This window comes from Asterias rubens, chromosome 2 (genome assembly GCF_902459465.1).
Source record: "Asterias rubens chromosome 2, eAstRub1.3, whole genome shotgun sequence".
Lineage (NCBI taxonomy): Eukaryota > Metazoa > Echinodermata > Asteroidea > Forcipulatida > Asteriidae > Asterias > Asterias rubens.
Window position 1 is genome coordinate 6,502,898 of NC_047063.1, and position 60,948 is coordinate 6,563,845.

At 39.5% G+C, this 60,948-nt stretch overlaps 1 protein-coding gene across 1 annotated transcript; it reads right to left on the reverse strand.

The window, feature by feature from the left end:
- Positions 1–17,155: 17,155 nt before the first annotated feature.
- LOC117307068 (intraflagellar transport protein 122 homolog) lies at positions 17,156–58,376 on the reverse strand. Its single transcript, XM_033791718.1, has 26 exons — positions 58,241–58,376; positions 55,446–55,512; positions 54,267–54,430; positions 53,247–53,323; positions 52,429–52,562; positions 50,786–50,865; positions 49,234–49,335; positions 45,865–45,940; positions 44,715–44,906; positions 42,254–42,451; positions 40,085–40,228; positions 39,374–39,511; positions 37,804–37,968; positions 36,452–36,690; positions 35,543–35,696; positions 32,882–33,043; positions 31,954–32,120; positions 31,125–31,332; positions 28,344–28,410; positions 26,517–26,657; positions 24,578–24,776; positions 22,678–22,843; positions 21,680–21,791; positions 19,817–20,028; positions 18,675–18,839; positions 17,156–18,280 (listed from the first exon to the last, which is right to left on the reverse strand). Exons 1-26 carry the CDS (start codon positions 58,297–58,299, stop codon positions 18,197–18,199), a joined length of 3,672 nt encoding a protein of 1,223 aa, XP_033647609.1. The 5' UTR covers positions 58,300–58,376; the 3' UTR covers positions 17,156–18,196.
- Between the last annotated feature and the right edge of the window lie 2,572 nt (positions 58,377–60,948).

The following is a 60,948-nucleotide window of genomic DNA, read 5'->3' on the forward strand; positions in this document are numbered from 1 at the left end:
AAATCAAACTTATACTGAACAGGCATCGCATTTGAGGAAAAAATTCCCCAAGACTGCAGGGCTTGTAGCTCCTAACTTTTACTAGACCAGAGAATTTATTTCAAGAATGTAATCAAAATGAGAGGAACACTATCTACACAATTAAGATTACTGTTAAATTTACTGGCCCATTGTACTGGCCCATTGCTCTAAATCTGTTCAAATCGAGCCCTGCGAAAAAAATGAAGGAGTGTAAAAATGAATCAAGTATTGAGGAATGAAGTCTGTGAAAATGGCAGACACACTCAGTGGTTTAAATGTTGCGATAATTCTAAGCTTGCACACTTTTTCAAGAACAATGTGTTTCTGAGGTGTTTTTGCTGTCAGCTAACACCTCAAAGTCTGACAGTATAAAGTTGCCGACAGTTTGTTACCTTTTTACATGGGTGAAACCACCTTACTGGGTTTAAAAAAATGCTGAAATACTGGGTCAACGTAGCAGAAATGGAGCATTTCAGAAAGTTTGTCTCGTTCTCTTGTATCTTTCAAACATACGTTTAGGAGCCTACGTCATGTACTCTAAAATGAAGTTAAATTTGCAGCTTGGTACGTTATATTGTCCTATTAATTTATTGAAAAATATTATTTGATAATGTGAATACAGTGAGCAGGAAAGCTTGATTCTTACTTCATGCGAAAGCGAAGGTGAATTAATGGTTGCGCAGTAATCAGTACGCGCTGTTTTTTTTCTTCAGTTAGGTTGCAAGAAAATGGCTTCGTTCTCACGTGAAATGGGCGGGAACTTGCTTGCTCAGCTGTGTTTCTTTTTAATATGTAGGCTTTCCTATACGTCACTAATTACTGTACGTTGAACCTAATTGTGCCGATATCAATTGAACTTTTTCTGACTAGCATTATTAGACTCAGTGTAGATTTTTCTAACGATGTCTTTTATCACCCATTAAAACATAAAAGTAAATTAAGCGCAGAGTGAAAAGATAACTACATGAAAACCTTATATACTTCGTGTTTTCTTCTGTAAATCCTCAAAGAAAAACAAGCTCAGTGCATTTCCAATTGGCTTCTACTTTATCGTTGGTGACAGTTTATGTGATGTTGACACGGCTTACTCTAGAATTATGAACAAGATACTAAGTTTAAAGAACCTTGACGTTTGACACAATTATTTGCCGTTAAGTTTATTTTCTGAGGGGTCGGGCAAAATTAAGTGTCTTTGTTTCATGTAAACATACAGTAATTATAAAATTCAACATGGTTTTAACAATAGGTGTAAGTATACTCATTATTTATGCAATAAACATACTGTACCTCTGTTCAACGGACCAATGCAATGACTCGATTGGTAGTAATCACCCCTGTAGCTCAATCTAATTTACTCCCTCGCTAAATTTGTGTGTTTGCTGTAAATAACGCTGGAGCAACATTTCTGACGTCTTTAATGCATGGGCCATTTGTATGCCACTATTACATAGCTAACATGTTTTTGTGTTTTAATGAGTTTCTAGAACATTATTATAACCTGCTAAGAATGTCAAGTTAATGCAAAGGGAATGTTGTCTAGACTTTAATTAGGATGGAGAATTCTCGAATGAAAATTAAATGTGAAAACCTTTCCCCTGTAATGTGCATTTACAAGGCCACATTTGACTTTGCATTATGCACATTGAACCAAACAATCAGTCAATGTAAATGAACCATCAGTATTGACTAACATAACATAATTACATGTGGAAGCAAAGACAAACCGATGACACAAATTCTTCCTTATGTTCAATACCTGATAAAGGTCCAATTTGTCATTAATGTACTCGCTATTTATTGCACGCATTTAGGTGTTGTATAAATTTGCACAGATTTTGTTTTATAGTTTTAACAACCCAAATTCAAGAGTCTTAAAAGTTAATGTTTTGGCTGGCCTGCTTTAACCCTTGTACTTCCTAAATCAAGGTCTGTAAATCACTAATTTGGACAAAAAATCCTTTCTGCGTCAAATGAATGGGAAAGTTTACTATAGACCTTTATTATGCTGCCTCCATCTTGGTCATGTTCCTTGTACCGAACACCAATAATGAATGCTAATAATCATTTTGCAAATAGGAACCAGACTCTTTTGTTCTTCCAGTCTCAGTTTGGTAGCATTGATATCAATGGAAGAAATTCAAGATGGCTTCACCATGATAAAGGTCTATTGTTTTGAAGGACATTTAAGCCCAGTTCAAGCTTCCTGTGCATGCGAATGCGAAGCAAATTTTGAACGTCACACATTCGCAAGAAATTATTCTCAACAGTTGAACTTTGTTGAACTCCTGCCAAACATTTGCTGCGAAAACAGCCATGCGGCCTCATATTCGTATTTGCAGGAAGTATGAACCGGGCCTTGGTGGATCCCCCCCCCCCCCCCCCCCCCCACAAAAGTAAAATCTGAAGTTAAACAAGTTTTCACGACTTATTGGAAATGGTGTACCTTCCTTTATTGATACAATTATTGAGAATCGAGACAGCAAAATACTCGTCTATGCTTAGAGTATTTCACAAAATCTGTAACATTGTATATATATCTTTTATTTTCCTCTGTATAAACATCTATTTCTTTTGTTTTGTTCTTAGAAATTGTAAACATTTAATTGTATTGTAGTTGATAAATTGCGGTTCGCTATTTTTCTGATCAACATGTCCAAGTTGATGGCCTGTCTAGTTTGAAAAAGCCAGAAATAAATCTTTAGATCAAATGTGACCTGTTTTCATGGTGTAAATAACATGGCAACTTTGGATCACTAGGTGGCAGCAAACTTACAAGGTGAATTTCCATTGTTTTTGCAGTCTTGCGCATGGCACATTACGGAGAACAATTACTTGGTAAGTCTGCTGCCACCTATTGTACACAAAAGTCTCCCATAGCTAGAAGTTGTAATGGCCTCGTAATGCAAGTGGTGGCGGACTTGCGCCCATAGCCTCATTTTGGGGTAGAATTATGACGTCATGCATAAAAAATATTAAGAGAGACATATTGTTAAAGTTCTACAGCTTATCCATGCGCATGCGCAGTTACATTTTACTGGTAAGCTCTTTTCTTGAGCACAGAAATACTCAAACTGAACTTTGAAAAAAGAAATTGACTCATTTGCATACTATGGTGTGATTTATTTGCAGTCAATAATATTGGAACAATCACACCAACAACAAAAGTTGTTTAATTTGCAAATAATTATTACCCCAAAAATCAGAAAGGTTTTTCCCACACTAGAAGTAGGCATACAAATCTTTGCATGTACAGTTGTAAACAGGTCTCCATTAATAATATAAGAATAACAGGAAATAATAGGTATCACCAACAATTTCATTCAAGTGCAGTCTGGTCAATGCTTTATAAATTAATAAAAGGGAGTTTGAAAAGATTGCAAAAATGTATGCAAATTTGTATTGAATTAACTGTGTGTAGCACTTACTTTCAATGTATGTACGCCCTTTATGCCTATCCATTGCAAACAAATGATTGGTGCATTATTCATAACTACTGGCCACAAACTGATGCAGCCATTTTTATTAATAGGAGTAACAGTAAGAGGGTTAAACTTCTGCGTTTCCTAAAGAAGGCTCAATGTTGGGTGATATGCCACTTTGGTTCATTATTGGATCTTTTCCAAACTGATGCAGCCATTTTTATTAATAGGAGTAACAGTAAGAGGGTTAAACTTCTGCGTTTCCTAAAGAAGGCTCAATGTTGGGTGATATGCCACTTTGGTTCATTATTGGATCTTTTCCAAACTGATGCAGCCATTTTTATTAATAGGAGTAACAGTAAGAGGGTTAATCTTCTGCTTGTCCTCAAAAAGTCTGGGTGATATGCCCACCTTGGTTCAGTTTGATTTTGTCCGATCTGTGCAGAGTTTTCAACCAATGTGTCCACAGGGACACAAAACTCTTTATTAGTCATGCATAAACAGGGAAAGTCGGCTGATGACGCAACCCTAGCATCTCTATTTAATGACTTTATGGTTTCTTAGATAACTTAACATTTTTACAAAATTGTAAACATTAATGAATTCTTAAAACGGCCTAAATAAAAGTAGCAAATTCTACAATGAAAACTGAATGGATTGGTGTCCAGTTTGTGTGCACTGATTTAATACATTCAATGAACATAACCATCACCCCCCACCCCCCCCCCCCCCCCGATATTAAGAGATTTTAAGTAGGCCTAACTCAAAGCTTGAATATTTACGCAGACATTATTTTGTACATGAAGAGTCAAATGAAAAGTGCTCATTTTATTCTGCAGTATGATTTCAACTGCAGATCAATTGACTGCAGAACGATTTTCTATTTTAAATTATTATTTTTGATGTAAAACTGCAATGCTTACCCTTGGTAAACACTGCAGGGTTACCCCCCCCCCCCCCACCCCCCATGTGATCTTATGTTCGAGCCTTGCAGTTATTTTAATTTTAGTTTTAAGGGGAGGGGGTGTGAAGTGTATCGAGAAGTTAGATAATGTCCAAAATAAAATAATTTAACTTTAAATATACAAGTGTAGGCCCATTCCTACAAATAATAATTTGAGAAACGAACAGATAACCCAGACCCTTCTTTTATTTCTGACAAATTTCACAGTTGCGCTAAATAATTTCAAATTAAACAAAATTTACTTGGTTTTATTAATAACCACCGTTTAATACAATTTAAGCGTTTATTTATCATTCAATATTATACCCGTCTTGAATATACAGACTATGGCATTTCGGTTCATTTTTATTCATTACCTCGCATCTTGCGGGAACCAGTTGCATATACGTACCCGTGCGGTCTTCGGACAGGCACTGGTGTTTGGAACCAGCCAAAGCAACCGACACAGGTACCAGATTACCGCTTAAAACAAGATAAACATACAGAGGGGTCAGGGTACTCGACGGCTTGATGCCGTGACGCGATATTCAAAATGGCCACCAGCCATGCTTGGTTTATGTTAACCCCGTGGATTTATTAGGACCATTTGATGTGATTTAATGTCTCTAGAGGTAAGCTTTATTGTGTATTTTACTTAAATACAAATTGTAGAATAGGATAGGCCTCATGATGGGAGCTGTGTAAACATATAGACTGTCTTAAAACTGGTAATTTTGTGGCATTTCTCTTTTGCTCGACGTAAACAATGGCACTTGTTTGACAGAACAGCCGGAAGTATCTTTAACGTTTAACCCATTGTAGATCATTGCATTGTCAAAGTCAATGGCAACTAGCTGTCAATCAAATAAAACAATTGACTGTTCTGTATAGGGTATTGGGGTTACATAGTCCATGGAGGACAACTAATTTGGGGTTGACGTTCTAAAACTGGTTCAAGTTTGGCACCTTCTTACCATGCTTTCACTCGCTGAACCGACCAATTAATTGTACCTTTTTTAAAGCACTTTAGTTTCAATTAAAGGGGTTGGGTGGGTTAATATTGAGTTAAAAATAAACTTGTTGGTTTTAATTTGTGATCAACCACTAGCTAGGGGCCTTACTGAATAAAGACAACGATTCTGTGTAATTTTTCTGCTTGCTTATTATGTTAAATATTGTGTGATTCTAACCTTTCCCAGTTCGCTGTAAATAAAAAACAAACGAAAACAAGTGTTTAGTTGCTCGTAATTGGACCTTCGGTTTGACATCTTTGGTTTAAAATGGAAGGTTTTGAGCTCTTCGTTAAAGGAATATGTTGTACACAAATAAAGAACTTGTACTTTATTTATTACTGTTTGGAATAAAGAAATTTCGCCCTGTTCTTTTACGAAACAATTTAAAATCGGAAGTTACACTCTCAGTTTTTTTTTTTTTTTGTACCAAAAAGACATTTCAGACAGAACATTATTTTTCAATCAGAAATCGGGTTGTGTTTGGCCGTTTCATCAAGACTGTATATTATAACTCCGAGTTACTGGCGTTGCAGCACTCCTAACTTTGCCGCACAAATTTGGCACAAATCCCGCCCAACCTACCCCACTACCCTACCCCGCCACCCTACCCCGCCACCCTACCCCACTACCCTTCCCGGCCAACCTACCCGACTATACCAAAGCTTCCACACCGCCACCCTTCCAACCCGCCACCTTTCACCCCGCCCGACCATCCTCCACCCCGCCACACTCCCACCGCAACAACTCCCAATTCCCATCAAAATTCACCAAACCCTTTCAAATTTCCTATGTGAACGTGTGCGCATAATTGGTTCTAATTTCTACCAAAGAGTCCCCCGGAATGCCTGTGTTTCCCAAGAAAACCAATGCGGCATAATACTCAGCAGCATGTGTCTTCCACAAATTCTTCCTCCATGCTTCCAATCACAGTATTTTTTTAAAAGTCAGAACCAGAGTCTGGTACACTTGGGCCTACCATGCAAATTATTGACTAAGTATAAAGCAAGCAGTTCCCATGTTTCCTATGTAAAACTAATTTGTCTCTAGGCCTACAGCATGTGACCTTCAACGCAAATTATTTCCCAAGTCCGAACCGCAAATTCCCCCATATGCCTATGTTTCCTAAATTAACTAATGGTCCATAAATACAGCATGTGCCTTCCACTTGAAATACTTTCGAAGTCCCAACCAAAGAGTCCCCTATATGCCTACGTTTCCTATGTGGATTGATGCTCCATATCTACAGCGTGTGCCTTCAACTCAAATTATTTCTTAAGTCCGAACCAAAGAGTCCCCCCATATGCCTTTGTTTCCTAAATTAACTACACAGCCTATGCCTTCCACTTGAATTATTTTTTAAGTCCAAACTATAGAGTCCCCTATATGCCTATGTTTTCTATAAGTAAATTAATGGTCCATACCCACAGCGTGTACTTTCAACTCAAGTTACTTTTCAAGTCCGAACCATAGATTCCCCTATATGCCGATGTTTCCTTAGTATACCCACAGCACAAGTGCCAAGTATAAAGCACTGACTTTCCCATACCATAGCACCATGTGTAAAGTAATCCACTCGCAAATTATATACTAAGTATAAACCACTGTAATTCCGTGCCATAGTACCCTGTGTAAAGTATGAACCGAAGGTTTATCAAGTCCAAAATGCGTCTTTTAATGGGGGGACCCACCTAGGTGTTGTGGGTAGGTGTCGGTCTCCGAAGCGAAAGGTCCCCGGTTCGAACCCCGGCAGCGGCAGCGCCCCTCGATACGAGCCACGGTGGTGGCAGCCTGGTGAGTGACCGACCGCGAAGTCTCGACTCACCGCGCAGTGGCACCCACCGCTCCTACTCGCTTACAAAAGAAACTTAAAACTTAAAACTTAAAACGAACCTATGAACTTTTTTAATATGAATTTTAAAATTGTAATAAAAAAAGTCTTTTTAAAACGCATCGAACTTTTCGAGAGCGGGAGTCGATCTCGGGACCTTCCGGTCCAGAGACCAGAGCCCTTCCGCTGGGCCACCGCTCCTTCTTACTAAATATGTGTTCGAGTTTAATTTTAAACCTTCGTATGAACATTTTTAAATTAAGATTTAGTAAAAGAACACCGTCTCGATTCGAACCCGGTACCTTTGGGTGTGGAGTCGGGAGCCCTTCCACTGGGCCACCGCTCCTTCTTACTAAATATGCGTTCGAGTTTAATTTTAAACCTTCGTATGAACAATTTTAAATTAAGATTTAGTAAAAGAACACCGTCTCGATTCGAACCCGGTACCTTTGGGTATGGAGTCGGGAGCCCTTCCACTGGGCCACCGCTCCTCATACAGATATTGCGTTCGAGTTTAACTTTAAACCTTCGTATGAACAATTTTAAACTAAGATTTAGTAAAAGAACACCCATGATTCGAACCCGGTACCTTTGGGTATGGAGTCGGGAGCCCTTCCACTGGGCCACCGCTCCTCATACAGGTATTGCGTTCGAGTTTAATTTTAAACCTTCGTATCAACAATTTTAAATTAAAACTAAGTAAAAGAACAACCATGATTCGAACCCAGTACCTTTTGGTATGGAGTCCGGAGCCCTTCCACTGGGCCACTGCTCCTTCTTACTCAGTTTGCACTCGAGCTTAATTATAAACCTTAGAATGAACAACTTTTAATCAAAACGTAGTAAAAGAACACACATGATTCGAACCCGGTACCTTTCGGTGTAGGGTCGGGAGCCCTTCCACTGGGCCACCACTACTCTTACTTAAATTTGCGCTCGAGTTTATTCATAAACCTTATAATGAGCAATTTAAAATCAAAACGTATTATACAGTATGCCTTCCACTCGCAAGGATTTCCCTATGCCATAGGGTGAAGCGTAAACCATTTGACCTCAGCATAGAAAAAGAACACCCATGATTCGAACCCAGTTCCTTTTGGTATGGAGTCGGGAGCCCTTCCACTGGGCCACTGCTCTTCTTATATAAGTTGCGTTCGAGATTAATTTTAAACCTTAGAATCAACAACTTAAAATAAAAACGAAGTCAAAGAACAAACATGATTCGAACCCGGTACCTTTGGGTGAAGGGTCGGGAGCCCTTCCACTGGGCCACAACTACTCTTGCTTAAAATTGCGTTCGAGTTTAATAATAAACCTTAGAATGAGCAATTTTAAATCAAAACGTGTTATAGCGTATGGCTTCCACTCGCAACCTATTAAGTATAAAGCAAGGATTTCCCTATGCCATAGGTGAAGCGTAAACTATTTGACCCCAGCAGAGAAAAAGAACACCCATGACTCGAACCCCGAACCTTTTCGTATGGAGTCCGGAGCCCATTCCACTTGGCCACACCTCCTTTTACTTGATTTGCGTCCGAGTTTAATTATAAACCTTAGAATGAGCAACTTTAAATCAAAACGTATTAAAGCGTATGCCTTCCACTCGCAAACTATTACGTAAAAAGCAAGGTTTTCCCTATGCTATAGGGTACCGCGTAAACCAATGGTCTTATGCGAGAAAAAAGAAGACACCTGGGCTCGAACCCAGTACCTTGTGGTGTGGAGTCCGGAGCCCTTCCACTGGGCCACAACTCCTTTTACTTGGTTTGCGTTCGAGATTGATTTTATACTTTAGAATGAACAACTCTACATCAAAGGTAGTAAAAGAACAACCCGTGATTCGAACCCGGTACCTTTGGGTGTAGGGTCAGGAGCCCTTCCACTGGGCCACAACTACTCTTACTTAAATTTGCGTTCTAGTTTGTTTATAAACCTTAGAATGAACAATTCTAAATCAAAACGTATAAAGCGTATGCCTTCCACTCGCAATTTGTTAAGTAAAAAGCAAGGATTTCCCTATGCTATAGGGTACCGCGTAAACCAATGGTCTTATGCGTAGAAAAAAAAAAGACACCTGGGCTCGAACCCAGAACCTTGTGGTGTGGAGTCCGGAGCCCTTCCACTGGGCCAATGCTGCTCTTAAATACATTGCGGTCGAGCTTAACTATAAACCTTAGAGTGAACAACGTTGAACCAGAAGGTAGTAAAAGAACATCCATGATTCGAACCCGGTATCTTTCGGTGTAGGGTCGGGAAGCCCTTCCACTGGGCCACTACTACTCTTACTCATGTTCTATTCGAGTTTTACTATAAACCATTATACATGTAATGAGCCATTTTAAATCAAAACGTATTATAGAGTATGACTTCTTCTCGCAAATTTTCAAGTATAAAGCAAAGATTTCCCTATGGCATTTGGGTACTGTTTAAACTAATGGTCTTATGCGTAGAAAAAAAGAAGTCACCCGGGTTCGAACCCAGAACCTTTTGGTTCAGAAACCGTCGCCCTTCCACTAAGCCACTACTCTTCGTACTGAATTTGCGTCCGAGTTTAATTATAAACCTTAGAGTGAACAACATGAAATCAAAACGTATATAAATAGCGTGTGCATTTCCTTCGCATGTTTTTGAGTGTAAAGCAAGTATTTCCCTATTATATGCTTTGGGGTACCGTGTAGACCAATAATCTTGAGGGTAGAAAAAGAAGACAGCCGGGCTCGAACCCAGTACCTTTGGATTCAGAATCCGAAGCCCTTCCACTCGACCACTACTCTTCTCGATTGCAAATGTATTCGAGTTTAATTTTAAACCTTAGAATGAACAACTTATAATTTAAAAAAAGAATATTTTAGCGTATTATTTCTTTCCACTCGCAAATTATTTAAGTGTGAAGCAGAGGTTTTCGTCTGTCATCATAGGGTACTACTAAATATAATGGCCTTAAGCAAAGAAAGAACACCCGGGTTCGAACCGAGTACCTTTTGATTCAGAATCCGAAGCCCCTTCCACTGGGCTACCGCTCCTCTACCTAATTTGCATATTTATTTCATGTAGTATCTTAGAATGGAAACACCGACCTGAACAGATCCCTGAAGATTAAACTCTTGGTTTGAGTCGTCCACCTTGGCAACTTTTCGAGATATTGGCTGTAATCGGATATAACGATGCCTCAAAATCATGATTAAAATTAATATTTGGGACCTATCCCATTGTTCCAGCAACCTGTAACTTGGAGACTGTCTTCTACACATAAAGGACTCCCTTTGGTAAAATTTTGAGGCAAATCGGAGAGAAACCAATTTCAAGGGTGACAAAACGTCAAGTTAGTGCCCCTTGTCGTTTTTTTCCCAAAATCGGCCGAAATGTTTAGTTTCCAAATCGCCTGAAACTTCAACCTCGGATGTAAAAAGGTGCGAGGGTCACAAAAATCTTGGTTTTATTCGTCTACGGTGTCAACTTTTTGAGATATTGCTATAATTCGGATATAACGACGGTTCAAAATGTAGATTAAAATGAACTATTGAGACCCATCCCATTGTTCCAGCAACCTGTAACTTGGAGAATCTCTTCTACACATAAAGGACTTCATTTGGTTAAATTTTGAGGCCAATCGGAGAGATAAAAATTCCCGAGGATGAAAAAACGTCAAGTTATACCCCTTGTCGTTTTTTTTCCAAAATCGGCCGAAATGTTTAGTTTCCAAATCGCCTGAAACTTCAATCTCGGATGTAAAAAGGTGCGAGGATCACAAAAATCTTGGTTTTAGTCGTCTACGGTGTCAACTTTTTGAGATATTGCCATAATTCGGATATAACGACGGTTCAAAATGTAGATTAAAGTGAACTAATGAGACCCATCCCATTGTTCCAGCAACCTGTAACTTGGAGAATGTCTTCTACAATTAAAGAACTCCCTTTGGTTAAATTTTGAGGCAAATCGGAGAGAAAAAGTTTTCGAGGGTGAAAAAACGTCAAGTTATACCCCTTGTCGTTTTTTCCAAAATCGGTCGAAAGTTTTAGTTTCCAAATCACCTGAAATTTTATACTCGGGTGTAAAAAGGTGCGAGGATCACAAAAATCTTGGTTTTAGTCGTCTAGGGTGTCAACATTTTGAGATATTGCCATAATTCGGATAACGACGGTTCAAAATCATGTTAAAGGAACACGTTGCCTTGGAGTTGGTCTTTGAAATGCGTTTTCAACCGTTTGTTATATGATTAGAAAGATATTTTAAAAGTAGAATATAACTATCCACACAAGTATCACTCGAAATTGCGTGGGTTTCCTTTTACCTCGTCGACAAATACGGTCGGCCATTTATGGGAGTCAAATTTTTGACCCCCATAAATGGCCGACCGTGTTATACATTAGTTTGCAAAGTAAAAGAAAACCACGCAATTTCGAGGCATATTTGTGTGGATCACTGTATTCTACTTTTAAAACATCTTTCCAACCACATGCATTTTATAACAAACGGTTACAAACGCTTTTCAAAGACCAACTCGACCGGTTCCAAGGCAAAGTGTTCCTTTAAAAATGAATTATTGAGACCCATCCCATTGTTCCAGCAACCTGTAACTTGGAGAATCTCTTCTACACATTAAGGAGTCCCTTTGGTTAAATTTTGAGGCAAATCGGAGAGAAAAAGTTTCCGAGGGTGAAAAAACGTCAAGTTATACCCCTTGTCGTTTTTTCCAAAATCGGCCGAAATGTTTAGTTTCCAAATCGCCTGAAACTTCAAACTCGGATGTAAAAGGGTGCGAGGATCACAAAAATCTTGGTTTTAGTCGTCTACGGTGTCAACTTTTTGAGATATTGGCTAAATTCGGATATAACGACGGTTCAAAATTAAGATAACAACATTTATTATTGAGACCCATCCCATTGTTCCAGCAAACTTGGAGACTGTCTTCTCGTCTCCCTTCTAAAAAAAAAAGACAAAATCGCTTAAAAGGACTTGAGGCTTACCCATGCCTTATGCAACTGGGAAGCTTTTCGCAGCACACAGAAATATTACAAACTGAACTTTGAAAAAGAAATTGACTGGACTCACAATTTTTGGAGCTTGCTGCATATAATTGACATGATTTATTTGCAGTCAAATCGAAACAAAAAACTACAAACAAAAATAAGTTGGTTTGGATAGGTTTTTATTTTGCAAATGTCACAAAACATCTGAGATATTTCCTACACTCCTTTACCAGAGGTACAAATCTTTCTAGATAACTTAACATTTTTACACATTGTAAACATTAATGAATTCTTAAAGACAGTGGACACTATTGGTAATTGTCAAAGACCAGTCTTCTCACTTGGTGTATCTCAACATATGCATAAAATAACAAACCGTGAAAATTTGAACTCAATTGGTCGTCAAAGTTGCGAGATAACAATGAAAGAAAAAAACACCCTTGTCACACGAAGTTGTGTGCTTTCAGATGCTTGATTTCGAGACCTAAAATTCTTAATCTGAGGTCTCGTAATCAAATTCGTTTAAAATTACTTCTTTCTCGAAAACTACATTACTTCAGAGGGAGCCGTTTCTCACAATGTTTTATACTAGCAACCTCTCTCCATTACTCGTTAACAAGTAAGGTTCTGTACTAATAATAATCTTGAGTAATTACTAATAGTGTCCACTGCCTTTAAAACAGCCTAAAATAAAGTAGCAAATTCTACAATGAAAACTGATTGGTTTGGTGTCCAGTTTGTATGCACTGAGTACATTCAATAAACATTACACCTCTAATTGTGTAACAAAGAGATTATTTACATAAGTATATATCAAAGCTTGGATATTTACAAAGATTTCTTACAATGTTTTATAATGAACTAAAACCAATGTATCTACAGTGAATTGGAAAGAAAAAACAGCAATCAAACATTCCTTTTCTAGGAAGAAATTTAACCAAACAAGCAAATATTTGAGTAGTTAATAAGCGTCAATTGGTTTGCGGTACCACCATGTGTGTATCTACTTGCCAGGTAGAGTTGTTCTTAGGGAACTGTCTAGCTTTATTCTACTGCCGCGGAGTAGATAATCTGGGGTTCGGGAGACTTCTCAGTTCTGAAAAGAACTGTCCTGCTTTTTAACTATTACCAGGGCTGATGGTATAGAATAGGCTGGGACTACTACGTTAGTTTATAGGATCGTAATTAACGGTACTGCCGCGGAGTCAGTTCTGAACTACATGTACACTCAATGCCTCAAATCCTATTGTAGTTAATAAACATTAGCAATTTATCATGACCCAAACATTAAATGAGGCGTGCCTCGCATGAGATGCATTGCCCAAGGTAAAACACTGTAAGTGGAATTTAGGAATAATTTAGTTGCAAATATTATTTAAAAAAACATGTTTAAAAAACATGTACAGGGGATGTTCCACTGATGCAAATTGAACATCTATAAAAATTGTTAGGGACCCACTGCTAAAATATAGAATTCAAACTGCCTCTAGCTACCGGCCAATCTTGGTCATCTAGTTGGTAGGACACCAAGGTCGTGGGTTCAAATCCCACCCGAGCTATATGCTTGTGATTTTTTTTCCACAGAACTCAGGAAAGTACTGAGTATACAGTGCTAACACATATCGGTGTGGGGTTAAAATTAAGGTTCATATTCTTTATCTCCGATGCAAGTTTAACATCTATTGAAAGAGTTAACTGTTACTTCAATCACAAATGCTCAACATGGTGAAGTTTCAGTACTGCAAGAACGCTTGTTCACATTAATAAGTCTTCAAGATTACCGGTACATATATCTTTAAAGCAGTTGGACACTTTCAGAAAAGAAAAAAAAAATTAAAAGTTCACAGATTTACAAAATAACTTACAGGGTTTACAAAAGGTAATGGTGAAAGACTCCCCATGAAATATTACTCCATGAAATGCTTTACTTTTTGAGAAAACATTAAAACAATATAAATTCTCAATATCGAAAATTACGGATTTATTTTAAACACATTTCAAGAGTAGGTTTTCCCTTTATTGTGATCCTCCCAAAATGAATAATTGAGACCGCATCCCATTGTTCCAGCAACCTGTAACTTGGAGACTGTCTTCTACACATAAAGGACTTCATTTGGTTAAATTTTGAGGCAAATCGGAGAGATAATAATTCCCGAGGATGAAAAAACGTCAAGTTATACCCCTTGTCGTTTTTTTCCAAAAATGGCCGAAATGTTTAGTTTCCAAATCGCCTGAAACTTCAACCTCGGATGTAAAAAGGTGCGAGGATCACAAAAATCTTGGTTTTATTCGTCTACGGTGTCAACTTTTTGAGATATTGCTATAATTCGGATATACCAACGGTTCAAAATTAAGATAACAAAATTAATTATTGAGACCCATCCCATTGTTCCAGCAAACTTGGAGACTGTCTTCTCGTCTCCCTTCTAAAAAAAAAAAGAAAAAATCGCTTAAAAGGACTTGAGGCTTACCCATGCCTTATGCAACTGGAAAGCTTTTCGCAGCACACAGAAATATTACAAACTGAACTTTGAAAAAGAAATTGACTGGACTCACAATTTTTGGAGCTTGCTGCATATAATTGACATGATTTATTTGCAGTCAAATCGAAACAAAAAACTACAAACAAAAATAAGTTGGTTTGGATAGCTTTTTATTTTGCAAATGTCACAAAACATCTGAGATATTTCCTACACTCCTTTACCAGAGGTACAAATCTTTCTAGATAACTTAACATTTTTACACATTGTAAACATTAATGAATTCTTAAAGACAGTGGACACTATAGGTAATTGTCAAAGACCAGTCTTCTCACTTGGTGTATCTCAACATATGCATAAAATAACAAACCGTGAAAATTTGAACTCAATTGGTCGTCAAAGTTGCGAGATAACAATGAAAGAAAAAAACACCCTTGTCACACAAAGTTGTGTGCTTTCAGTTGCTTCATTTCGAGACCTAAAATTCTTAATCTGAGGTCTCGTAATCAAATTCGTTGAAAATTACTTCTTTCTCGAAAACTACATTACTTCAGAGGGAGCCGTTTCTCACAATGTTTTATACTAGCAACCTCTCTCCATTACTCGTTAACAAGTAAGGTTCTGTACTAATAATAATCTTGAGTAATTACTAATAGTGTCCACTGCCTTTAAAACAGCCTAAAATAAAGTAGCAAATTCTACAATGAAAACTGATTGGTTTGGTGTCCAGTTTGTATGCACTGAGTACATTCAATAAACATTACACCTCTAATTGTGTAACAAAGAGATTATTTACATAAGTATATATCAAAGCTTGGATATTTACAAAGATTTCTTACAATGTTTTATAATGAACTCAAACCAATGTATCTACAGTGAATTGGAAAGAAAAAACAGCAATCAAACATTCCTTTTCTAGGAAGAAATTTAACCAAACAAGCAAATATTTGAGTAGTTAATAAGCGTACATTTGGTTTGCGGTACCACCATGTGTGTATCTACTTGCCAGGTAGAGTTGTTCTTAGGGAACTGTCTAGCTTTATTCTACTGCCGCGGAGTAGATAATCTGGGGTTCGGGAGACTTCTCAGTTCTGAAAAGAACTGTCCTGCTTTTTAACTATTACCAGGGCTGATGGTATAGAATAGGCTGCGACTACTACTTTAGCTTAATCGTAATTAACTGTACTGCCACGGAGTCAGTTCTGAACTACATGTACACTCAATGCCTCAAGTCCTATTGTAGTTAATAAACATTAGCAATTTGTCATGATATCTAAAGACACTTGCTTTATCAAGACGCAAACATTAAATGAGGCGTGCCTCGCATGAGATGCATTGCCCAAGGTAAAACACTGTGAGTGGAATTTAGGAATAATTTAGTTGCAAATATTATTTAAAAAAACATGTTTAAAAAACATGTACAGGGGATGTTCCACTGATGCAAATTGAACATCTATAAAAATTGTTAGGGACCCACTGCTAAAATAAAGAATTCAAACTGCCTCTAGCTACCGGCCAATCTTGGTCATCTAGTTGGTAGGACACCAAGGTCGTAGGTTCAAATCCCACCCGAGCTATATGCTTGTGATTTTTTTTTCCACAGAACTCAGGAAAGTACTGAGTATACAGTGCTAACACATATCGGTGTGGGGTTAAAATTAAGGTTCATATTCTTTATCTCCGATGCAAATTTAACATCTATTGAAAGAGTTAACTGTTACTTCAATCACAAATGCTCAACATGGTGAAGTTTCAGTACTGCAAGAACGCTTGTTCACATTAATAAGTCGTCAAGATTACCGGTACATGTATCTTTAAAGCAGTTGGACACTTTCAGAAAAGAAAAAAAAAATTAAAAGTTCACAGATTTACAAAATAACTTACAGGGTTTACAAAAGGTAATGGTGAAAGACTCCCCATGAAATATTACTCCATGAAATGCTTTACTTTTTGAGAAAACATTAAAACAATGCAAATTCTCAATATCGAAAATTACGGATTTAGTTTAAACACATTTCAAGAGTAGGTTTTCCCTTTATTTTCTCCCCACTCCGATGACTGATTGAGCCTAAATTTTGACAGGTTTGTTATTTTATAAAGAAGTTGTGATACACGAATTGTGGGCCTTGGACAATACTGTTTACCGAAAGTGTCCAATGGCTTTAAAGGAACACGTTGCCTTGGATCGGTCGAGCTGGTTTTTGAAAAGCGTTTGTAACCGTTTGTTATAGAATCAATATGATTATAAAGATATTTTAAAAGTAGAATACAATGATCCACACAAGTATCACTCAAAACTGCGTGGTTTTCCTTTTACCTCGTCGACAAACACGGTCGGTCAAATTTTTGACTCCCATAAATGGCCGACCGTGTTAGTTCGCAAAGTAAAAGGAAAACCACGCAATTTCAAGGCAAATGTATGTGGATGATTGTATTCTACTTTTCAAACATTGTTCTAACCATATGCATTTCATTACAAACGGTTACAAATGCTTTTCATAGACCAACTCGTCCGATCCAAGGCAACGTGTTCCTTTAATAAAGGACAGCATTACTGTACTCAGATTGAAATAGAGGAGATAAACAACCAACTATTCTAAATCTCTAAAGGCACTCAGGTGCTTTGATAAAGTGTCTGTAATGTATCCACAGATAAACACAGCATTCAGTGTAAACATCAAAGCTTACTTCCAAGGATTTTGTTTAGACAATATTGAAACATTTGTAAACAGATCAGCATTTGAGACTCTGAAAATGCCAACTTGAAGAATGACCGTTTCTTTTCAGTAATGTTAGATGATACTCAACTATTTCTGTGAAGTCACTCGATCTATTGTTGAAAGTGTAGATTATTTTTACGAATCTAGGTGTAGATTTATGACAAAGTAAAGTAAATAGTTCAAATTTAAAATTACTGTCTTTTCAAAACTGAAAGATAGCATGAAGTGCAACAAAACATAGCTGACAATATGTTATCTTTCAATGTACAAAAACATTTTCCAGTTTAGAAAAATCATTTTAGTAGCTGAGCAAACTGACTTTGTACTCGATAATGTGCAAGTACTTAAGTATGCCTAAAATTTTTTTAAAATAAATATAAAATGTGACCAATTGTCGTTTGAAAACGTACAAAAATAAATAGACTAAAGAGTGTTGTTACTATTGAGAAATCCAATTAATTGAAACTAAAACATGTACATGGGGTGTCGTGGCCAAGCGGTTAAGAGCACTGAATTCAAGCTCTGGTGATTCTGTTCAGCGGAGTGTGGGTTCGAATCCCGGTCGTGACACTTGTGCTTCAGCTTAGGATTGTGTTAGTGACTTTCTGCAGAATGGAGGGGGGGGGGGCTTTCAGCTCAGGATTCCGTTGGTGACTTTCTGCAGAATGTAGAGGGGGGGGGGGGCTTTCAGCTCAGGATTCCGTTGGTGACTTTCTGCAGAATGTAGAGGGGGGGGGGGGCTTTCAGCTCAGAATTCCGTTGGTGACTTTCTGCAGAATGTAGAGGGGGGGGGGCTTTCAGCTCAGGATTCTGTTGGTGACTTTCTGCAGAATGGACAGTGATTCTTCTGTAGAACAGCTAACTCAAACTCATCGGTATGAAAGAACTGAAAACAGAAACATAAAATCACACCATTAGAACAAACCAATCTCAGAAATATTTCCCCATCTTATGACGTCAATGGGTTTTGACTAGAGTGGGACTCGAACCACAACCTCCGGATTATTAACGTGCCGGCGCTCTACCAACTGAGCTATCTAGCCCTATGTTGGTGGTGTCCCTATTTGTCCCTATTTTGTCATTGGTTTGAGTCACACTCTCGTAAATTTGTCTGTGTTCATCCCCAAATCAAATGTTTGTTTTAAACCAATCCATTAGGGTCAGGAAAAAACAAACCCAAACCTAAAGAGGTGTGACGTGATACTTCCATTAATTTTTCTGTATGTGTAACAAACTCATGGGAAAAACTTTCAAGCAGGTTTGGTTATTTAAAAGTTTACCTGGTTACAAGATGGGCATGTAGTGATCGAGACATCAGGCATAATGGTCTTGAAGTACTGGTATCGTAGCGGAGCTGGCCACTTACGAATAATCACATGGTGGCGCTCTGTAGCTTGCAGAACCGATCGATTGACAACCACTGGAACAAACTCACTGCCTCCTTGCTACAAAGGAAAAACAACAAAATACACAGTTTGTACAACTCAGACAACCAAGTTAAAGGTAGGGTCAAAGAAGGGTTTATGTCAATGCAATGCTGATTTATAGGCAAAATTGTCAATGAAAGATTCAGTAAAAGTCACTTGTGAAAGTTTTAGCTGGCCGAGCGGACTATAGCACCGAACTCAACCTCTGGTGTATCTGTTCAGCAAAGTGTGAGTTTGAATCCCGGTCGTGACACTTGTGTCCTTGAGCAAGTAAATGGGTACCTGTGAGGGCAGAGTTGGTTCTTGTAATTGATTAGCTTAGTAAGCTAAACATTTGGCAGCACAGACTGTATACTCCCAAGGGAGCTGAGATGGTTAATAAAATGAAAAGGCCCAGTGACCAGGGGTAATAATGTTGAAGCGCCATGAGCATCACTGCGTGACGGACCTGAGCTTATACTATAAGCAGCCACTATTATTATAGTGTCTACTGTACTTGCTGAGAAAACAACAACAAACTGTCACGGTTTTGCACAACGTCTAATCCATCTATGTTGAGGGAGGCATCTTCGGGTACCAATCCCATCTCTAGCTGCAGCATTCGTAAATGGACACCAACCCTCAGAAATCTGAGAAACGACTCATGCTGAGGTGCTGTAGTTTTTGCAGAATGAGTTCACGAAAATACGTTTACATGCTAAAACAATTTTCGATCCGGAGACGAGAATTATTTTTTAAATATTGTTTTACTCATTTCTCAAAACTCAAAAACTACAGCACCTCAGTAAGTAATATTTTCAGGGAAGCTTTCTACTATATTATCTTCAAACTGTGTAAGGTTAATGTAAATCTGTGGGCATTGTGTTTGTTGTCCTTCAAAAAGTACCAAGACCCTTTAAATGTTCTTCTCAAAGATTATCTGGAACTGGTTGCCTGTAAATAACCCAGTGTGGCATGGGCCTAGGAGGGCAAGAGTAACACAAAAAGAAACCAACCTCAAAGCTGAGTAGTTTAGCAGTGAATGGATCGTCATCAATAGCTTGATTGCCATAATCATCTAGTCTCATAGATTGTACAGCGTCTCCTGCTGATTCCTTCCACCCGTCTCCTCTAGATGATTTATTAGACGGTTCCATCTGAATCAAACTCACTGCTTCCTCGTCGGTTAATCCTTCCTCTAAGACAAACTCAACCAACGGCAGAATATCTGCAATAATAATGGTTGTATTGTATTAATTTTTATTTTTAAAACAAGAATTTGCTGTGTTGACAAAAACAAATGCCCCGCTGAGATTGGAGTTGACACGCCAGGTCCTTTTCCGGTTATTGTTTTAGCCATAATGACCTTAATGTTTAATTGAGGGGGTCCAAAAACAATAGGCTTCTGGGGGATCCCATGGCCAACCCACAAACCAAGTTTGGAGTTGCTACGCCAAGTCCTTGAATTCTCACACACACAAACATACACAAGTGTGTATATACCTGCAATCGTGTGGACCCTCCTTTGGTCAACTCTATGTGATAGCAACCGTGGACCCCATTGTATTCCTTTGTGATAGCAACCGTGGACCCATTGTCCCTTTTGTTATAGGTCTCCGGTTTGAATCTGGATACAAACCTGCTCATACACGCACACAGAAGGACAACGCAAACACTATATGCTCCCTGGGCTGGCTTCGCCGGCAAGGCATAAAAACCAGAACAAACCCCATACCCTGGACAATGCAAACATTTTAAACTTATAATATAACAAAGAAGGAGAGGTTAGCATGAACAAATATCCAAATTATACTTGGTTTTCCTTTAACTTAAAAGCAGAGAATATGTACTTGGCAACACGAACGCTTTATCATGAGAACTATTAAGGACAAAAAACTTATCCTCATATAAGATACTAAAATCTGAGTAACTTTGACCAATGGTATCATAAAATTTCTTTCTGAATACAGTAAACACTGGGCAAAAACAAATGATAATAATACATGGTTCTTATATAGCGCTTTAACTACTCCCGATGGACATCTCAAAGAGCTCAGTACGTTCCTACAAGGACTGAGGAGCTATGTTTTGAATTATGAGACCTATTCCTTTACATAGCTCCATGTAATGGTTTACAATGTGCTTTGGTGCAATATGCTGCCAACAACACACGGGACCAACGGCTTTAAGACTCATCTGAAGGGTGAAGCAATAATGGTTTAAGTGTCTTGGTTAAGAACACAACAAGTGTCAAGACCGGGACTCGAACCAACACCCCGCTGATAGGAAACACCAGAGCTTGAGTCCACTCCCAACGATCAAACTTACTAGTTAGGAAAACACCAGTCCAATAATGCCATAGATCCATTTCAAACTCAAGGTGTCAAGCTTTGTTGGCCTTATAAAAACAGGACCAACAGGCACTGGAGTCAATGATCCAACTCACTCTTTACCAGGGTTAGATCTGACATGCTGCTAAAAAGGACACCATGAGTAGAACCAAATATCTATTCACAGGCCATAAACTTCGCTCTTGAACATGTTGAAGGGGCACAGCGATTTTCCTCTTGTAAGGGCACCCCTATCAGGAAAATGTAAATTTGTACAGGAACCTTGCATAGGGCACTACAGCAAAAGCACAGGGCACCATAATGGGAGACTTTTGAGACGCTGGCTGGCGGCAGCAGACTTAACAGTCCTTTTTTGCAGTGCTGAGCCTGCCCGCACATGCTCAGTATTGTGCACGTAAGTCTGAGCCCATGCACTACTGGAGGGAACTGTGAAAAAGGACCGTCCAAATATCTCCCACTGCTGTGGGTGCCATAGGTTGTATATGGAGGCCTGCGTCCATCTAAAGATTGTAAGAAGTAAACACTTACCAAATGAAGAGAAAGAGTGAACAAACGGCTGGGCACAGTTGATGCATTGATTGCCCTGGTTGTTGAGTAGAGGGTTGGTGGTTGAACAGCGGTAGCACATCGGTAATATATCCTGCCAAATTATTGTAACAGAGAAAATACAGAATATGACCTGATGTTTCGACCCTAGACAGACTCTGCTAGAGTCGAACGTCAGGCTATTACTAATTGATAATGGCCTGACGTTGAAACGTTAATGCACAGTTGATGGATGGATTTCCATGAATGTTGAGTAGAGGGTTCGTAATCGAACGGTAGCACATTGGTAATATATCCTGCCAATTATTGGAATCAGAAAATAGAATTAGCTGTTAGCTAAATAGAATTGCTTACCAACCAAAAGGGCCTATTGTATTCATGGCCAAAAATATTCTATGGCCTGATGTTTCGACCCCGGCAGAGTCTTTCTCTTCAGGCCATTAACTATTTTGGGCAAGTACTGTAGTTATAACGTCCATTTTTCGTTCAAAAACATTCAAAACTTTAAAGCTATTGGACACTTTCGGTTAACAGTATTGTGTATCACAACTTATATACAAAATAATAAACCTGTGAAAATTTAGGCTCAATCAGTCATCGGAGTCGGGAGAAAATAACGGGAAAACCCACTCTTGTTTCTGCATGTTTTGCGGTGTCATGTAATGTGTTTAAAATAAATCAGTAATTCTCGCTATCGACAACTGATATTGTTTTAATGTTTTCTCAAAAAGTAAAGCATGTCATGGAATAATATTTCAAGAGAAGTCTTTTACCATTACCTTCTGTAAACCCTGTAAGTTATTTGTAAATCTGTGAAATTTAGATTTTTTTCTGTTCTGAAAGTGTCCAATGGCTTTAAAGGATTTTTTTTCTAAAGTAAGCTTTTCTATGTTCAACCCCAAATCATTTAAAATTTACCCGCTCAGTTTCCCTTGTGGTTTATAATACTTGACAAAAAAACAAACAAAACAATGACTTACCTCTGCATCATGAAATGGCTTGGATCTGATTGTTATACTTCCTAGGTCGATGGATTCCTGGAATCGAGGCGGGATCCGAAGTGACTGTAGCTTCTCAAATGCAAACCTTGCGAGCTTGAATGCTGCTAGAGAACGACTCTGCTTAGCCAAGGCATACAGGGTGTTACTGGACAATACTCAGTCAAAGAAATTATGTACAAGAATCAGAAATCCTCTTACAGCATTCAGCCTCACGAACAACTTTATGTGTGTGAGATACTTATGTGTACAAAGCATTGGTGCCCTAAAATGTGTATTTCGTAAAAGTAATTGGTAAAAGAAAAGAACTTGTCAGTAATTTGACGTTATGGGTGCAAATTTAGTTCCCAATAAAACAAAAAGCTTAGAAGCAAGGGGCCTTTTTAATGAATCACTTTGGAAAGATCTGTGCCAACTTGCACAGCTCTACTTACGATCTCCGCTTATGGTGCAAGCGCTGAATTTATGCGCTAGATGCGTTAGCGAAGAATGCCTAGTAATATGGAGTATACATGCGCACAAGCAAAAAAACTACCTGCTAACCCATGAAATACACTTGAGGAAGTAAGCAGAGCCATGAAATCGGGTCCAGGTACAGAATTGTTTACATGTAACACTATAAGGGTTCAATCAAACAGATAAATACATGTACTTCTATTTCTCAGGCCATTTTTAAAATCGTTCCTGAATTTGTTACATAACAAAAGTTGACTGGAGAGTACCTCTAAGAAGAATATGGTTGGCTTATATAATAATATATATTATCTTCCAGTACGCGCTAATCCACCAATCAGAAGCTCGAACTACTAGGGGGATAAAAACATATGCTACAACCTCTGTTTTATATCCTACTTCCTCTGTTTTTATTACACAGTGCGTATTGTGAAATGTCACTTTGTCATGCTCCGTATACGGACAGTGAAAAAATTACATTCTAAACTTTGTGCGCGTGAATGCTGTTCGTCGTGAAATAACGTTCTGAAATTTTAAACTTTGGGCGTTGCACGTTAGACTGGAAGATAAATACGGTATCGCACACGCGCTCGTGAAATACAAAAAAATGTAGCGCTTCTGCGTCCCATATCCAACTCGGCCTTATAATAATATCAAAGTCTTATATTTCGCGCACGCATCTACCAAACAAGGTACTCAAGGCGCTGAGTATATACAAACTTTCAGAAAGATATAGGTTATTGCTGTGATGAATTCTGAGACCCAACTATTTAGCACCTTATAAGGGTTTACAAGGTGCTACGGCGCATACAGCAGCCACAGCCAGGAACACCGGGGCGAACCCCTTCTCTTTTCGATAAGTGCACTGGGTTCTTTTACATGCGTTACCCAACACATGGAACCAACGGCTTTACGTCCCATCCGACATGTCCGAAGGACGAAGCAATGGTTAAGTGTCTTGCTTAAGGACACAAGTGTCACGACTGGGGATTCGAACCCACACTCTGCTGATCAAAACACCAGAGTTTAAATTTGGTGCTTTTACCGCTCGGCCACGACACTTCCACAAGGGCTACACTCAACTAATTTGGGCTGTCGACCAAAATCAACTGTCACAAGGGCCGTGTTGCCTCCTACTCCTGGGACTGAAACAGGGTTACCCCTTTCACAGTCCCTAAGGATGTATGTATGGGTATCATCCACTTGGAACCTAGCTGGTAGAGCATAATGCATTACCTTACCAACTTTTTACCAAGCAATTATGGTCTTAATAAGTGCTTTGCTCAAGGGCACAAGTGTTACGACCAGGATTTGAACCAACACTCTGACGCCGACAACACCAGAGCATTGGTTCGGTTTAACTTGCCCACTGGAACATGCCACGACTACTCAGCATTCCGTACTTTCATTCAGACTTTGAAAAGGATACACTTTACTGATTCCATGAGGGATGTCCTTAATGATTGCATGCCATAAATAGCGAGCCATGTTGAATAACGCATCAGGTAGATGAGATGTAAACGGCTCATCGGTGTAGCGCTGGATGGAATGATAAACGTAGTACACCTCCGCTTTACTCTGGAACTCAGTGAATTTAGAAACCATGTCCTGTCGCTTGCTTTCATCAGCTGTAATTAGAAGAAAAACAACAAGGTTCAAGCACATACCATTTGACTTATATCGTCAGGTCATTGCAACAAGGTTATATCTCAAATTTTCGTTAAAATTGATTTAGAATGTACAACAGGTGCTTTCCTTTCGTCTAAATGCACTGACACAATCTGCATTTTTTCCAAAAGGTAGCTCAAAAGATACAGGTCATTAAGGCGCCTTGTCAAAACCTCCAAGCCCTTCCATTCCGCGTGCATTCTGCGGGAGTCCGCTGATTTTTGTAACAAAAGAACCCGTAGCAACCGGGCATGTCCACGGCCACGACGGCTCATTTACATGTCAATAAACATGAATATTCCGGGGGCTCCGCGGAGCGACCGGTCGGCCATTGTAAGGTCCAGCTTATGAGCTGACCGGCGGAACCGCGCAGGAACGTAGGTGGTTAACAATGGTTTTACCTTAATTTGCAGATTAAAAAGCAAAGTAAGGGTGGATGTGTAACTAAAATCCATTTCCTCCAATGTGTGATTTTTAAGACTTGGTTGGGCCTACATTACCAAAACATGAATTTTAAAAATGGTTGTCTTTATTCCCGGATTCGACTGACAAAAGTTCCAGGCTACGTGCAAACTCCGTTCCAAGTGGGTCAGAGTATCCAGGGGACAATTTTAACTGTTCGTTCTTACTTTCCAAGCGGAAAACATTAGTTTCTTATTTATAAAATCCCAAGTCACCGTCACCAATAAACAAATAAACACACCTGTGCGAGTGTGTCTCCATGTCAAAACAACCAGATAGTCTGGTTTGTCCAATGTATGGGGGGGGGGGGAAGCCACAGTTTCTATTGGCTGTTGAATTTACATATAGCGCGTAACGAATGTTTTCATTGGTCGATTTTGCCCTACTGCCAGAGCAGCATATTGTATTCAACATCATGGAAGAAAACGTTGAGTAGTTGCGGCGGCGGTGATTTCTTATTAATTTAGCATCGTTTTTCTTGCGGGAAAATTGATTAAATGTGAATGGTTTCAAGTTAAAAATCGATATTTTTGTATCAAGCATAAATGTTGCAAATTATGCTTCGCAAATTGGATCGCAACATTTGCGATGCACTTTTTACAATTGCATAGCAAATCATCAAAATTGCATCACAAATTGCGATGTGATACAGGCGAAATCGTTCCCTGATTATCACAAGCGCTGGATGGCGTAATTGTCTTGTCGGTGCAGCCTGTCCGCTTCCAGGAGGATGTTATTCATGAGTAGAAAATGTATTGTTCTGGAAGAGCACGGCCGGTCCGCTTCCAAGCCGCTGATATTTATGACCTGAAAATACAACTTGTTTATTCATGAGACTTATTGTTATACTAACAATAGCGCCTGGCAAGGATAGCTCATTAACTTCGCCGCGCTTCAACGCACATGGCCGTTCTTCCACAGACTGTCCGATGTCCTTAGCAACGGCGGTATTTGCTGTCCAGTCCGCAGACTGTCAGCGGAGGAACGCCCGGGAGGTTTTGACAAGGCGCCTAACCACAAACGCTGTCAACATTTATAATGTGTTCCAAGCCATATTTCAGACATACATGTAAGACCTTGTTGCACTGAGAAATATGACGTTTTCCCCCAATTGATTGTACACAATTCAGGTTTGATTCCATGCTCTAAACCCTACCAAAGGCACATTAAAGTAGTAAGGCTTTAGGAAGAAGTCCGTAAATGATCTGCGGCTTCACAAAATCCCCCCAAGACTATACCTCCTGCAATCTCCAGACACTGCATTGACAACATCCAAAAGTAGTACCCAGCATCGTTAAATCTACTCTCAAGCACTGCATTGTGGGTAAGCTGTTCCAACACCCTGACGGCGTCATCCTGTCGTCCGGCTTTGTGGAATGCTGTCACAAAAAAGAAAATAATATTGGTCTTTCATATTGTCTGATTGTTTTCAATAATTGACATTTACCAAGGGGAATTCAACAACAGTGTCTAGAGTAAAAAAATGTCAGCAAATTCACAGGCAGTAACACCCTAAACCACATGTTTACCCCTCCATAACTTATGGTCAGATAAGAAAGATGGTGTTGAAAACTGCTGTTTCCCAAACCAGTGAGTAACAACCCGAGTTTGTCTTAAGCCGTGTTCGCACTGGATTAATATTTTGGGTAACTTAACCATGACGCTGGGTAACATTCCGACGGGTTAACTTTCCCACCGTCCGCACTTGGATTTATTTGACTCGGGTAAACTTACCGAGACCGTGGGTAAACTGACCGAGCTGGCTCCCTGCGTAACCTTTGACCGCACTTTTTGGTTTTCGGCTCGATCTTTCACAAATATTGTTAATCTAAACGATTCGATATCAAATTCACCGCTCCTCTTTCGTTTTTTTTACAACTTGGAAGAAAGACGAAAGACTTGCTAGGCAAAAGAGCATGTACAACGCTGCCTGCCAATGAGGCATGCTCCGACACAAAGGGCCCATTACGCGAACTTATAAATCCGTGTACGGGAAAATTATTCCGCGTTTTTCAGCTGAAGAGTTGCATTCCTGATTTGTGCTACATTGAATAGTTCGATAATCACGAAAAGCTTGTTCTTCCATGACCAAAACATGTCAGCTTCCTCGGGTCAGGAAGATTTAACCAAGACGATGCCTCCGCACTGGACTTTCTGGCTCGGTTAAACTGACTCGGTCAATCTTCCTGGGCACTCGGTCAATCTTCCTGGGCACCTTTGGCTCGGTTAAACTAACCGCGCGGCGTGTCAGGAAAACTACCCAGGCTGTTCGCACTGGACCTAAAATGGGTAAGTTACCCATTGGCTCGGTTAGTTTGCCCAAATTCAGTCCAGTGCGAACACGGCTATAGACATACTAGGGTCTGCTTTTAACGGGTGATTCACGAAATGTGGCTTCATGTACCCACTTCAAGTACCCAAACCATGTACAGGAAGTACCCACTTCAAGTGCCAAGTTCATGAGACCACTTCATGTATATGATTTCGTGTACCCACTTCATGTACCCACTTCATGTACCCACTTCATGTACCCACTTCATGTACCCACTTTATGCACCCACTTTATGTTCCCACTTCACTGTACCCATATCACTGTACCCACTTCATGCCACTTCATACAGGTACCCACTTCATGTACCTAAATAATGTACCCACTCCATGTACCCACTACCCACTCCATGTATCCATTTCATGTACCCACTACCCACCCTGTATACCCATTTTATGTACAGGCTCCAGGTACCCACTTATGCCATCAATAAATCAATATCTTTATATATGAACTTTAAATTAACGGGTGCGTTCGATTAGCTTCCCTGGGTCGACCCCGATCTGCCCCTGGTACGTTCGAATAGCTTTATCGTCATTCCTGGGGCTCACCCAGGTCAGCCCCAAGTGCCCTGCTTGTGGAACGGGTCACTTGGGCCTGACCCAAGGTGCATGACGTCACCACGAGAGGGCGAGTGATCGTTTGTAGCTCACGGCAGGGGCTCACCGGTCTGAGCTCACTGGGGTCGACCTGGGGAAGCTAATCAAACACACCCTATAATATACATTGTACTTACCTCTTTGAGCTTCTTCAAATCTGTCATTCTCTGCTAGCCACTGAGCGTATGGGACATATACATCATCCTGTAGGTATACCACAAACAATAAAGCTTGTTATCTTCAAGTGTACACGCTAATCCTCCAACCAGATTTGCAGAATGGAATGGTGATATAAACCTATATTGTGCTGCTAATATCAATACCAGCATCTTGTGTGTTCTATGTCACGCATCAAGTATGCTTTGAGATAAATACGTTATCACACCCACGCTTGTGAAAGCGTAATACGGAAAAATATAGGAAATACGGAAAAATATAGAGCGTCTGCGTCCTATATCCAACTCGGACTTCGGCCTTCTTAGATATGGGACGCAGAAGTGCTTTACTTTTCCAGATTCTACTCGCGTTTGTGTGATAACTTGTGTGATAGTATTAACTTTGTGATATTATAAATGAATATTGTTCTTGGTTTGCAACCATTTGTTTGTGTTGTACAAAACTGTACAAGCCTCATGTTATACTAAAAAAGTAAGAATGGTAAAACAAACTTGGAAACAAGAGGTGTCACACCCTGGTGGACAAACTTTTGTAGTGAAACTGTCAAGCATTCTTTTTTTAAATGGTATAGACCAATCCGACGAGACCAAAAGTAGAGGTAGCTCCCTCTATTGAAAATTACCAACTGCGATGTCTTTTTGTGCACAATCTAGGCATCGAAGACACCGCAGCAACGGTGCTCAACACTTGCGCGCCCGGTGCGCGTCGGATTGGTCTATAGGAACAGTGTCAATCAGATTGGAATATAAACTTGGAAGGTTGGAACTGAATGTGCTTGTGTCAATCACTCTACTAGTAAGATGCTAACCATACACAGTATCATGAGAGTTAATATCACACATTGACGTTAACTCCAACAAGCAACATCATCATGAGCTTCTACAAGACAAAGATCTGAAATGGGATCCCAAAACACCTCAACCACTCAATAAAGGAAGGGATCTTGGCAAATCACATCATCGGTGACTTGGGCAGTATCTGATTTGGCGGCTACAGCTTTGGCTAGATTGCACGCGTCTGCCTATTCCTCATCACTGTCAGATGCACTGATCTAGCCGTAGCTGTAGCCAAAGTCGCCGTTTAGGACACGGCTTAAGACACCATACACAGTATCATGAGAGTTGATATCACACATTGACTTCAACTCCAACAAGCAACATCATCATGAGCTTCTACAAGACAAAGATTCGAATTGGGATCCCAAAATATCTCAACCACTCTGTAAAGCATGAGCATGATATCGTACAATGTACATTCAATGAAAATATTGGCTAGAGATGAGAGTCAATGCACGCACATGAGACAATCATAAAGCCTGGTTTATACTCCCTGCCATGCGATACAAATTTGAGTTCAAAAATTTGCAAAGAATAATTTGCATGAGTTGACCTGTCTCAAACTCCTGCGGTACATTCTCTGTGAAAAACAGCCATGTGCAGATGTGCATTAGCAGATGTGCATTCATACCGCATTAGCAGGAAGTAAGAACAGGGCTTCATACATGTATGTGATCATTGACTCTTAGTTCTAGCCATTACTTTCAATGAATGCATGTAAAAATATAACATAATGAACCAGTCCATTCTTGGTCTTCTGGCATTAAAGGTGTGCATGTTTGCTGTGTGTAGACTTGAACTCACTTTACACTAGTACTTCCTATAATAATAATAATTTGGGAGCCTAATCATCCTTACTCGCAGCTAAGAGCTGAATTGCGAAGGATGTGGCTACAATGTGTTCGAGAAGCTGGCATGCAAGGGCGCATTCAGCTGCCAGCCACATCAACCCATTATGACCATGGAGCACAGCCAGAGATCGAAAGTGTTTGATTTTTCCCGAGGGGGGAAAACCGGATGGTCTGGAAAACCCTTGTGTGACACAGCAGAGAACCAACGCACAACTCAACTCACATATAGCCCTGGTCGGGTATCGAACCAGGGTCACCTTGGTGAGAGGCGAGCGCTTTACGTACAAGCCAACCATCACTCAAAAAATTACAGCGCTTCTGTATCCGATACCATATGGCAAAGCTTAATAAGGGATGCAGACAGGTTTTTTCGTTTTCCCGTATTCAACAAGCGTGTGTTTAATTTTTCCTCAAGCAAACTTGACACACAGCTTGAAATATAGCACGATACGCGGAGATAGAACAGTGTGTTAGAGCAGGATCTGATATGGGCTGTGCAATATAGGTTTCACACTCTTGTTGCTATGGAACAACCAATCAAAATCAAAGACCGCCTGAAGATAAATTATTTTCAGTAAATCCATTATTGCCGTTTTCGTTCAAGCTGGTATTTAAAGGCAGTGGACACTATTGGTAATTAATCAAAATAATTATTAGCATAAAACCTTTCTTGGTAACAAGCAATGGGGAGAGGTTGATAGTATAAAACATTGTGAGAAACAGCTCCCTCTGAAGGGACGTAGTTTTCGAGAAAGAAGTAATTTTCCACAAATTTGATTTTGAGACCTCAGATTTAGAGTTTGAGGTCTCGAAGTCAAGCATCTGAAAGCACACAACTTCGTGTGACGAGGGTGTTTTTTTCTTTCATTATTATCTTGCAATTTTGACGAACGATTGAGCTCAAATTTTCACAGGTTTGCTGGTCTTTGACAATTACGTAGTCACAGGGTCAATAAAACACATTGTGGTTCTTGTCGGTCTCTCTAAATCAATATTGAAATGGAGTAATAATACAGGAGCTATTGGTTCTATTTGATAAATCACCGTGACTCACCTTAAACTCTGGGTGTTTTTCAATCAATGTAAAGGCAGCTTCCCAGTGTCTGGACTCTACATGAAGTAAGACTAATGCCTTTGTATCTCCCATCTTAGTGTAGGTCTCGGCAGCATACGCATACTGCTCCATCTTCTTGAAGAAGAACGCACAGCGGGATAGAGGTTCTCTTTCTGCTTTGTCTAGTTTACGAGCAACGTCTATCAACCTAAAGATACAACCAAATTTCATTGTTTGTTATTACATATCAAGAGAATTACTTTCATAAATTTATATAATATCTCTCATATCTCTCTCTCTCTCTCTAGTCGACCGAGGTCAGAATCATGTTGAGGCTCGCCCCTTCCTGTCTATCACTCATTAGGTTGGGAAGATTAATTGAAAGCACCATAATGTCCCTAGCAACTACATCTGTATAGCTGAGCTTCTGTCTTCCCCTATTTACCGTTCCATGTTTTGGTGACCAGGTGATAAGCTGAAAGACGGGTTCTTTGGTGTTTCTGGTGGACTAGTGAAATTTACTACTCGACAAGTCTATAAAGAGAGTTATGCCACATAACGGGAGAGAAGAAATCTTTCGCAAGAATACTTGAATGAACCACAGATGTCAATGTGCTATAATAAAACAGAACTCAACAAAATCAGACATAGGCCCTTTTCGAAAGCACGACTTCGGCTCCAGATTTGGCTCAGGCTAGCTTGGCCCCGTGTCTGTTTTGTGATTGCGCATGCTTTGCGTACATGCTCAGAGCTTCAGACAAGAGAGCAGAGTCTGAAGCCGATTCCAAAGTCAAAGCCGTGGCCTCGAAAGGAATCACAAGCTACTTACATGTCAGCCCAGTTATGATCGCCGATGATCTCAATAGCTTTAAGATGTTCCCCTGCCGAGAGGTACATCTCTGCTGCTGCTCGAGGTTCATTGATGTTCTTAGCCCAGTCAGCTTGCTTGGTTATAAGAAGCTTCTTGTCTTGAGGGTCTCCCGACCCAATGAATTCCTGTTGTAATAAAAACATCTCATGAATCAAGAACCAAGAACCAAGAACCATCACTAAGTTTCAATCGAGGAACCAAAAACCTTCCATTGCCTTCAGAGGTTGAACGTATTAGCACTGAGATATGTGACCCAGAAACCACAGACCCGCACAGGAATAGAATGTGCTAGTCTTGCATGTAGTCTCCTGTGATTATGCAAGATTTGATTTTTCACTCATTTACTTATACAGGAAAATATGCCAGAGTCGTGCATGGCCTACGGGCTGCTTTTGAACATGAAACTTGGTTTAGAAACGACATTGTGAAAAATTGTAACAATTAAGCATAAAAAGGGATACAAATCTTGAATAGTCTGAGTTTAACTAATTGACCTTTTCCACAGTGCAGTTAATGTGATTCCTTACCATTCAAATCCAAGTGGCAAAATTGAAACGGCCAGTAAAACGACTGCTTTTTACCAGAATTAAAATTACAATTGAATATATATTATTTGCACACAGGGCATGCACAGACTAAAGTCCATGTCACCCAAGACAATTTACAGCCAAGCAATTCCAGGCCATCTCACATAAGAAAATTCACTCACATGACACTTTTTCTCATTTTTTTCCCTAGGGTTAGTGAGTTACAGGTAGAAATCTCGTGCTGCTAAGGTATTCCTTTTGCATGCAGTGCAGTTGGTTGCCTCCAAGTTGTCTGATTGTGAAATTGCCCCAGGTGACAAGGCCTTAAGACATGCAAGACAAAATTTAGAATACATTACCTTTGCATGATCAAACATCCGTAGGTCTGTGTACATGTTCATAGCTCTTTGTTCCTGCCCAGCTCTCTTATAAAGCTTAGCTGCTTCAGCAAACTTGCCCTGATAGGCGTAGACATCCGCTAAGAATAACTGATCGTTCACCTCACCACGACGCTTACGCTCCTTAAGGTAAAAAACAAAAACATTGATATATATAATTATGAAGACTAAAGGCCCGGTCACACAGGCCTCGATAACAAGAACAAAAACGATAACATTAAAAATGCACACCCTTGATTGGTTGATTAAGCATGGGCGTATTCTGCGCGGAGCAATTCAACCAATAGAATGCATTCTACAACGTAGAACGAAGGACCGGTTGCAACGTGTTCGAGAAGCAGGCATGCAAGGGCGCCTCTGGCTGCCAGCCACATCAACTCATTATGAGCACGGAGCACAGCCAGAGATCGAAAGTGTTTGATTTTTCCCGAGGGAGGAAAACCAGATGGTCTGGACAACCCTCGTGGCACAGCAGAGAACCAACGCACAACTTAACTCACATTATGGCCGTGGCCGAGAATCGAACCGGGGTCACCTTGGTGAGAGGCGAGCGCTTTTTGCACAAGCCAACCATGCCAAGTTAAGTTCAGGTCAACTTTATGCCAGGTTAAGTAGGATTTGAAACTTTGCATGGTGGGAGTATAATCAGGTGAGGTTAGCGGAAAGACAATGTGTAAATCTCTGAGAGTAAGTGTTGGTTCTGAGAAGAATTCATTCATTCAATGAGACATTAATTTCACATTCATAAATACCTAAGACAGTTTATCCATTCTGATTGGTCGAGAGGGCATCACGAGGGGTTGTTTGAACGGATGATATAACACCAGTAAGAAGTGTTGAAACATGGGCGTGACACGCGAGCTTGCACCTGTGCTTATAAGACAGTTTCTACATTCCTATTGGTCGGGAGCAACGGCTGGAACAGTTGTGCCACATCACGCGATACGCGCGACGCGCACAGCAATCTCCTACTAAGGAGTTGTTTACCCGAGGGCCTTACCATTTTATAGCTGGAGGGGTGTTGTGTTGAAAGAAATCATTGAACAATTATAATTTTTGGATTTACTTTACTTTTGGACCAAAAAGTGTTGCTGTTTTTGACCGAAAAGGTATTTATGAATGGGAATCAAAGTGTGTTGAATCGGTTTTCAATTAGTGGTTTAAACCCGCCGCGGCCTGGTTCTTGATAATTTACCTCGACTTCGTCTCTGTAAAATTATCAAGAACCAGGCCTCGTGGGTTTAAATTACTAGTTGAAAACCTCTTCACCACACATTGATTCCCTTATTGACATTCTCAATGGCAGTAACTACAATTGGTAAGGACAAATTTAAACAGTAGTTTGCAGTAGAATCAATATAACATGTTTACTGTAAGTAAGCTTAATTAATTTGACTTGAAGGGCACACTTGACTAAAAAAAAAAAAAAAAAAGGATCGCTGGTTGACAACTCCAAGTTTCAAGGATGTCACATTAAACGGCAAAATACACAAGAATCAGGATCAATACAATAGAGAGAGTGACATTACTGTATCCTTAAGCCTGGTTCATACTTCCTGAAATAGCGAAATGTGATACAAATTTTGACATAACAGGGCTGTTTTTGAAGCAAATGTTTCGCAGGAGATAAGCACAACTCAACTGATGCGAATTACTCGATGCAAATTAGTGACGTCAAAATTTGTATCAGTTTCGCTTTCGAAGGAAGTATAAACTTGGCTTTAGGGTGTGGTGGTCAAGTGGACTGGAGAATTTATGAGAGATTGTCTAAGATCACAAGGCCACGAACGGCCACTTCAAGGTGAGGGCTAAGTACACTTAACTGCCACCAGGGGCACATTCCAACCTACTCCTGGGGCTGAAACAGGGTTACTCCCTTCACAGTCCTAGGAGCACATTCCAACCTAGTCCTGGGGTTGAAACAGGGTTACTCCCTTCACAGTCCTAGGAGCACAATCCAACCTACTCCTGGGGCTGAAACAGGGTTACTCCCTTCACAGTCATAGGAGCACATTGCCACCTAGTCCTGGGTTGAAACAGGGTTACTCCCTTCACAGTCCTAGGAGCACATTCCCACCTAGTCCTGGGTTGAAACAGGGTTACTCCCTTCACAGTCCTAGGAGCACATTCCAACTTCTCCTGGGGCTGAAACAGAGTTACTCCCTTCACAGTCCTAGGAGCACATTGCCACCTAGTCCTGGGTTGGAACAGGGTTACTCCCTTCACAGTCCATAAGGATGTAGGTATTGGGTATCAACCACTAGATGCCTGGCTGGTAGTGCAGAATGCAATGCCTTTACAACCATGATTAAGGGCACAAGTGCCATGACCAGGATTGGAACCCTCACTCCGCTGCTGACAACACCAGAGCTTGGGTCAGATGACCTAGACTCCACTGATGTCTGAGTCGACAGAGTGTGGGTTCAAATCTCAGTAATGACATTTGTGTTCTTGAGCAAGACACTTGCCAATCCAAAGGACGAAGGATCATGGTTATCAGTGTCTGGCTTAAGGGACTCCACACTCTGCTGATCCACACTCTGCTGATCAGAAACACCAGAGTTTGAGTCTGGTGCACTTAACCACTAGGCCATGACACGCCACATACATGTATAAACCTACCTCTATGCTGTGAATGAGCTCTAAGTAGCGGATATCTCTGACTCTAATGAATGCCTTCTTAGCAGTGTCAAAGTCTAAGCCTTCCATTGCCTCATGAGCCAGCGCTGTCCAATCCTTGTTGGTTACACCAAGACATGATACACGATAGGCATCTCTGCAACCAATACAAATATCATAGAATGAAGAGGTAGGACAATACAATGTTTTAAATTAAGCCTGGGCAATTAGTCACATTTACACTGACTAGTCGCGCCTCAAATAGTCGTGTCTTCCAACAGTAGTCGCAACTAATTTTTGAATTCCCAGGAGGCATCGCGACAAATGTGTGCCGCAAGCGCGATATAGCCAAATTCACGCTGAAGAAAGGATCGTGTCACTGACGTCTGATTGTGTTTCAAAAGTAAATTACGTTATCGTGAATAGTGGTTAGCGACACAATTGGTTCATCAAGATGGAAGTCGCGACTATTTTTGTTGTAGTTGTTGCGGCACGATTAAATGGCAGTCAAGACTCAACTAAACACTAATCAGAAGCCAGTCAGAAGCCATTCAACATATAGTGCCTTTAAGATGAACTGTGCCTTATTTGAACTGTTTTCTCTCCAGGTATTGATACATAGGAGCAGACTGAGGTACTTCTACTGTAGTCATTGCATATACATGAAGACAGAACATCTTAGATCCAGCAAAGCCAACTAAGAGTGATTACCAAACATATACCTTCCCTTTATAATGAACTGTGACTTACTTGAACTGTTTCCTCTCCAGGTATTGATACATAGGAGCAGACTGAGGTACTTCTACTGTAGTCATTGCATATACATGAAGACAGAACATCTTAGATCCAGCAAAGCCAACTAAGAGTGATTACCAAACATATACCTTCCCTTTATAATGAACTGTGACTTACTTGAACTGTTTCCTCTCCAGGTATTGATACATAGGAGCAGACTGAGGTACTTCTACTGTAGTCATTGCATATACATGAAGACAGAATATCTTAGATCCAGCAAAGCCTACTACAAAGCCTTGTAGTTTCTGCTGATGTACAGGGAAGCTACTAGCCTTGATGTTCAACATACCATTGCCTGAGAAGCACAACATGTCTTCATATTGTGTGTTCCAGGCTACGCTGTTAGCATTTGGCTCCTGCACGGAAAAGAATAATAATAATAATATAATAATAATCATGTTCTTATATAGCGCTTTTCACCCCCGAAGGGCATCTCAAAGCGTTTCCAACATTACTACTCCTAATCACTGAATCTTAATTCATTCCTTAAACCATCTCAGCTCCCTTGGGAGTATACAGCCTCTGCAACAAATATGTGCTACTCGGCTAAACCAATCACAAGAACAATCTCTGCCCTCACAGGTACCCATTCACCCCTGGGTGGAGAGAAGCAATTATAGTCAAGTGTCTTGCTCAAGCACACAAGTGTCACGACCGGGATTCGAACCCACAATCTGCTGAACAGAAGCACCAGAGCTTGAGATTGGTGTTCTTATCCGCTCTGCCACGACACGAAAAGAAGTGAAAACTTGGAAATCTTGCATCAGGGGAATACAACCTTTTAACATGTTTAAAGTTAGGCATAAAAAATAAAATAAAATTATGTTTGCTTAACCCGACCTGCCATACAAATACCGCCGACCCTGGATATTTTTATTATTTAAAGGGAAGAAATTTAATGATTAAAATATATTAAAGACACAAAAATAAAATAAATGTCATCAAGAGTTTAAAATTATACTATTTGTTGTGTGTAGCCTAGTTTTCTTTTGTTATCGTGTATACTACCAGCTAAACGCAATTAGAAAACATGTAATTTGCGTTGCTGGGAGGGGGAAAAAAAAACCAACCCACCTACCCTAATTTTGGGGGCCCATTACTCCAACATTACTTTTTTTTTTATACCTTAGTGGTAAAGAGACCTGGGCCCAATTTCATAGAGCTGCTTAGCATAAAAATTTGCTTAGCATGAAATTGCTTCCTTGATAAAACAAAAAACAGGATTATCAACCAAATTTCCAGGTGATTTTCAGGATAAGCAAACAACAGTTGAATACCAGTAACAAGCAATATGCAACAAATGGAAATTTGGTAGCCTGGTAGTTTTACATCACGGTTGCGGTAGGTTGCCATGGAGGGCAGTTTACCATGCATCTCATTTGATTTAATTTTGTCATTCTAATTTGGTCATTGAAAAAAAAGTCCAATGGGAACATGGCTACATAAACGAATCAATCTGCCATACATACCTGGAATAATAGTTCCTTAGTGTTGACGTCATACACTAAGCATGTATTATGTTCATCTACTACAGACAACATAGTACGAGAACAGCTGATGTCCAGACATCGGACTGAAGTCTGTTGCTTCAAGATGAGTATCGGAAATGGGTTGTCCGCAAACAACTTCATTATCTGTAGGAAAATCAAAGCTCTGTGTTACTCAAGTAGGGATGTGATAGGCTGTTGAGAAAAAAACCTGAACTCAGAGCGCAGTTTGCAAAAACATGCGAGCTCAAAAACTTGCGAGCATGAAGCCCAGTTATTAACATTTATCTTAAAGGAACACGTTGCCTTGGATCGGTCGAGTTGGTCTTTGAAAAGCGTTTGTTATAAAATGCATATGTGTAAAAAGATGCTGCAAAAGTAGAATACAATGATCCACACAAACATGCCTCGAAATTGCACGGTTTTCCTTTTACCTCGTCGACTAACACAGTCGGCCATTTATGGGAGTCAAATTTTTGACTCCCATAAATGGCCGATCGTGTTAGTTCGCACAGTAAAAGGAAAACCACGCAATTTCGAGGCAAACTTGTGTGGATCATTGTATTCTAATTTTAACTCATCTTTCCAACCATATACATTTAATAACAAACGGTTATAAACGCTTTTTTATAGACCAACTCGTCCGATCCAAGGCAACGTGTTCCTTTAAGTTTTAAAAGCCCTTCTCTGCAATCTGGGGCGTTATTATATGGTCATGTCTGCAATCTGGGGCGTTATTATATGGTTATGTCTGCAATCTGGGGCGTTATTATATGGTTATGTCTGCAATCTGGGGCGTTATTATATGGTTATGTCTGCAATCTGGGGCGTTATTATATGGTTATGTCTGCAATCTGGGGCGTTATTATATGGTTATGTCTGCAATCTGGGGCGTTATTATATGGTTATGTCTGCAATCTGGGGCGTTATTATATGGTTATGTCTGCAATCTGGGGCGTTATTATATGGTTATTTCTGCAATCTGGGGCGTTATTATATGGTTATGTCTAAATTTCCTTTAGAATTTGATCTTTGAAAAAAATAACAAATATATACATTATATGTATTTTTTTTTTGGGGGGGGGGGCTAAAAAAAAAGGAATTTCCTTTTTTTACAATGTTTTAAGGCCCCAAAAACCTGAATTCCGTTTAAAAACAGGGGCACATTGAATTATTTTTTTTAATACCCTTTGCTACTTACATGTATGTACTTAGATGATTAAATTCAGTCTAGCATTAACATTCCATGGACAGCTACAAACATAAGTGCTTTCAGTAAAACATGCAATTTCTCTTATAAATGATCTATTTGTTTCATTCTTTTCTCAGATAAGCAGGAAAGAATGCTTGTTTATATGTGCTTCACTGGGGTTTTGAGCGCAGTTGTTGTTTTGTTTTTAAATCATAAATCTCGGTTAACTTCTTTTTGACCCACCCTGTATAGTCACCAGTCCTTATTTAAGCCGTAACGAATCTCCAAAAATACATAGGTTTACGAATGATTTACACAATGACAGCCATGAAATATGAGCTTGTCTGGTACCCAACCTACCTGACCATTCTTTAATCCAACCAGTAGTCCTTCTCTTCCTGATGGTCCACCAATCACCTTGATGTATCGGATTAAAGCTTCCATCACCCACTCACGCTCCTTCACTCCTTTGAAACTCAGACTTATCAATCGCTTCTCCTAAATGTTAAAAAAAAATCTGATTGGTTAAAAATTGAGTCATGGAAATAGCTGGGCCCTGGGCGTAGTCAATCGACTGTGCCCAACCTGAAAATAAAATTAGGGAGGTAGTGCTTTCTGCTCTACCGGCCAGACTTCGGACTGATGATACCCAAGCCTACATCCGTATGGACTGTAAAAGGGGTAACCCTGTTTCAGCCCTAGGAGTAGGTGGCAACGGCCTCTGGATAAAAATAATTGTAGCCCACACCTTGAAGTGGCCTTAAGGCCTTGTGTGTCTGGTGACTTGCATAACAAAAAAAAATTAAAAAAATGGTCGCAAATAGGTCCCTTGTGTGTATTGTATGATATGTACAGGAACAACTAGCGTTCCGTGTCACAGCGCGACTTTTCTTCGCAGGCGACCTTTCACCATAGTCGGGGTTGTGCATGACGTCACCAAGAGAGGGCGAGCGATCGTTCGATTAGCTCTTGTCATCGAATGAGCACACAGGGAAGCTAATCAAACACATCCAATATAGGATGCGCAATGTAAATTATAAAATATTATTACGTAGGAACAACTGGCCACACCTGACACAAGATGAGGTTCAATGAGCAGACAACTAGAAGGTTACAGTCAAACTTCTTGTTAATCCTCTCTTTGGGTCTGTAATGCATATCTGAAGTATCGTCCGAACACAGCTCATAAATCACAATCTTGTCTGACAGTTGCACCTGAAACAAAGAAGAAAATAACTCATTTAAAGCCATTATACACTATCGGTAAACAGTATTGTCCAAGTCCCACACTTTGTGTATCACAACTTATATATAAAATAACAAACCTGTGAAAATTTAGGCTCAATCGGTCATCGGAGTCGGGAGAAAATAACGGGAAAACCCACTCTTGGGATTGTTTCGGAACATTACGCCGTGTCATGACATGTGTTTAAAATAAATCTGTAGTTCTCGCTATCGAGAATTGATATTGTGTTCATGTTTTCTCAAAAAGTAAAGCATTTCAAGGAATAATATTTCAAGAGAAGTCTTTCACCATTACCTTCTGTAAACCCTGTAAATTATTTGTAAATCTGCGAACTTTTTTGTTTTTCTGTATCGAAGTGTATAATGGCTTTAATAATTTAACGGTTCAAAACCATGTTTTCAATATCCCTCAGAAAACATTTGTCACATTTGTCACAAGGAGGATATGTACTCTTTAAAAGTAGGTGCTTCAGATGGCCCTTGCGCTTGTGTCAGTCACTCTACTAGTATGATGCTAACCATACAAAGTATCATGAGAGTTAATATCACACATTGACGTCAACTCCAACAAGCAACATCATCATGAGCTTCTACAAGACAAAGATCTGAAATGGTGGTTCACTGAAGAATTGATGGCTAGTTTGAATTAAAATAACACCTTAAAGAAATGGACACTATTGGTAATTGTCAAAGACCAGTCTTCTCACTTGGTGTATCTCAACATAGGCATAAAATGTAAAACCTGTGAAAATTTGAGCTCAATTGGTCATCGAAGTTGCGAGATAATAATGAAAGAAAAAACATGTGCATTTAGATGGTTGATTTCGAGACCTCAAATTCTAAATCTGAGGTTTTGAAATCAAATTCTTGGAAAATTACTTCTTTCTCAAAAACTATTTCACTTCAGAGGGAGCCTTTTCTCACAATGTTTTATAACCATCAACCTCTCCCCATTATTCGTTACCAAGTAAGGTTTTATGCTAACAATTATTTTGAGTAATTACCAATAGTGTCCACTGCCTTTAAAAAAAATAAAAATAAATAAATAAAAAGGTACTCATCCTCCTCTTTTTTGGAAAAACCAAGGATGATAAACTGATATTTTTTACTTGGCCTAATCAAAAAACAGCACCACAAATCAAGACTAGGGAAATCTATATACCCTTTAGAATTGTCTGTTAAATGTTGATTCTTCCCTATCAATGGAACTCGGTAAACTTGTTGTGGTAAGAGTTAGATAATTTTATAACGATACCCACAAGTGGATATAAAAACCAAGCTGGCAACAACCAATCTCTCTCATACAAACATTGGTTTAACGTCTATGATTATGAATTGCACAAGTCAAGAAATTGTGATTCAGTAACTAGACGACAATACCTATTCTAGTCATTGTGAAATCAGCAGTTAGGGTGGGGGAATCAAACCCACAACCTTACATGTAATTGCAAGTTCTGCAGTCTTGCAATCACATGTAAGGTTGTGGGTTTGAATTCCCCAAGCTAACTCCTGAGCGAACCTGGGCCCAATTTCATAGAGCTGCTTAAGCAAAAAATTCTGCTTAAGCAAAATAATCCATGCTTAGTAAAATCAAAATACCAGCCAAGACTCCACTCAATTGTTATGCTAAGTAAACAATAGCTCAACACCAGTCACAAGCAATGTATATGGCATAACATTTTGGCCAGTAACCTGTGTAAAATTAGCAAGCTATTTTCGTGCTTAACCAAATCTTTTGCTTAAGCAGCTCTATGAAATTGGCCCCTGGTGAGGTGGGGATACACTGCAGGTCCCTAAACCTGTGAATGCGGAGAGAGGCAGACCATGGATCATCTCCTTACCTGCCCCCTACTGCCACCAGCAACCACTGCTGATGACCTGGCTGAGGCCACCAGCACTGACCTTCAGTGTGCCAACTACTGGAGAGATAGCATTTGAGCAGCATGGACACGAGAAGAAGAAGACCACTTGACCACATAAAATCAAAGTACTTACCGCTAGTCTATGTTTGTAGATAGCAATCTTCTTGACCATGTCCTTGCATTTGATGCGTACTTTCTGGTCAGTAATAAGATGCTGTATGATGACGTCTGTCATATTCTCTCTGTATGCATAGCGATCTCGATACAGACCATGAACAGTACTGAATACAAGCTGGTAGAAAGCTATTGTTCCATCCTGGCATCCAATGGCCTTTGGAAACACAACAGATAATAGTAACAATAAATGTTGATATATTCTCTCTGTATGCATAGCGATCTCGATACAGTCCATGAACAGTACTGGGCCCAACTTCATGGCTCTGCTTACCGTAAGCACAGAATCGGCGCTTACGGAAGCAGGGAATTCTGTGCTTACGGCAAGCGTATTTCACGGGTTAGCAGCGAATTTGGGCTTCTGTGCGTGCGTACTTCACGTTACTAGGCATTCTACGCTTACAAGGCTAGCGCAGAATTCGGCGGTAAGCAGAGCCATGCTGGCATCCAATGGCCTTTCCGCGATAGTGCAGTTAATTACAATCCTATAACCTATAAGCTGAAGTAGTAGTCCCAACCGATTTTCTATACCTTCCGCCCAGGTGGTATTTAATAAGTCAGGACAGTTCTTTTCAGAACTGAGAAGCTCCCGAACAATCTGATAAATCTACTCCGCGGTAGTGCAGTTAATTACGATCCTATAAGCTAAAGTAGTAGTCCCAGCTGATTTTCTATACCTTCCGCCCGGGTTGTAGTTATAAAGCAGGACAGTTCTTTTCAGAACTGACGATGACTAGAGCAAGCTAGGCGAAACGTTGAGACAAATTAAGAGCTCGTTGCGGTAGTGCAGTTAATATCGATCCTATAAGCTAAAGTAGTAGTCCCAGTCGATTTTCTATACCTTCTGTCCAGGTGGTATTTAATAAGTCAGGACAGTTCTTTTAAGCACTGAGAAGTCTCCCGAAAAATCTGATAAGTCTACTCCGCGGTAGTAGAATATATAGCAAGACAGTTCTCTAAAGAACAAACTCTACCTGGCAAGTAGATACACACATGGTGTTACCGCAAACCAAATATATAATAATAACTTAGCTTAGCATAGAAGGAAAAGAGTTTTTAACAAAGACGAAGATGCATGATTGATGTGGAGAGGGAGTTTGTTGCATAATGTAGGCGCACTGACTGTGAATGCTCGTCAGCCATACCGTGTAGGTGGGGGTTGCAGGGGACAAGCACACAAATGGGAAGTAGCAGAAGACTGTAGACTATCTCTTAATTTGTTTATTATTTGTTTATACCCATATACACTGATGTGTGTACGCACTCTATACTTAGTACTTTCCCGAGTTCTGTGAACAAAAAATCACAGGCATTTTACTCGGTGTGAGATTCGAACCAACGACCTTTGCAATTCTAGAAAGCTATCGTTCCATCCTGGCATCCTATGGCCTCAGAAACACAACAGATTTAAATCTCTTAATTTTCGACCTAACACAGTCTGCCATTTTGTGGAGTCAAAAATTTGACTTTCCAAAGTGGCATGCCATGTTATTCACAGAATACATGGTGTAAAAGGGAAACCACACAATTTTGAGGTATGTTTGTCATGTTCGTGTCGATCGTTGTTTGGAGCCAAGTAGACCCAAAATAACAAGTCAAACGTGTAAATTTTTAAACTCTGGGAGGTTAATCATCCTTACTCGCAGCTAAGAGCTGAATTGCAAAAGTGAAGGACATGGCTAGTTGTTCGAGAAGCAGGCATGCAAAAGCGCATTTGACTGCCAGCCACATAAACCTATTATGGCAACTGAGCACAGCCAGAGATCCAAAGTGGTTTTTTTCCCCGTGGGAGGAAAACCAGATGGTCTAGAAAACCCTTTGTGGCACAGCAGAGAACCAACACACATTGTATGGCCCTGGCAGGGTATCGAACCAGGGTGACCTTGGTGAGAGGCGAGTGCTTTACGCACTAGCCAACCATGTCCCCCTATGTTAAAACCTCACAAGATTGTAACTATGTAACACTACAACAAGCAACAATAAATAATAATAATAACATGCATTTTTATAGTGCTTAATACCAGGTTTCTAAGCGCTGAACAAGAAGTGTATGACAAAACATAAAAAAATTAAAGTGGGATGAAATAGCAGAAACTGTACAGCTAAGATGGATTTAAATAAGTGTTTTTTGAGAGCGTTTTTAAATGAGTCCAGTGTAGTAGAGGCATGGATGTGGACGGACAGATTATCCCAAAGAGTGGGAGTGGCAATTGAGAAGGCCCGTTTTCCATAGCGAGTGCGGGGGATAGGACCAGAGTTGAATTCCAGGTGGACGGTAGATGATGATCGGAGAACACGAGTTGTACATGTAGGTTGCTTTTTGGGAATAAGTAATTCTGAGATATATTTAGGGGCTAGAGTTTAACAATGCTACGGAGGCCTACGGAGCCTCAACCATGTAAACTCTTAACATATCTTACCACATAGTTCTGATCTGGTCTGACTTCACAGCACCAGACCCATGAGTTCTGTTCTCCAATGACTCCCAGGTGTACGCCATCTTTGGTATATAGCGCCGCTTGCTTGTTGGATCCACCTATGACCATGTATTCACCACGGGAGAAATAACTCAGACAACATGGATCAAAACCAAGACTCCTATCCTTGATAACCTATGGGAAAGAACAAAAGACACACAGAGATAGGATTAGCATCCTTGCAACTACGGGTGTCGTGGCCGAGTGGATAAGAGCACCGAACTCAAGCTCGGGTGTTTCTGTTCAGCAGAGTGTGGGTTCAAATCCCGGTTGTGACACTTGTGTCCCTGAGCGAGACACTTAACTACAGTTGCTTCTCTCCCCCCAGGGGTAAATTATACCTGTGAGGGCAGAGATGGTTCTTGTGATTGGTTTAGCCGAGTAGTGCATGTAATCGCGCACAGGCTGTATACTCCCCAGGGAGTTGAGTTTGTTTAAGGAATGATTTAAGGCTCAGTGACCAGGGGTCGATTTCACAAAGAGTTAGGACTAGTCCTAAAAGATATCAAAAACGTACAGCTAGTCCTACGTTAGGACTAGTAACTCGTCCTAACTCAAATTAAGACAAGTCCTAACTCTTTGTAAAATCCACCCCAGGAGTAATAATGTCAAAAGCGCTGTATAAAAACTGATTTTTATTATCATTTTTAAAGAGTTGTTACTTAATTAAAGGCACCGGACACCTTTGGTAATTGTCAAAGACCAGTCTTCTCACTTGGTGTATCCCAACACATGCATAAAATAACAAACCTGCGAAATATTGTACCTATTACAATAGCTGTTCCGACTGAACTATCGCAACAGCTAAAATAAAAATAATTAAGCACCATGTAATAGTTTACAAGGTATTGTAGCGCAATATGCAGCCAATCAAACCACGAACCCCTTCTCTTTCGATAAATGCACTGGGTTCTTTTAAATGTGTTACAGGACACACAGGACCAACGGCTTAACATCCCATCCGAAGGTCCAAGCAATGGTTAAGTGTCTTGCTTAAGGACACAAGTGTCACGAATGGGACTCAAACCCACACCCTGCTCATTTCTTCCTGAACGTTATTGGACTCCAATGATCATAAAGAACCAAAACTTACCTGGCTTCCAGTAAGATTATAGAATGACATCTTCTGACCCCAGTCCACTATAGCTAAGATATCTTGAGTATCTTCCCTGCAACAACAAACAATAAACAATAAGATCTTAATTTTTTTTTTTTTACCCATACACCGATGCGTGTTAGCACTGCATACTCAGTACTTTCTCCGAGTCCTGTGAAAAAATATCACAGGCATGTTACTTGGGATCTTCACCAGTGTTGTAGCCACTGTGGGCGGTGCTGGGCGAGCCTGCCCAGAACTAACAAACTTTGCCCAGCACTCTGGGCAAAATACACTGTACAGACTTCCCAGTACAGATTTCCCCCAGATTGCACTCCGGCAATGATGGCCCCCATATCTAAACATGAATAATACTGTTGAACCACTCGACCCTTGGGGGACTAAGTTGGATTGAAAGCCCACCACTGGTCATAGCTACAACACTGATCTTCATCAAGTTTCATCTTAAGTGCTATTCACACGACTGCAATTTCCCCGGAGTCTCTTGCTGAATTTTGTAGCATGGTTGTAAAATGTAGCAATGTTTGACAAGATTTTGCCAAAGAATAATTGGACAGTAGGAAAAATTGCTGTCCTTTCACACGAGATACATTTTGTAAAATTTGTACAACCGTGCTATGATTTAGCAAGGGACCCTTGCTAAAGTGCTCTAGTGTGAAAGGGGTTATAGAGGTGAATAAATGTGAGTTTATCCGGGGTACGAGTCATTGCTGACAAACAAATCTGAAACTAGGACCCAAATTTCAGGAGGCATTTTGAAATGATGGCATTTCCACCTTTGGTAACCCCTTAGGTTTAGATCAGAAGAGCTTTGGGTTTTGGTACTTTTTGTATCAGAAAAGACACAAACATCCACAGATTTACATTAAACTTACACAATTGAAAGGTAATGATGGTAGAAAACTTCTATTTAAATAGTGCTAAACAAATATTGAAAAATGCAAACTAATTTGAATACTAATGATGTTGAAGGAAATATTTGAACAAACTTTTACCCGATTGGATAAAAGGGCAGTAACTTTGCTTTGGATGGTTTACTTAAAGACACTGGACACTATTGGTAATTGTCAAAGGCCAGTCTTCTCACTTGGTGTTACTCAACATATGCATAAAATAACAAACCTGTGAAAATTTGAGCTCAATCGGTCATCAAAGTTGGGAGATAATAATGAAAGAAAAACACCTTTGTCACACGGAGTTGTGTGCTCTCAGATGCTTGATGTCGAGACCTCAAATTCTAAATCCGAGGTCTCGAAATCAAATTTGATGAAAATTACTTCTTTCTCGAAAACTACGTCACTTCAGAGGGAGCCGTTTCTCAGAATGTTTTACACTATCATTCTCTCCCCATTACTCATAATCAAGAAAGATTTGATGATGATAATTATTTTGAGTAATTACCATTAGTGTCCACTGCCTTTAAATGTGAACAGATTTTGGTTTCTGTATTGTAATAATATATAAAACAAAATATTGAAAAAATGCATACAAAGTAATATGAATACAAATGATGTTGAAGGAAATATTTGAACCAGTTTTACCTTGTAGGATAAAAGGCGGTAACTTGGTCTTGAATCATTTAATTAGGCCTCAGAAACATTATGAAATAAGTATTAATTATTCAAACAACAAATAACGAACCAATTAAAATTGTGCCAATTTCAACAAAACAACTGTGCATCTGTTGTCATCAATCATAAATTATTGTTATAGTTAGTGATAACATCAAACAAATACAAATAAACAATTTGTACCTTTGAATTGTACTCTTTTAGATGTGTAGTTATACAAAAACATAACGCTTAGTGCTTGAATAAAATTACATAAAGTTGTTTTTATGTTAACATCATGATGCTGGCAGAACAACTGATAATTATGCAAACATTAGTAATAAACACTTTATAATAACAAGTGATAACAAACTCACAAGAGAAACCGACTAGTAAACATCCCTGTTTACTATACAACAAATATCTTACAATGTAACTTGGGGTCGAACAAAGATAAATTGACTTGAGTGGGACTAGTGTTCATAGGTTTTGGAGGTACGTCGGCCGGTCGAACACGTCAGAGCCAATGAACAGCTCTCCCTGGGTAGCTACACCCACAATCAACATACACGACGAACGTTGCACGAGGTTTCTATTATTGTAAGTCATTTACAGGGTGAATATTCTTCGACCTCCGATGAATAGACTGTGTGAATGAATAGAAATGAAAAGGCGAATGAATAGACTGTGTGCTTGTGACATACCAAGTAACAGAAAGAGTTCCCTCTGTTTAAAACAGTGCACGACTGTCTCAACTCATGTTGGCTGTTTTTGAACTATTTGGCCGATGAATAACTCACCCTGTAAATGACTTACAATAAAGGAACCTTGTGCAACTTTCGTTGTGTATGTAAATTGTGGTTTTAGCTACCCAGGGAGAGATATTCATGGCTCTGACATGGTCGACCAGCCGATGTACCTCCAAAACCTATAAAATAAACACTATTTGGACCAATGACCTCCAGATGAACAAAGATGTTGACAACATAGGGAGACTGTCAATATAGGGCTAGATGGCTCAAACGGTTTGTACAGCGCCAAACCTTTGGAACACTATTCATTATCAAATACGTCATGCTAATTCACTTTCCGATTTCAAAATATCACTCAGAACACAACTTTTCCATACTTATTGCGCTTCTTAGGCCATTTATTTATTTCTCACTGCTTTGTATTGTTAAATTAGATTGCTTGTAATTATTCTTGAAAAGCATTGTGGTACCTTTTTTGTGTAAGAACGCCGTATACATGCTTAGATAATTAGATTATTATTAATCCAGAGGTCATTGGTTCAAACCCTGCCCTAGTCAATTTAATTTTGTTCAAGTCCAAATTATTTACCCGGTCACTTTCTCTTTTGGTTTATTACTTGATATTTAAAATCAAAAAGGCGCATTCCCTTTTAAAGGCGAACCTGTGGCCGTCACTTCCCAGGTTGTATCGCAATTTGGGAGTGATCCCTGGCTATACAACAGTTACAGATTGAATGGCTTCTGACTGGCAACCCCAAACAAGAATAAATTTACAAAATAGGGAGACTTCCAACAAAGGGTTAGATAGCTCAGTTGGAAGAACATCGGCACGTTAATGATAATACATGATACAAAATATTATTACAACAAAGAAAACTCTTCCAACGCTTAGAGTTACAGTGTAGCTATTTTTTAAGGCAACATCACTGAATTTCAGATGCTCAACATGCAAAAAAATGTACCAATTATTGAAAAATAATTATAATGAGCTACAACGTGCTATTAGTGAGTTATTTGTTGAAAATAACTTGTAAGACAAGGACCTGACTAACCTACGACATTTGCGACTTCCTGATGAAGTTATAGATTCATTACTACTGGATGCCACGCAGGATTCAGTAGACTTGGTGTACAGTGAGACTTTTCTGGATGTAGAATCGTGATTCTCATTACATCAATCTTATGTTTAAACCCTTTCCTTACCAGTAGACTGCACTCATAACCTCTCTTGCTTACCATTGGCGACTTAAGTCGAACAAGCTTACATATCCATATATGGGATTTGAGGCATTGCATGGTGAGATTTAGTTTGCGTTAACACAGTAATATGGAAGTCTTATATAGCGCACGTATCTACCAAACAAGGTACTCAAGGCGCTTAGTATATACAAACTTTCAGAAAGATAGGTAATTGCAGTGATGAATTCTGAGACCCTATTATTAAGTTTCTTGCTCAAGGAAACAAGTGTCACGGCTGGGGATTCCAACCCACACTCTGCTGATCAGAAACACCAGAGTTTGAATTCGGTGCTCTTAACCGCTCAACCATGACACTCCCACGAATACAACACCAGAGCTTGGGTTTGGTATACTGGACTGCTCGGCCATGACATGGCACAAATATTTAAGAAACCCTTCAAATACATTTTCTTACAATCTTCTGGTTAACTCTTCTTTGGAGAAGTACTTAGAAGTAATCTGTTACTGTTAAAGTACATGTAAGTGACTCATCAATCAAGTCTGAATGGTTAGCATGGTTACTGGTTAACACAAACAACCTCTGTATCATAACAATACCTACCTATTGCCAGTGATATCACTGATGCTTTTGGGAACAAAAACACATTCAAATAAATAAAGCAATTGTTTCTGAAATAGAAACTTTGATTGGCTATAATTTTCCCGTTTTTTTTTCTGGACCCTTCCCTTAGTCCCTTTCCCCTCTCTTTTTCTACAAATGGATATGTATTTGTTTGTACTTGTTTATGCCATTGAAGAAGGTCTGGTTTGGATCGAAAGCTAAGGCCATCTACTCTATTCATCAAATAAATAAAGCAAGTTACACATTACAACTGGAATGCATGGATTATCAAAATGTGCATTTTAAAATATATCGTTGTCAGCCACAAAGTCTCCTGCAGCCGACTTCACAAAACGCCAGGATTAATCCTAACTCGAGTTAGGACAAGTAACCCGTCCTAACTTTGGATGGGTTCAATGCGTCCTACGCCTTTGGATACAAAACTTTACTCATCCTAAGTCCTAATTTTAATCCTAAGATGGAAAAAGTTAGTGAAATCGACGGCAGGAATAGTAGAACAGGAGTGTCTTAGAAGCAAGAGTAAAATGTAAGGAGTGACTGGACGCGCTAGAAGTCAGAAGATAGGCTGTTGCGGTCGTTCGGAACGACACTTGATCGCCTTGGTTTCAGACGATGATTTTGTCAAGAGCCGAGCCAATGTCTAAGTTATCTGACTGAAACCAATACTTATTTGGGTCCACCTAGAGTCGCTCCTAATCTATTTGGTTTGGTGCGACTCTGGCGTGCCTGTCTCAAACGGGTGTAAGTAATAGATGTCGATAACGGATACATACCTTGCTGGATTCCATTGAATACCCCAGATGGGACTCAGCCCTCCACCTGGTCTCTCAATCTTAGATTTTTCATCTCCATTCTACAAGGAATAAAGGAAGACACTTGGTTCAAGCTCAGGTTGCGCTTTGCTTCTTATTAGGACGTGTCATAGAGCAAGTTTGAGTGTGCACAATGGTTAACTAAAGGTTGACCATTTGCACTGGAACCCAGGCTGGTCGACCAATGGTTGACTACAGTGGGCTACCATTTGGAACCAGCCTTGAGCCCATGGTTTCTTCACTGGTCCCAACAGCATGTTCCATTCTAACATGTGTAAAGCGCACAGGGGAACCAGTGACATGATAGCAAAAAGGCGGAAGGTTGACTAGATTTCAAAATGCGTCGTTTGAGTGAGTGCGCCACTGCGCAAATATGCTGCTGGTCAGTAGTCAACCATGCGTTGTCTAAATGTGCCCACTCGAACTTGCTCATAGCCAAGCACCAGACTCAAGCTTTGGGCCCAATTTCATACAGTCTCCTAAACACAAAAAGAAGCTATGCACAAAACAAATTTGGTTACCAGAAATAGGTTACCGGCCAAGATACCATATCACATATACAATTTGTCATGTTTGTGACTGGTACCCTGCTAAATTGCGCTTAGCATAAATTTGTCAAACCATATAAAATGGTTCGGGCAATGTTTCGTATAGCAACTTCCAGATAAGCAAACCCTGGTACCATACACATCCATTCAGAATTGTGTATGGGTGTTCACTGTCTCTTACGTAACTAAAGCAAAAGCTTGCCCCTAATCATGTGTCATAACAACTGTCTCGATAGTCTGAGAAATTCAAATTTAAGTGAAAACTTGTCACCAAGCACGTCATTATACCAGACAATTTTCAAATCTAACATGCAAATGACGTATTCAGCAGTTAGCAGAGTCATGAAAATGGGCCCTTGTCACCACTATGTAGACCTTTATCACTGCAGCCATCTTGAATTTCTCACATCGACATCAATGTTACTAAAGCGAGGCTGGAAGAACAAAATAGTTTGTTGTACCTCGGTAACAAACTGTGAAGTTTGATTGGTCGAGAACCAATAACGTGACGTGCAACAAAAACGCATGTTACATGGCTCGGGGTAAGAAAAAGTGATGTACACCGGTGTACATCACCTCGATCGTTCCCAGTGTTGGTCGCTTTCCAGCACTGTGTGCGAAACACACGCGGGTTCGAGGGAACAGTCAGGAATTGTTTCTTGTTCATCTGCTTATTAAAAAATGAATACTCCGTCGTAATAATATTTGAAGGTGACAACAGAACTTTGAGAAGAGGAATATTAATGTTACCAAGGTATAACAAAACAATTGTTGCACGCTGTGATTGGGGTCCATGGGTTTTGTACACCCTCGGGGGGCAATTGGTACCCTCGGCTTCGCCTCGGGTGCAATTTCCCCCTCGGGTGTACAAAATGCCATGGAGCCCGTCACAGCGTGCAACAATTGTATACTGGTTCCTAATTGCAAAATGATTATTAGCATTCACTATTGTTATTCGATACAAGGAACATGACCAAGATGGACGCAGCATGATAACGGTCTGTTCATTCCGTTATGAAAAGACAAATAAATGATTTTGTCCGAACCCAAACTTACCTTGCTTCTGATGCTAACACAGCCATTATACATGCCTAGTGCAAGATGCTGACCATCATTAGTCCAACTGCAACATGTTATTCTACTCCCTGTCTTATGCTTAGATACAGACTTCTGCTCCATGGACCAAAGACCTTCAAGAAAGCACGTCAATAATCCAAAGAAATATCGGACAAATTTAGGCATTTTATAATACGTGTACTGATATTAAAGGGTCTGTGTACTTTTTGTAACACAAATCACAATATCCACAGATTTACATTAAACTTAAACAGTTGGAAGATAATAATAGTAGAAAGCTTCCCTTAAAAAATTACTTGCAGAGGTGCTGTATTTTCTTAGAAGTGAAAACAAAATGTCACAAAAATTATTTTAGTCTCAGTTTTAGCATGTTAAACTCGGGAAAGTAATGAGCATATAGTGTATATTTGGTTTGCGGTAGCACCATGTGTGTGTACACTTGCCAGGTAAAGTTTGATCTTTAGAGAACGGTCTTGCTTTGTATTCTACTACCGTAAAATAGATTTATAGGATTGTTCGGGAGACTTCTCAGTTCTGAAAAGAACGTCCTGCTTTTGAACTACTACCCGGGGGGAATGTATAGAAAATTGGCTTGGACTACTACTTTAGCTTAAAGGATCAAGATTTACTGCACTACCACGGAGTGAGTGCTTAAATTGGTCTCAACGTTTCGACTAGCTTGTTCTAGTCATCGTCAGGAGACCTGGCAAGTAGATACATGGTTTTACCGCAAACCAAATATATACTGATACCTCACCATGCAACGACTCAAATCATTTAAACATAAAGCCACTTACCAAAGTCACTACAAGCACAGCTTGCCAACTGATGTGTGATTGGATTGAATGATAAACACTGTATGGCGTCATTGTGACTAGCATCAAAGAGAAAGAAAAAAAAACAGCATTATTTATTCAATAAACTGTTTCTGTGACATCACTCTATTGTTGAAAGTGTAGATTATTTTTATGAATCTAAACTTTCGCTACAAATCTACACTTAAAGGCAGTGGACACTATTTTCAAAATAAGTATTACTCAAAATAAGTATTAGCATAAAACCTTTCTTGGTAACGAGTAATGGGGAGAGGTTGATAGTACAAAACATTGTGAGAAATAGCTCCCTCTGGAGTAACGCAGTTTTCGAGAAAGAAGTAATTTTTCACGAATTTGATTTTGAGGAAATCAAGCATCTGAAAGCACACAGCTTCGTGTGGAAAGGTTTTTTTCTTTCATTATTCTCTCACAACAGAGACGACCGATTGAGCTCAAACTTTCACAGGTTTGTTATTTTATGTACATGTATATGTTGAGATACACCAACTGTGAAGGCTAGTCTTTGACAATTACCAATAGTGTCCAGTGTCTTTAGGTGTAGATTCATACCATATTCAACCGTTGAGTGTAGATTCAATACAAACTTTAGTAAATAGTTCAACTTGAAAATTACTGTCTTTCCAAACTGAAAGATAACAAGAAGTGCAACAAAACACAGCTGAAAATAGTTATCTTTCAATTTACAAAAAAATCCAGTTAAGAAAAATCACTTTAGTAACACACTTAATTGTTAGCTAAGCAAAGTGACATTGTACTTGATATGTTGCAAGCACTATGTACATGTATGCCTAAATGTTTTTGACAACGTATACAAAATTAGATAGACTAAATAGAAATCCAAGTCTCTGAAACTGTTACAATGAGTGAAAAAGGTTAAGTCAGAGAATAGACTCTAAAGTGTAGATTCGTGACTACATTCTATCCACAAATCTCTATTCCTCGTCCATTCTCCATAGCATACATGTAGCAGTAAATTCTTACGTGTATTTGAGGATGCCTTCTAGTTTGGAAGTCCATATAATGACACTTTTATCAGCTGAACCTGAGGAGAATCTCTTGCCATCTTTAGCATACGCCACACAGTATACTGTGTCTTTATGTCCTTTCAATGGTTGAATCAACGTCCCATCATTTGCATCATAAACCTAAGGAAAAAAGGCGCAATGAAATTAGGATAGATTACTTTCTGGAATAGTATGCAGACCTTTACAGGCAGTGATCCCTTTTGGAATTACTCAAAATAATTATGAGCAAAAAACCTTATTTGGTAACAAGTAATGGGGAGAGGTTGATAGTATAACCCATTGTGAGAAATGCCTCCCTCTGAAGTGACGTAGGTTTCGAGAAAGAAGTAATTTTCCACAAATTTGATTTAAGAATCTGAAAGCATACAACTTCGTTGACAAGGGTGTTTTTCCTTTTCCATATTATTATTTTTTCCTTTCATTATCTCGCAACTTCGACGACCAAATGAGCTCAAATTTTCACAGGTTTGTTATTTTATGCATAATGTTGAGATACACCAAGTGACAATTACCAATAGTGTCCAGTGTCTTTAAAGGCACTGGACACCTTTGGCAATTGTCAAAGACCAGTATTCTAACTTGGCACTTGGCAGGCCTGATACTTCACGGAGGCAGCAAAGGCGATTGCTTCCATGCCTCCTGGCATTGCCTTGGTGCTCTTTATATGCTCCAGTAGAAAAAATTACTATCCCATAGGGTGCCCTTTACCAAGGAGAAAATGCCTTGGTGCCCTTCAAAAATGAAGCACACAGGCCTTACTTGGTGTATCCCAAAAGGATAAAAAACAAGTATGTGAAATTTTTGGCTCAATTGGTCATCAAATTTGCAGGAGAATAATTACAGAGAAAACGCCCTTGTTGCACAAATTTGTGTGCTTTCAGATGCCTAAAAATCGCTTCAAACTGAAACATAACACAAGCTTTTTGCAAAGAAGGCTATGAGGAAATTTCACTTTTAGACATGGGAGGAAACCCTTATTAAACCCACAGTCAGGTAGGGACTGAAAAGCCCAATCCACATGCAAGGCTTATGGCCAGGTATCGAACCAGGGGTCCACAGAGGTGAAAGGCAGGAGCAGAAACCACTGACTGCCCTTTGTCGTTATTTGTACAAATTATGATCTTTTAATACTTACTAATACTCTGTTGCCAGCTGCTACAATAAGTTGTGTACCATCTGGTCGGAATGCAATACCGTAGATGCTACATTAAGACAAAACATGAAGAAAAGAAAACATTTTAAAAGATTTGTCTAACAAGGCTTCTTCCTATATTATCAGAACTACATGTACTTCCAATGTACACTCCGTCAAGGAATCTTCAGTCAAGCTCCATGCTTCTCCACACTGAACCCAAGTCTCAACACTCCTGGGGTGACAGGTCGTTTTCTTAACGGCGACACGCATCTAGAACTCTCATGTGCTTCAAATTTACACTCCGTCAAGGAATCTTCAATCAAGCTCCATGCTTCTCCACACTGAACCCAAGTCTCAACCATCCTGGGGTGACATGTCGTTTTCTTAACGGCGACACGCATCCAGAACTCTCTACCACTTAATCTCAGATTTTGTCTGTGTACCACAACATTCAAATCGCTTCTCAAAACTTATTTTATGCCACAGGTTTTCAAGGTCTAATTTTGTTGTGTCTGTTTTTTCTTTCCTTTTGTTTTTGGTTTGACTGCACCTTGAATACCCAGCAGTGTGGTTATGTGTGCATTACAAGTCTTTAATATTATTATTATTTTTAACATGGTTTGCCTTTCACATTTTCAGTGACTGGCCAGCAGGAACAGTTAGCTTGTCATTTCACTAGTCCGTAGTCTGTCACCTTTTTCACTAGTTCGTAGATCCAAGAAATTTGGATGCTTTTCAACACTTGGCTTAAAAACCATGCTTCGACCATTCCATTATATAATACGGGTGGACGGGTAGATTTAGCGCTTACAACACAACAGAGGGCAGGTGTCATGTAAAGACCTTCACTACCTTCGATGGCATGGTTGGCTTGTGCGTAAAGCTCTCGCCTCTCACCAAGGTGACCCCGGTTAAATTCCCGGCCAGGGCCACATTAGTTGCGATAATCGTAACCCTCCATCCTCCCGACGGTCGGAGACCTGAGGGTTACGACACAAGACTGATATTATCGGTGTAACTAGCAGTTTTGACCATTTTTTGCCAGACTCGTGATCAGATTCGTCCTTTTTTTCCTCTTTCCAAAATCATGACAGCACTCTAAACACATGGAGTTGATCTTTATTGTATGACAACGTCATCTGGAACCCTTAAAACAACATCATGAAAATATTTGGCAGAAAAAACGACAAAAACTTACCAAAAGACTGACCGAATATATCCATAATCCATAGCGGGACCAACTAGTGATTTTGAACGTCGCACTTGCTTGGCAACAACCAATCAGCGTGACCCAACCATCGATGTCGTATGCGTATCGGCCATTCCAGCTTGCAAACTCACCGCCTGTGTGTGTAAGCACTGATCCCCCGCACCGAGTGCGCAGCATGCAGGCATGTACATGTACATGTACATGTACTGTATGAACATCGTGCGTGCACAAACTATACAGCTCGTAAGTACCGTGTGCTGCTCCATACCCCCACATGGCCAAACACACCCTGACGTTGTGTGTGTGTGTGCAAGTGTACACAATACATGTACATGTACATGCCTGCATGCTGTGCACTCGGTGCGGGGGATCGGTGCTTACACACACAGTGCGGTGAGTTTGCAAGCTGGAATGGCCGATACGCATACGACATCGATGGTTGGGTCACGCTGATTGGTTGTTGCCAAGCAAGTGCGACATCAAAATCACTAGTTGGTCCCGCTATGGATTATGGATATATTCGGTCAGTCTTTTGGTAAGTTTTTGTCGTTTTTTCTGCCAAATATTTTCATGATGTAGTTTTAAGGGTTCCAGATGACGTTGTCATACAATAAAGATCAACTCCATGTGTTTAGAATGTCTGTCATGATTTTGGAAAGTGGAAAAAAAGGACGAATCTGATCACGAGTCTGGCAAAAATTGGTCAAAACTGCTAGTTACACCGATAATATCAGTCTTGTGTCGTAACCCTCCGGTCTCCGACCGTCGGGAGGATGGAGGGTTACGATTATCGCAACTAGGGCCACATGTGAGTTGAGTTGTGCGTTGGTTCTCTGCTGTGCCACGAGGGTTTTCCAGACTATCCGGTTTTCCTCCCTCGGGAAAAAATCAAACACTTTTGATCTTGGCTGTGCTCCGTGGTCATAATGGGTTGATGTGGCTGGCAGCCAGAGGCGCCCTTGCATGCCTGCTTCTCGAACACGTTGTATAGAAGGAGTTGACGGCACCATGAGTTGACGGCAAGTAGTAGGACCCGTTTATCGTTTAATTTAGACTCAACAAGAGGAAAATATGAACATCCATTAAAAAAAACCCCTCAAATTTCACCACCATGCCACAAACTGTAATGGGACTGTTCAACTTTTTTTAGTCAAACCAAAGACAAGTCAACAGAACAATCATGGTCAACTCAAGCCCAACTTAAGTTAAATTGAAATTGAAATGAACTTTGTTAACTTTCAACAATATAAACACTGTTATTGTTAATTAAATAAACATGTTAAAAAGTAAAGTTTATTTTTTTTAAACATTTGGTGACATGGTGAAATGTTTGCCCCAAAGCTCATATAAGCTATAATGATTGATCAGAGAATGTTAATGATAATTAAATTAGGAACACATTCTCGTTGAGTTTTAGTAAGTATATTTTGCCACCAAAAACCGACCCGAATTTAATAATTAATTTGTTTACTTATTATCAGTGTCCGGAATTTGGGCAGGTGTGCATGAATTGCTTTATCACACGAATAACATAACTTTACAGAAGGGAAAACACTGTACCAAATAGTTCTTTTACTCAACTTACCATTGTTCAATTTTATCCCTATCGTGAACTTTATCCACCCAAGTTGGAACGGCTCTCATGATGTTTTAGTGGCGGTGGCTGAAATTTGTCTCCGAGCTCTCAAGCTTTCGAACGAAATATGCAGACGAAAATGCAAGTGCGCATGCGTTGGGTACCATCACTATGGAAGCTTGCGTCTGGCTCCCTGTCGTGTAGCAATAGGATTTTGAACGTCATGATAAACTTTAGAATCAGTCTTTTAAGTTCCAACGGAGGGGGCGCGTCAATTAATTAGCTTGGAAAAGGGGAGGGTTGGAAGGGGGTTAATGAACTTGAATGTACACTTCCGCATGAACTACGAATAAGCCCAACAGTGCGCTAAAAATGTTTGTTGAAAAAGATAAGCTTTACTTGAAAGAATGTTTTACCTACCCAACCTACCAAATTGACCCCTGATTTAATTTTTCAATTATGTTGAGTGGCTTTTCAAGGTTTGAACCCAAGTCTTTTTCCTTGAATACATTGAAGGAACATACAAAGTAGCTGACCTTTTTCCAAAGTCAATAAAGGCACTGTACACGTTTGGTAATTGTTAGAGACCAGTGTTCTCACTTGGTGTATCCCATCATAAGCATATAAATAACAAGTCTGTGAAAATTTGGGCTCATTTGGTCAACGAAGTTGCAAGAAAATTATGAAAGAAAAAAAAACACCCTTGCTGGATGAATGTGTGTGCTTTCAGATAGGAATAAAAGACTTCTAGCTAAAATTAATATTTTAGTGAGAAATTAGCTCTTTCTCTAAAACTACGTTTAAACTTCAGAGGGAGTCGTTTCCCACAATGTTTTATACTATCAACAGCTCTCCAATGCCTGTTACCAAGTCAGTTTTTAAGTTAATATATGTTTGAGTAATTACAAGTGTACCTTCCCTTTAAACAAAAGACAAAGACAAGATAAAGAAAGAGATCATACAAAACTAAAGGATACAATGGATGGAAGTTTATGATCAACAATTCAAATTGTTTAAATTTAGTACAAATAATCAAAAATGTAATTTTTTTTATAACAGTTATTGGTTAAAACACAGCAAAAAAAAAATAGTTATCATTACAGGAAAGCTCAATTAAATCAGAGATTAGCAACAAAAAAACTTGGAAAGTATAAGGCCTACATCCTGAAGGAGTGGGTGTGTTTCAGGAGAGCAGACCTCCACTGTTTTTGAATGATCCAATTATAGTCCACTGTTTGAAAAAGGAATAACATGGAGGTAACAGGTGTGAGTTGTCAGAAAAAGTGGATGTGTTATTTAAACCTCTTTCTTTAATGGAGCTTTCCTATAATAACAAAAAACTGCACAATTTAGGAGAATCAAAAACAATGCATAGATAAATCATACCTGCCAGAATAAATTTATTAAAACAAAAATATATTTATTAGTGACCTTGTAATTGGAGTATAATGCCAAGCATTTTTTTTTTTTAAATCTGTAATGGTCCCTTCTTTTAGAAACCTGACCTCCCAATTCATTTTTTTTCACAATTGAACTTTCAGAAAGCTGATTAAATCAGCCCTGCCAATCATAGACACATTCTTAAATCCCACTTCTGCCACTAGAATTGCTATGGTGTGTATTTTGTGTATATGGATGTGCTGGCTCCATGATTTAGGAATAAGATGAATGCATTATCCCACAAAAGCACCGTTTCCATAATGTTATTACTATGGTGGGCGGGTCTCAATGGATCTGCCTATTATTTCTGTGTACACAAAAAACATAATTACATACATAATTACATACGGAGCAATTCTTTCTGGCGTTATTATATTATGCCTACAGCAAAAATATATCATATATATTCATCAAATAACGTTTAAAACACCAACAAACTCACATTCTCTGAAAATATTAAAATTACAGTTTTTTTTTGATCATGTATCATCAGCAATCATTACACTGTCCTGAGTAATTCATATAAAATGTTTCACATGAAGTACATAATTTTCCATGCTTCTACTAAAAAACAACATTTAGCACTATGTTATATTTAGAGAAACTCAAACCATCTTTACTCAGTTTTACTTAAACTCATTTAAACATTTATGAAAATTATTTTGCTAACAAAACGACAGCAACAATTAGCACATAACATATTTCCAGGTAAAATTTGTTGTCATCTCTTTGCAAAAATAAATAATGTAAATAAATTGCATAAATATTTATTCATTTTGGAGTTAACTAAAATAAAAATACTAAACGAAATAAATTTACTTTATTTTTCGACAGTTATAATGAAAGGTTTGTTGTCTTTCTAAAAGAATCATTCATTCCAATCCTACAGTTTAATGTCAAAGACTAGTCTCAAAGACACTGGACACTATTGGTAATTGTTCAAGACTAGTCTTCTCACTTAGTGTATCTCAACATGTGCATAAAATAACAAACCTGTGAAAATTTGAGCTCAATCGGTCATCAAAGTTGGGAGATTTGGTGTATCTCAACATACGCTTAAAATAACAAACCTGTGAGAATTTGAGCTCATTCGGTTATCAAAGTTGGGAGATAATAATGAAAGAAAAAACACCCTTGTCACACGGAGTTATGCGCTTTCAGATGCTTGATTTCAAGACCTCAATTCTAAATCTGAGGTATCAAAATCAAACTCGATGAAAATTACTTCTTTCTCTTTCACTGTTTTATTCTATCAACCTCTCCCCATTACTCGATAC

What these genes read in the sequence shown, in the direction of transcription:
- LOC117307068 (XM_033791718.1), bottom strand. Translation starts at nt 58,299, where the DNA reads ATGAGAGCCGTTCCAACTTGGGTGGATAAAGTTCACGATAGGGATAAA. An exon ending in GTGTTAGCATCAGAAGCAAG is followed by an intron (nt 50,866 to 52,428) that starts GTAAGTTTGGGT and finishes TATTCCTTGTAG; the next exon opens with AATGGAGATGAAAAATCTAA. An exon ending in CTGGAGAGGAAACAGTTCAA is followed by an intron (nt 35,697 to 36,451) that starts GTAAGTCACAGT and finishes TATTGGTTGCAG; the next exon opens with AGATGCCTATCGTGTATCAT.